Raw genomic sequence first — 69853 nt, forward strand, 5'->3', positions numbered from 1 at the left:
TTTGCTGTCATTCCAGCTTCAGTTTATCGTGATTGTGTTAGCTGTGTAGTTGGCTATCTCTTCTGAACAGTGGCCTGGTGAGAGAGCAAATGTTCTATGCTAGGCGAAATCGCACATAATTAGTTCATTGCTATGGATGTATCCCCCCAACAATCATTAGAAAACAGCTTTAACAAACGTAAATGCAGCCACTTTGCTGATATTCTGGCTACACTGTTTGACAAAGTTGGCTAGCTGGCAAGCAAGGGATAAGAACGATGCCAGAAAGAACGAACGACCAGGCGGCTTGGGAAGCAACCATAGATTTGTGTCGGGACTATATCTCGTGGAAGGATGAAATAGTATGAATAAATTCATCAAAATAACGTTTTTAATTAAAATATGTCAATCATTATTTGAATATGTTTGTATATTTGAATATGTTGGTAACCCGTTGTATAAAAGTGATAATGCGCTCGAAGCTGGTGTTTGGAGGCTATATTGGCACGGTTTGCAGGCCCTTGATGAAACAACACCTGTGCCAATATATCCTCCAAACACCGGCTTCTCTGGCAGTATCACTTAATTACAGCTTTGATTTATTTTGAGTGATTGAAACATTGTACACAGTAAGAGAGACGCACAATTTTGGAGCGAAAATAGTAGTCTTGTTTTGCCATAAAATTACAAAAGCTTTTTAACAAACGTGAAAATACATTAACATAAATATTGAAACCTAAAGATAAAAATGTCAGGTGATAAGAACTATTTTGTGCTATTCCAAGAATCAAGTGCATCGGCCCCATTTTGCCTCACACATAACACAAAACCGTACACACATCAGAAGCACATCTTGAAAACAACACACATTTCCATACAAAAACATCAACTTTGGGATCATGAGAAAATGACACCTTGAAAGAGGGGGGGTTGAGAGAGATATATTGTGGGAAGGAGACTGAGAAAGAGATCAATGTAAACAAAGTTATTTCCAGCGAGCCCTCCAATGTATGGGGGAAAAAAATCAACACACAAACAACCACATAACTCTGTGTTCCACATAGATCCACCAACCTTACAGCAATCTGGACCACAGTGAATACATTTGACCCAAAGTGTATTTATATAATGTTTGCACATGTGTGTAGATAATGTCATGTGTATACCAGTACACGTTCAGTTATTTGAATGTAGCTGTATGCCTGTGTATGTACTGTTTGCACTCAGAGCAGGAGTGTGATGAGTAGCAGGAGAAAACAGTGCACCCATGAAGCCATGATTGGAGCTGCGACACTTCGTTGTCGTTGGGGGTCTCTCTGGCCACAGCCCTCTCCCTGGTAGCCACTATAGCACTGGCACTGGAACTCCCTCTGAAAGCCCAATATGTCGTCTTCCCCAAGCTGACCTTGAACCTTGAGTTTTCCATTTGCCAGGGGCTCTATTCTGTGGGAGCGGGTGCTGAGGTGCAGGTAGGCATCAGTATCAGGGTGTTTACGCAGGCAGCGTCCAAGGGAATCGCACAGCGTCTGGCTGCACAACTCTGCTGCCGTGGTAACGTTGAGCAGGTACCGGCCCAGCGGACCCCGCAGGTACTCATTTAGACTAGAGCAACTGGCCTGGAGAGACACACACACACAGAGAGAGAGAGAGAGTTTAAAGGGTGGCTGAACTTCCTGTTTTGGTCTCGTTTCAGATTTAGTTCATTAAGAAATGACTGAATTCAAATGTGAGTTGGTTTCGGGGTGTGGTTTGATGTGGGTGTCTCTTGTGTGTGTTCGCAGGTGGGAAGAGTTAGCCCAATTATTTAGCCAATTAGCTTCAGCCAGCTGGTGTGCAACCGTGGCAATTATGGTTTGACTTTGGATAGCCTATCTCCGGAGCTAGCTAGGGACAATATTTGAGACAATATAAATGAGGCAATATTTTCATGTTGCACACCTTTTAGTTTTCTCATGAAATGCTTTCAATATCTGAATATGAATTTCTTCAATTTATAGTTGTTTGAGGTTCTTAAGTTATTGAAATTTGGACCTACTGGAATTTTTACATATTGTCCCATGTAAATTGTGTAATTTACCAATGGTTCCTAACTAGCCCCATAGGGATATCCAAAGTCAACCCAAATTAACCACGGGCATTACAATCTGGTCGCATGCAGCTGCACTCCAAATTGATGATTACTTATGTACCACCAGCTGTGGGCAGGATTGAAACAAACCCAACCTTAATTTACGTTGTGATGCAGTCATGACCACAAGTCTCACAAAACTGTTTTGGACGAGACTGACTTTATGACCAAAATTATCCTATTTAGCCTTTGTAGTCAATTTCGACAGTGGAATAAATGTTTCTGACTCATATCGATGCCACATAGACTGTTTTCTAAATGAGAAGTCGTTTTTTTGGGGCAGTTGCTCTTTAAAGGTAGATTTACGTCAATGTCGTTCCTGCGTCTCCCCAATTTAAACTAAGCTTAAGATCCACTACAAACACTTTCAAATCATAATAAGAAATGGGATATGAAGAGGGGCTGCTACAAAAACACAACTGGTAATCAAGTGAATGAATGAGTGTGACGTGACTGACTATGACTCCGTGACATGCAGTGAGGTCCTGTGAGTTGGTCATTCAGTGATCACATGTGATTTGTTGTGATTTTATGAGACTGTGTAATTGCGCGGACACTTGCCTTGCTGCTTGCATAAGCGTGGTCTCCCCAGAGGATGATGCCTGCAGCCCCAAGAGCCACACTCTCCCCGATGGTGGAGACCAGGTCCGTCTGCAGGGAGAATCACTCAAAATCTTGACCAAAGAAGACGTACAGATTCATCACAAAGCACAGAGTGCACAGTCAGCACAAATCGGCCAATGAAAATACAACCAAAATGACACCATGTACAATTGTTCAGTGTTGTTCAATTGTTGTGTGTGACTTTGTGTATGTGAACACCTCTTATCTGCTCACGCCCTCGTAAGGAAATGCACTATGGGGTGTTAGTGAGTAACATGACCAACACCCATCCTGCTCACACATATACAAACAAAAGAGAGGGAGTATTTGGGATATGTGCTGTTAGAGCAGGAAAGGGCTGCAGCCACAGATAAGGACAGAGGGTCATGGTCATGGGTAGAGAGAGCTTGATCTGTGAATCAGGGTCTATCAACACACACACACACACACACACACAGAAAAAAATAGTGGTTATAAAACACACCCATTGATTAAACAGAGATTATTGCACTCTGATATGGAGCATTATTCAACTAAAAATAATTCATAGAAATCTCAAAACATTAAGTGAATTGAAATTATCATTCATATCTTGATGAAGATTGTATTAGGGTAGGTTTATAGTCTAGATATCTTTCACATCAATTATTCTTACAACTCCCAGACTTCTTTGCACCATTTTCTTGTTTTAAAAATGGACGGATAGCCAGGGGCACACTCCAATACTCACACATTGTTTACAAAAGATGCATTTGTGTTTAGTGAGTCCGCATGACCATAGGCAGTAGGAATGACCACCTGTTCTCTTGATAAGTGCATGAATTTCACAATTTTCCTGTACTTTGGGTTGTCAGAGAAAATGTACGAAGTAAAAAGTACAATATTTTCTTCAGGAATGTAGTGAAGTGAAAGTAGAAGTTGTCAAAAATGTAAATAGCAAGGTAAAGTACAGATACCCCAAAAAACTACTTAAGTAGTACTTTAAAGTATTTTCACTTAAGTACTTTACACCACTGTCAAAAGGTCTATAAGTTCTCCTGGTTAGTACTATGTGACGGTCAGAGAAACATCTCTTCACCTCTGTCAACAGCTCCAATACGTTGGCATAGGTGGGCCGGGCGTACACAAAGACAGGACGTGCCAGCCCGTCTCCCCCTGATGCCAGACGCATCCCCTCCTTCACCCGGTTCCGGACAAACCGGCGCCCCGAGGGCGAAGAGCGCAGAACCGTGCCCATGTAAACCGAAGGGAAGAGGGCTGTGCTCTCCATCCACAGCCATTTGAGCATTTCATTCCGGGCCACCTCCACGTCAGGGCAGCGGCCCGTGTAGTTCTCCAGAGTGTTCCTGTAGTCATGGTTGTAGCAGTCTGGGAACAAGTAGAACCCCCACAGCTGGTTGGGCCGCAGGCTCTTGGCCAGCCTCAGGGTCTCCAGCATGAACTTCCGGGCTGACATCTCAAACTCCTGCTGGGCTACCTTAGCCACACGCTCTGCGGGCCAGGCTGGGTTCTTCTGGGCCACCAGCTGCCTTGACTGGTTGCGGTACACATTCTTGACGTCCCAGTTGCGGATCCACAGTGGTCGCCACTCCTCCCAGTCAATAACTGCCAGTCCCTTGGCCCCTGCTTCGCGTATGTAATACTGAATTCCCTCCGGCATCTTCTCCAGGTGCTGAGTGAGACTGGCAACCTGCGGGAGCCCACCGTTCATGACAGTACCATCATGCTCATTATAATAAGGGTACAACCCCAAGCGGTCCTTGTAAAATATGGTGAGGTTCTGGCGGACAAAGCCCTTGCTGGGCGACGCCACAATCTGGAACTGCTCCAGCTGAAAGTGAATACCGTGCCGCGGGCTGCAGTCCTCGGTCGGAGCATTCCAGGCCAGGACCAGAGGCTTTTGGAGATACAGTGGCCATCTCGTGGGCTTCAGTTCCTCAGCACAGAGGTAGTCCCATAGAAGTGTCACCAACAGCAATACTTTCCGATCAGGCAGTACAGTCCAGTACAACATGACTTTTGTGGTGAATTAATGTATTTTTACTCTCTGCTCTCCTGTCCTGTAAAGAGAATTAAGCGAGCATCAACATTAATATTTAGATTTCTAATCAATAGATTCAGATATGACAGTAACTTTAATTACTCTGGTACTACACCTCTATGCCCAGAAAAGTATCAATATAGGGCGGGCTCACTTTCACCAAACAGGTTCCAGACATTGGTTTATGAACGAAGAAGGTATATAATAAATTGTGAACAGTCCAGCGTGAAAGCCTCTATGAAAAATGCATTAAGATCAAGCATCCTACTCTATATGACAAGCCTGGAAACAATACCACTTCTCATGAAGATGATCAGCTTAATATTGAGTTCAAGTTATAGGCTACTGAAAGTAATGAGTTTAGTGGGGAAACACAACCTTACACGTTTGATGTGTGTGTATAACACCCACCTTTTGCCCATGAGTAAGTTTTCATTCGTGGAAAAGGAAATAGAAAAACATATCTTACCTTGTACCGCAGAATGAGGAAGCATACCCAAATACTAGAGACCCCTATATTCCAATTAAGCCACGTTTGTCTTTCAAGATGGAGAAAGGTGATTGAAACAAACTTCTCCCAATAACTAGCTGGTTAAGTGATCCCTGCAACAATAGGTAAAAACACTGGTACTTCATTTGTCACTGGAATGTATTATTACTGTACTTTACAACCTGAACCGACAGTGAATGTACCGTACCCCCTGTACTGGTGTCAGTTCAGTTGCACCCAACGTCTATTCCTACCCCAGTGGGTTAATTATAAAAAAAATCCTCCCAAGTGCGAGTCGGGACTAGTTCAGGATGTTCCATTCAACATAAAAGAGGGGGGAGTGGCAAAATAAACGGCACTTTGTAGGCGCGTCAAAGTGGTTCTCAATCTTGTATTACACCAAAATCATTGTGAACCTTCGGCTATAGACTAAATATTTAAAATGTTGTTTCTTTTCTGTTTTAACTGAATATACAGTAGTTTGTTTAATTTGTCAGTTATACACTTAGAATGAGTCAGTCCAAAAAGTTTGCTACTAGTCATTGAAAACAGATGAATGTTGCAATATCTAGATTTAGGAGCCGCTGACAGCATAGAGGCAACATACATACTGGGCAAGGAAAGGGGATACCTAGTCAGTTGTACAACTGAATGCATTCAACTGAAATGTGTCTTCTGCATTTAACCCAACCCCTCTGAATCAGAGAGGTGTGGGGGGTTGCCTATCGACATGAGCATGCCATGACATGCCCATCCTAAAAATAAAATAACAATATAATTGAACGTTGTCTTGTTTTCTGTAGTCCCGATTATTACGCAATTTTTTGCAAGCAGTTAAATGACAAGCACAACATTTCAACCAATGTGTTAGTTTATAAATATGTATTCAACAGTTATATGCCTATCTATAAACTAATAATTAACAGTTGAAACCCCTTAAAACCCTTTTATAAATAATTTTAAGTAGGCTCAACCATAATGTCAAGTGTTAACAAATAGCCTATAGTTTAACTCCATGTAAGCATGGTATATCTAGGACCAGTACCATTTCAACTCTGTCCAGACAAAGGCATCTGGCATGCAGACTTCACTGCTCGAGGTACATGATGGCAGCTATTGGCACTGGCGCAATGACCCAAACAAGTACCACATGTTGTCATGTTGCCAACGTCATGGATAGACTCAGAGCATGCTGTGGTTGAAAGCTTTGAAATGAATAGTTAGAAGCAAAGGCCAACAAAACATAAGCCTAGAGGGTGCATGTGATGTGGAGGATCTGAGAGCACATAATACACAAAAATCCCTGGAAGTGAGGCCTCATCCTGTGAGGGTCACTCAGTTGACTCTGTTCTGCTGTTTGTTCTCCGAGCTCTGCTGACTCACCTGCGTGTGTCTGAATGAGACAGAGATTGTGAATTCCAAGCCACCACCTCGTCCCTGCCAAATCACTCGGGGGGCCCTCCATTGTCAGATGTTGCTAACAAAATTCCGAAGGTGACTTCTAGAGAGTGGAGATGGGATCAATAAGCCCATCAACTTTGGGATACATTCCTGACATGAATGATACAATTCATGTTCCACTTTTAAAGCTGCAATATGTGAGATATGTGAATTAGATCTGTAATTCTCATTGAAAGCAATCTAAGAAGTGGTAGATCTATTCTATGCTTCCCATTTGTTACGTTTCGTTCTTGCGTCTTCCACTTCAGTTTTTTACACCAGCTTCAGACAGCTAAAAATACAATATTTTTGGTTATTGAAAATATATTTCACATTGGTTTAAATGGTACACTGATTCTCTAGCACAAAATGAAATTAGGCGAACTATTCAAAATTTTGTAACCTTTAAATAATAAAACGAGCATGAAATTCAAACGAACAAATCCCCCTGTCGTTTTACAATATATAAACCACAGTAACTCTTAAACATTTAATTTGGGAGGTATTTCATGTTACATTTGTCAAGTCTCGACATCAGACATAAACAAATGCACGTGTCATATAATTAGGCATGCCTCTCCATTCTTTTGTATGAAATTGTGCAAATTCCAAACATATCGCAGTGCGTGTTGGGATAGTACTTCGCTCTGAATCCTGCACCCTTGTTCGAAGTGGCTGTGGGTCTAATTCGCCCTCTACACCGTCAATAATTTTCACTCCCCCAGCTTCGAGACACGTGCAAATCGAGGGCTGTGCGAAGCTGGGTGATTCAGACAGAGTGAGGGAAGAGATATGTGGTTTCCCTCCATCTTGTGTGCTTCCCTTTGACCCATATCTCTTGGACATTACATCATCAACCTTCATGCACCACTAGGAAACGATAACAATGTGGGGAACTGGACACACACACTATCACCTCAATCACAATCACTTTAGAAGAGGGACCATAGGGCTGTACTGATTAATTGTATCTAACCCACACAGGCTACAATTTGAATTGCAGATCGTGAGAAATTGCTTTATAAAATGATATTTAATCTCCGAGATGCATGAAAATCTATTTTTACTCAAAGAAACCCATTCATTCACATACTTTACACAAACTGCCTATAGCAGTCCAAAGTGTGCCAGATCAAGGTCTCACTTGGGAAAGCGTTCTTCTGAACTTAATAGGACTTCCTGGTTAAATAAAATGTAATGATGTAACAGCGCATGTTATATGTACATATATACATCCACACCCATATATACACCCTCACACACCTTTTTCCATCACACATTGTACAATACTTACAGTTCTCTATTCTGCTCTAATACTTACCTATATTGTTATGCACGCTTACTCCATCGGTGAAGCTTAAACACAAAAACATGCCTTATGCATTTATGGTCATATACAAGCCTCACCCATTTTAGAGTAACTTATCTTCAGATGAAGTCGCTCAGCAGAACAAAGGAAGCAAGGAGGAAATAAAAAGTGTCTGACCTCTAGCCCAGAAACACACCAAAACACATCCCACACAATTACAGGGACCAGACATGCCTGTTGCCTACCGTATGCTATTGGAGAGCAATAAAACAACACTGAAACTGACCATATAATCATGCTCTTGGACCATTAGATACTGTACTAATGGATTACCATTGGAACATTGTCACCGGACCTTCAAAATATGTCTAAAAATAAATTACTGGATCATAAAAAACTAGATATGTCATAAGTCATGTCATAATGATTCAAAGTAAATTGGCAACATTGATGATTGATTCTCTTAACGTTTTTTGGGTCAAACAAAAAAGACCCACATGTACAAGAGCATTGCACCCTGGTGATAAAACTGAGGTACAGCAGAAAAACATGATTCACCAACAACAGCTTCCCAGGATTGTGATAACTACAAATGGAAAAAGGCTTTTGAATGGACCAGTAAATGATGTTAGTCTGAGTCATGAAAACCTCATTACTCTGACCACATTGTTATGGAACAACACTCTTCATCAGAATGTGAAACATATGTGGACTGGATAATAAAGGGGAATGCCTCAATATAGTCTTTCAGCCTGGTAAACCATTTATTCAAGTATTTCCAACTCAGACAGCTTTTGTATTATTATTATTTTTTTACATTAAAAAAGTTGACTAGTGCAGGTCTGGCCTCCAATCATAGAGGCAGACTTAGATATGATAACATTACAACATGAAAATGGTCAACATATACAGTACAGCGGGAATTCCTAAACCTTCCCCTGATCTTGCTACCTTTCTTTCACACACACACTTCTCTACATCACAGAAGGCAGAACGTTTAACTCTATCTACTCCTCCTCCCCTTTCTTTTTGTCTGCAACATAGCTCTGGTGGTCCGTCCACAGCTTCTGAGTGTAGTCAGACATCCCACCCATTTTCTCAGAGGAACACTAGCGTTCAGGATGGAGCGGTTGTAGTGATGGTCAGACTGACATGTGTCTTTTCCACGTTGGACCACCCCCCCCCCCCCCCCCAGTGGGATTCACACCTCAAAGAGGATGACAGGAAAATCTACATGGATCCGGGGGGTGGTTTAGCTTCACAATTCCCTGCAAACAGATAACAATATCCACTCTATTAATTATAAACAACACCCATGGGTAACTGGAAACATTTCCAACACTGTCAGTCGGAGACTTTCACAAGCGTACATCCAATCAGCTCACCTGAGGTATGAGGTTCTTCTGAATCCTCTTCAGCTTGGACCTCTTCCGGCCATTCTTTGTCACTACAGTCTCTTCATAGAACTCATGAGCCAGGTCCCCATCCTCATCATAGTAGAGAGAGCTATCAACACAAATAAAAAATGAGCGGAATGGAAAGCGTGGTATATTATATATACATATATATTATATATACATATATATATACACACACAAATATATATTTTAACTTTATTTAACTAGGCAAGTCAGTTAAGAGCAAATTCTTATTTTCAATGACGGCCTAGGAACAGTGGGTTAACTGCCTTGTTCAGGGGCTGAACGACATATTTTTACCTTGTCGGCTCGGGGATTCGATCTAGCAACCTTTCGGTTACTAGTCCAACGCTCTAACCACTAGGCGTACATATTATTGCATTTAGCACACATTATTACCTCCTCCTTGTGAAAATAAATGGGGTTGCTTTTCTGGTCCCTTTGAGTCGGGCAACAGAGTGATCTTCTTGCCCCTCACTGCCGGAATCCCCTCCAGCTCCCGAACCAGGAAATGGCCAAGCACCTTTCACCTTGGATCCACTGCCTCCCATCTTCAGTGGTGGGACATTATCCCTTGTCACAGAAAACTCCTAGGCAACGATTATATGAGCTGGCCAACCAGTCAGTTTTCTACTGGTTTGGATCTGAAAGCAAGAAGCCATTGGTACTGTTGCTTTAGCTAGCCTAATAATGCTACCACACTGACCAAACGTTGCAAACAATATCTAGCTACTAAGCAAGCTAAATAGATAGGTTACCTAGCTAGCTCCAAAAGGTAACTTAGCTAACTACGTTGGCAAACGAGGTTGCCCTAGATGGCTAACGTCAAGTAGCTTTCTAGCTAACACTGTTCACTGCAGTTAGCTAAGTTTGATAAATATTGCAAATATATTTAGTAGAGCTTTCAAACTGCTAACGTTATCAACCAAAGATAGCTAGCTATCCCTACAGTTCACTAGCTGTTAGCTAAACTTCGCCCGCATAATAAACTGTTAGCTAGCAAGCTAAACTAGCTTACGTTAGCTAGCTCAATCTGCCAGCTAACCATTTATAGTGACAGCATTTACAGAAACATATTTCTTCTTTTAGCGACGTGACTTCTATCCAGGATTCAGTGCTCACTTGGATTCCTCCCTCCTTTGCGTTAACGTTACGGTAGTGTTTTGTCAAATATAGCCAATATGTCTAGCTAGCTAGCCACAGACCACAAACAATAAGTACACACTGTGACTCTGGTCCGAAAGAACGGAAACGGTTGGTCAGCTCACCTTGCACATGAGTCACAGCAATAATGTAGCTAGCAGTACAGAGAGGAATATGATGTAGCTAGTTTGCTTGGCCGAGCATAGGTATTTCTGTCTTTCACACAGCATCCTTTACTGCACACCACTGTAGTTATATATATATATATATATGGCACACCATCCCAAGGACATTAATAGGGACTTTGTTTTAAGCACTGTGGATAGGAGGAGTTGACTTGGACTGAAACAGGTGCCTGTACCCATTTTGGGTGCCGGTACTTTTTACATTTAAGTACAGGAGCACCACAATACTTTTGAACTAATATTCTATAAGTGGAACAGGAGCTCAAGTAGTTGAACATTTTAGATGCTGGTACTCAGCTCCAGTGAGCTCCTGCCCAAGTCAATCACTCCCTATCCATAACTGCCAAGTGGGGAAATAATTCCCATGAATAGCATTGTTTAGCTAATGAATATCATCCCAATAGCAAACCCCCCACTTCCAAGAGACATACTTTTGTGAAGGAACTTGTTTAATGTGAACAGTGCAAATCTATTATTATTTAAACAAATATTTGACACGGGACATTATGTAACATAGAAATGTGGAAATTGAAAAGGGGATAGTCAAGGACAGTCAAATTATTATTTCAAGAGATATAGACATATGCTGATAATATGAAACAAATTCTCAGTTCTATTATTTTGTTGTTTTAACAGAGTTTTAGAACGTCACAAAGAACATACAAATATAGACAATACAAACATACGAACACTCCATAAAAAGCAACAGCTTCCTGTTCAAAGTTTCAGGACAATTCCCCTATCAATTAAATCGACCTGGGGATTGTCCTCTCAATTGACAATCACAGTGCTCCCAACACACAGGGCACTCCCACTCAGCCTCATAAAGGGAAAGCAAAAAAGAGTAACATCCATCCTAGTATGGATGTGCAGGAGGTATATGGCAGACATTGGGGTCAAATGGAAACCTGGCGTACCTGGCCCATAATGTCCATCACTTATTATTCTGACTAGCATTAAGGCCTGGAGATTCTGAAGCAGACGGTATCTGAATTTGTTCAACATTTGTCTGAGCTAATAGGTTGGCTTCCATTGTATTGCTTGGCAGTAAGGGAGAGAAACAGGCCTTTTGATCTGTTACCCAAAAGCTATAAATGATAGAATCTATGGACCCTGCTGCCAGCACGAATAACAGGTGATGAACATTACGAGTCAGGTAGCTTACCCAGGATAGTCAAATGGCACCTCCACAATGAGAGGAAGTACTGGACAAAGCCAGTCTCTCATCAGCCACAGTTTCACATACTCTCTCTCAACTCTCATTCTCTCTCAGGCACAACAGACTCTCTCCAGTTGTATGGCACTTCTGATTCTCTCACACTCACACGCGCTTGTCCGCTCGCTCTCATGCGCCCGCTCGCTCTCATTCGCTCTTTCATTCTCCTCCTTTGAGGGAGGTGTCGAGTTGTGTTCTCTGGGATCTTTGGATGCAGTGACTGGTCATCTTCTGATGATTGTCAGTCAGAGGTGCAGGTAGTCCCGTAGGGAAGCGGTTTCTCAGCCAGGGGTGGAACCACCAGGGGTGGGACTAGCAGCTTGGGCCTCCTGCATCCTGGTGCGGGCTAGTGCGTAGCGCTGCACTATCTGCTTGACATGCTCCTCCTCCTCACGCTGTAACATGCGGACAAAGTTCTTGAGCTCTGGCATAGAGAAGGCATCCCACTGGACAGAGATAGGAGGGAGACGGAACATTAGTGTAAGCTGCACAATGTGAAATGACCATGTTGGTTTGAGAATGAATGCTCAATACTCACGTTGACCTCTCCAGTCTCATTCTCTTTTAACACCAAACTGAGGGCTTTGTCATTGGGTCCAGCACACAGACGCAGGTGGAGTGGACGCTCGTCGTCAGACAGCTTACGCAGGAATACTGAAATACAGAAAGAGGAAGGGAGACAATGGAATTAAACAACAGTATGGCACCTCTTAATATTTATCAATGAAATGTCAGTGCAGAAAAAAAGAACAGTCGTGCTGCTGCGAAACCACAGACAAGAGGTTACAGAGGCGGGCTTACCTTGGTCATGGCGCTTTGTGCGCTCAAACAAAGCAAACTTTCCAGGGTTGTCCACCACGGTGAACTTCTTCAACAAGGCTTCGATGACCTCACGAGCACATGTGCGGGAGCTGATATGTAGGTGTTTGGACGTATCCTTGGGCAGGTAAAAAGAGGTGCGACGCTTAACTCCCCCAGTCTTCTTGCATGCACCATCATGTGTTGCAGTACCCTTTCTTGGTGGGGGAACTGACACGGGTCGTAGCAGCTTGAACTGGACCTTTATGAAGCCAGTGTAGGAGCCATCTTTGTTCTGTTGAAAAGAATGAAAACATTTAGGAATTCATACGAAACGTATTCACATTAACACAATTCAACATGTTGAACTGTGCAGTAATGGAGTTGAACAATAACAACATGGTAATGCAGACAGTGTTAGAGTAATTGCAATGTTACTACTTACTGCAATGGTATAAGAGCAATTGTTACTACTCACCAGGTTCATGAACAAGTTGCTGTTGATTTGAGCATTGTACTCCTTCACCTTCTGCTGGATCTCTGTGACTGACAGATCCACCTGCTGCTTCCCCCATTCAACCTGTTCATCCTGACCAGAGAGAAGTCCATATTTCAATTAGCCACTCATTGTTTACTCATTTGTCTTCTTAAGCTGGCAGTGCAAGACAAAAAAGAGTAACATTGGTGTTCTACCACCGTGTGTCAGCAGAGAGCCAAGGTTTAACGTTTTGCATGTCAAATTATGACTAAGAAATGTGTGATGTGGGCCTATCTAAATAAACAATCCACAACATTTTGGGTCATGGAGGGGAAATTAGTTTTCAGGAGTCAGGTTCACAGGGGTCAGAGTTCAGTAGAGCAGAGGACTAGACTGGGTTTGGTGAGAAAAGGAAGCACTAGACTGGTGTAAATCAAAATGGTCTTGAATGAGAAACAGCATTCCTACTTGTTGCTGCTTATAATAAATGTGCTAAAAATAAATTACCTATATTATTTTGCAGACTGTAGCAGCCTATGCTTCACAGTGCTAACTTCCTGTAAGCTCCACCTCTTCTTTCACAAAGTTATCGCTGGTTGCATCAGATTCCAGCTTCCTGTCAACGTAGCCATAGCCTATGATAGGGAAGCAGTGGACCACAATGATGTCAGCACTGACCAATCCCAGTTCCTCACTTCCTCCTATCTCTGTAGAGGGAGGCATCATGGGGGAACTTGCAGCTGTTTGTAATGTCTGCAAAGGCTTTGGACTGCATTCCTTAAAGCTGTGTTCGTGTAAAAATAGCTGCCCCCCTCAGGCCCCCCCGCCCCCGCTTGAGAGTCAGTCACAAAGCCTTCCTCTGTTTTACAGGCATATCCTGTGGAGTCAGCTGCCTAATCCTCACAGAATCTCAGTCATCTTTTAGCAATTCACATTTGGCCTCCAGCATCTACAAGATATTCAAATGTCTCCCATGGACACAGTAACCACCACAACTATGCGCTTCCTGTGTCTAATGGTCTGTCCTCGCTTCCTGTGTGAGAATGTCATTCAAGACATGTGATGCACAGAACTCTTCTTCCTGTATCAATTAGAAGACCAGCTAGCCCAAAATTGTCCTGTTGACAGTAACTGCTTTTCAAATCAAATCAAATTTTATTGGTCACATTCACATGGTTAGCAGATGTTATTGCGAGTTTAGCGAAATGCTTGTCGTGGGGGGGAAGGATCCATAGATCAATACTCATAAATCCTCCTGGCAGGCGTTAACATCAGCACCAACATGATCTGTCCTCTGGGACAAAGTCTCAAACTCTCATTCTACCCACAACTACATAAATCAATGTCAAGTTTTGCAAAATCAGATCAATAACCTGAATCCCAATGCAGATAGAAAGGGTGTTAAAGAGATTCTCCTGTACTTTTGTATACTTTTTAGTCCGTAGTTCTGAAAGTAGTGCTCACAGACCAAAAGTGGTCCCCAAAAATTGCGTACCACGCCACGTGCAGATACTGTATGTGCACCACGTCATCGCTCTTTCTCTGCTGTGTGTGCGCATGATGTGCCTCTTGCTAGCTGTCACTCATATTGTTGAAGTTGCTAGGGGGCTGGCCCATGTAGGGGACATTCTAGGGAAAATGGCGCAGAACAGCCAGGCGCATAAGTTGGGTATGCGCAAGACCAAAAGTTTAAAAGTGGGCTAAAATAATTCCAATCCCGATTAAAATGCCACGGCTGTTTAGCATACTGGTTGGCTGACTTTAGGACCATACAGAGCATCACTTCAGAGAGAGAAGCTGCCAGCCTGAACACCTTTCTCTCAGAGAACAGAAACAGTGCCAGACCATTCATATTGCACACTATATACAAAAGTATGTAGACAGCCCTTCAAATTTGTGGATTCGGCTATTTCAACCACACCCGTTACTAACAGGTGTATAAAATTGAGCACACAGCCATGCGATCTCCATAGACAAACATTGGCAGTAGAATGACCTTACTGAAGAACTCAGTGACTTTCAAGGTGGCACCGTGATGGGATGCCACCTTTCCAACAAGTCAGTCCGGCAAATTTCTGCCCTGATAAAGCTGCCCTGGTCAACTGTAAGTGCCGTTATTGTGAAGTGGAAACGTCTAGGAGCAACAATGGCTCAGCCACGAAGTGGTAGACCACACAAGCTAACAGAATGGGACCGCCGAGTGCTGAAGCGCATAGTGCGTAAAAATCATCTGTCCTCATTTGCAACACTCACTACGGAGTTCCATACTGCCTTTGGAAGCAATATCAGCACAATAACTGTTCGTCGGGAGCTTCTTGAAATGGGTTTCCATGGCCGAGCAGCCAAACACGAGCCTAAGATCACCATGCACAATGACAAGCATCGGCAGAGTGGTATAAAGCTCGCCGCCATTGGACTCTGGAGCAGTGGAAATGCGTTTTCTGGAGTGATGAATCACGCTTCACCATCTGGCAGTCGGCCGATTTGGTGGATGCCAGGAGAACGCTACCAGCCTGAATGCATAGTGCCAACTGTAAAGTTTGGTGGAGGAGGAATAATGGGATAATCAAAAGATGATAAGCTTCCCACTAAAGTAAATTTAATACAATTTGTCAAAATGGGCTTTATAATTACTCATGCCTATACATAAATAAATACAAATCATTCAAAACACTACACCAGAGAGCATGATTTGGCCGGAGAGGATCATTAGCTTCTTTTAAAAATTAGCTGTGGATTGTTTGAAGCGCGCAATTTTGTCAGCACGCGGCGAATAGACTACCAGATAGCTGACTGTTGAGTTGCATCGGTTAGTGAAAAGCAGTTAAATAGGCCTATCGCAGTATTTCAAAATATAATTTTAGGAAATACATAGTTTAGAACGCGAATGGCTATTGCGGAAAAGAGAAGACAAAGAAAAGATTGATCTGTCTCTAGTCATCAGAATTCTCAACTCCCAATGGAGCGAACAGTAGCCTATCTTATTGGCACCCGTGGAGAACATCCCCATATTCCCAGTGAGTGTGCTCGCATGTTCACTGTCTTTATCATTGGATCAGTACCACTGGAAAGTTTTTTTGGGGAAAAGTAATGTGATTATAAAAAGGCCACATTTTTCCAGTGCAAAGAAAGGATTGGGCCTACTCTATGTCACTACACACTCAGGCATGCATTGTTCAGTACTGTCTGTTTTGCTAACAGTGATTGAGTTATATTATTAGCCTAAATTATGACTATGCAATCTACTCATCACTGGAATGTTAGCCTATTTTACATTAGTCTGCAGAGTTGTGGACTTGAGTAACATGACTTAAGTTACAAACTTGATGACTTGAAACTCAACTTGATAGAAAATAAAATAACTTGAGACTTGACTTTGACTTGAGACTGATGACTTTAAATTATCTGGCCATGTTTTGTAACGTTTTGTCACTCATTTTGTGGCGCCGAGTCCGTTGGATTACTCTCCACGCAGCCAGCGACAGTAGCCGCAACATCGTGCCTTGCAACAACAAAGAAACATGCAACAGATTGGCTAATGCAACGTACACTCGGCCCTCTGATTGGACCAGCAAACCTACAAATCAACACAGCTCGGGTGAGCTAACGAACAGATTGCTGATTTTCTTTACAGCTATAGGATCGGGTGCAGCGCAAATGTCAAATTGTAGGGAGAGAGGATTGCCATAATAAGTAAATATGCAGCTCCAAAAAACAGTGGAGATCAATAATATTAACTGTTTACTTAGCAAGCTCACCAGCAATGGGGCATCAAGGAAAATTAGCATAGGCCTACTGGTCTTCTGGTATGTCAAAATTGCTTGAAATGTATAATTTACTTATGAGGTTGGCAATTTGGAATTTGTTTAAAAATAATTATCATTACTGTGGCCAAAACGCACCAGAGGCGTGTCTCTCCACTTGTACTCACCAAACTCCCGACAGTGGAGAGAGCTTGTTCTCTTGTTGAAATGCTTGCTGTTGCTTTCACACATTTAAATGCACATGTGGTAAATCTCTAATCCTACAATAATTGCTAATGTTTCATCATTCCATCCCCGTAACGTTATTTTAACACTTAGACGTTTCTTTTTCATGTTTGATACGATACATTTTCATTTAGCCTACCATTTCTTACCCTCTGAGTGGGCGCAATGTTTATTGTGCACATGAACGTTCAAGACTCACGAGGTAGAAGTTCTGTTTATTTAATTCAATGTCTGTTCATATTTCCCGGGTTATGTCGGAGATCCGTGTGTCTGTGTCCAATGTCTCTGTCTGTCTGGTTGCGCGCAATAGGAGTGTGCAAGCTTCAGTATGCACAGAAATAGGCTATGTGGCTTACACGCCACGCTTTTGAGTCAGTACATCGTATAAAAGAAACTTATTGTTCCATGTACGAATGGTGATGAAATATCATTAAGTCTAATTAAGACGAATGTATGTACCAATGTAACAATGGATGTGGAAATTGCCTTTTACATTGTAGAACCAGTTTATTGGTTCAGAGTTCGTACAGACAGTTGCAAAATTCAGGGACTTAAGTACTTTTCCCAAGCACTAATATTTATTTTCAAGGACCGTCAATTTGTAATAGTTCATATTATGCAATTGTTTCTAGTCGCCACCAGATGGCAGTATATCGCCACAAAGGCGGGATTAGATCTACATTTGCCCAGCATTTTAGCTATCAATGTGACATTTGGCGGCGCCTAATCAGTCAGTTCTGCATGACTGAGTGGCAGTGTGGGTGGAATGAGCGAGCTAGCCTGGCAACCAGAGCGCGAAACACGTGAGGAACACGTGAGGAAATAAAACTCGGTAGTCTGCCTGGAAATTAATTTGCAAGACTAATACATTTTTCATATTAACATATTTGATAATTTTCTGTTCTCTCTTTTGAAGTACCAACTTGAGAAAATGTCAGACTTTCAAGGTATTCCAGTAGATGAATTTCAGAGCGCCAAATTCAAGTACTTTAAGCACCTTGTGTGAACCCTGTTGGTTGTAATTGCCAATTGGGTAAACATATGGTCCTGGGTGGGGTGCTTCCTGTTAGACAGATTTCATTTGGTTTCTCAAGGGGAGGCTGTGCAGTCTTGCCATCTACCTGTGTCCATTCAGATAGGACATGTTAAGCTTAATAAAGTGGCTATTTCTTTTGGCCAATTGCCCGCGTACATTTGGTAAATGTTATATGATATGGCAATTTCAACATTGAATCACAAAGACCAGTAAATAAATCTACACTGAGCACATCAACCTGCCTTGTCTTCTGCTGACGTCATGTCCTTACCACTGCTACAAGGTGCCTATTTTACAATGACGTCATCAAAATATGTTATAGACAAAATAATGAAAAGGGGCTGTCTGGTAGCCTCAATAAACAGACAAAGATTTGTAGTTGAACAAGTCATTGCATGTATAGATTTTACTTAACTTGAGACTTAACTTGAAAAAAACATGTGACTCGACTTGCTCTTAGAATGCACAACTTGGACTTGACTCGAGACTCGGACCTTGTGACTTGCTTGTGATTGGAATAATAGTGACTTGGTCCCACCTCTGTTAGTCTGCAAATGCGATGCCTTATAAAAAGGTGCAATAAAAAATGCTTCCCCAAACTTGAAACTCACACGCCGCCTATGGATGTCAGCCATGTTGTGACTTAATAGCTTGTATTATGCATCCACTTCATGTTGCACTGTATGCACCCTTCCACAACCCCTTTAGGTTTAACTGAAGTCATACAAATGAGCACAGCTCCAGAAAAACAGTTGCTTTCAAACTGGGATTTCGTGGCTAATTGAGGTTAAACAATAATTATTCTGCTCCTAGATTATGCATTATGCATTTACATTGACACATCCAGCCCAAAGCGGGAGGTTTTGAAAAACGCCAAAATTCCAGAGCATCTTTAATGTCCTGCAACTAGTAAATAGGCAATCACAAAATGGAAGCCAGAACAGTAAACTAAGGAGTCACCCATTTTTACTGTACTGTTATTACGGTTTTTATCTAATGTATCCATTCAAGATGCTGTAGAAATATGAGTTAATGAAACATGATCAAATGTTGCCATTCCCCTTATGTCTAGTAGGCTACTCATTCAAATCCTCCAGAGATGTCTGCTCAGGCTTGTGTGTGCAAGCTTTGTAAGTGTGAAGCAATGTGAGTGAAGTCATTTGTTTCTGAATGGTCCAAGAGAAGAATAGTACATGACTCGTGTGAGTTGTGAAACTTGAGGGGTTATCGCGGGTGTGTCACTAAACTCTTGAGCGGTTCTCAGCATCGGGATATATGAGTCATCATTGTAATAATGAGAAACACAGTAGATCCCAATGATCGTTTTAATAAGAGTGGTCATCATAGTTACTACTACATCAAATATAATGACGACAACTTCAGATGACAATTTTCGTGGATATGTTATTTGAAATACTCTAGTTTATATCACGTCATAACTCTATTAGAAAGTATCATATGAAGGAAGCTACACACAAGATTGTCTAACCTATTATGCATGAACATCAGTGAAGGCGATGGAAGGAATAGCCAACATCTTATTCAATAACTCTTATTCAACTGCTTGACAAATTGTTCTCCTCTCACCTTCTCCTTCTTGGGTTTGTGAAGGAATGATGTGCGAGCAGTGAAGTACTGCTCGAACTCTGAATCGGAGTCCCCACTGCAGTATCCGCTGCTGGTGGAGCTGCCCCACGTCTTCTCGAAGGACAGGCTTTTATCCGAACCGTCTGTCATTATCGAACTGGTACAATGTAACCAACCGTCTGGAGCGATGTTGTGTTTAGAATTCGCCAAAATGTGTCAAGTTTTTATCTAATTCGGCTTGGATATGAGCGCTGATAGGTGTCGCTTCCTGTTTAATAAAACGAGTTCTATCTACAATTGTAGTATCCCACTGTAATAAACGTGTAACTACAGAAACCTTAAAACAGATAGAGTGTAAAGTAATAAGGACTGCTAGTATAGTTAGTATATCTCTGTAAACTTCGACAATGTCGTTCTAAAGCGCGTTTCTGTCGGTTTCCTGTTCAATATGGACACGTTTCAGGCTTCTCACAACTAGCTGAGAACTTGATGATGGACCGGCCCCGCCCTTCCAGCTCTCTCCTGGTTTTGACTAGATGGAATACAGTTTTTGTCAAATGTCACTTTTCGTGGCAGGCTAGGACAATTTACGCAGCATGTTATGATAATTTACGCAGCAGGTTAGGATAATTTGGTTAAGGTTGGAAAAGGGTTGGGTTATAGGGTTAGCTAAAACGCTAAAAACACCACCTTTTGACGTAAATTTGACAAAGAACTGTATCCCTTCTAGCCCTTACCTTCCCTCCCCCGGCCCGCAGAGGCTCCACCCAGGCGGTTGAGATTAGAAAATACACAAAACCAGCGCAACAGGCTATGATTGGGCGCTGAGGGGAAATTCCAACTCCCTAATGACATCGTACCACTCCCTTCCCTGTCTGCCAACAATAAAAGCGATTTGAAAAGATGAAAATCATGTGAGGATTCACATGATAATAGAGTTTAGAGTATTCACACGGCAAATGCATGACATACGTAGACATGTAGGCTCAGGGAACCGCACCACTTTAGAGAAAAATATATACACTACCCTACGTATTTCATTGGACCGTGTTTCTAACACTTTATTTGGCTCTATACTCCAGCATTTTTTGATTTGAGATCAAATGTTTCATATGAGGCGACAGTAAAGAACGTCAACTTCTATTTGAGTGTATTTCTATAGATATCTGTTAGGAAGCATGTGTCTAGTACCCCCATTTCAAGGTGCTTTAAGTATTTGGACAAATACACTTAAATGTGTAGTAAAGTAGTCAAATGTTTAGTATTTGGTCCCATATTCTTAGCACGCAATGACTACATCAAGCTTTTGACTTTACAGACGTATTGGATGCATTTGCAGTTTGTCTTGGTTGTGTTTCAGATTACATTGTGCCCAATAGAAATGACTGGTAGATTTTATATTGTCTAATTTGGAGTCACTTTTATTGTAAACAAGAATAGAATATGTTTTCCAAACACTCCTGCATTAATATGGATGCTACCATGATTACAGATAATCATGAATGAATCATGAATAATGATAAGTGAGAAAGTTACTGAGGCATAAAATCATACCCACAACACATGCTAACCTCTCACCATTACCAATAAAAGGGGAGGTTAGCATTTTTGGGGGGATATGATCTTTATGCCTCCAACTTTCTCACTCATCATTATTCAAGATTCATTCATTAGCCATAATCATGGCAGCATTCACATGAATGTAGAAGTGTTCAGAAACATCTACTCTTATTTACAATAAAAGTGACTCAATAATGACACAATACATTATTCACCATTCAGTTCCTATTGGGCAAAACATAATCCGAAACACAATCAAAACAAACTGCAATTGCACAATCTTGATGTAGTCATTGTGTGCTAGGAATATGGGGCCAAATACTAAACTTTTGACTACTTTAATACACTATATGGGAATTTGTCGAAATATTTATGAAAAATTTCCTTTTTCAAAATGGGTGGACTAGATAAAGTGCTATAACAATACAACATACCCTCAAATAAAAGGTGACATTCTGTACTGTCTCGTATACAACATTTGATCACATATCCAAAATGCTGGAGTATAGGGACAAATCTACTCATTTTAGCATCACTGTCCAAATAAATACGGAGGGGAGTGTAGATCCAACAAGAACAACTAAAAGTGATGCCCAAGCTACTGTATCTAAAGGAAATGGTGACAGAGGACCTGAACTGAAAGGACCTAATGCATTATTTCCAGGGGGATGGGATAGAAAGGAAGAGGCGTGTTTACAGTATGTAGACACCATGTCACCACAGTGTGGCCTAGAAGATAGTGGATAGATAGTGGTCATGACACGACATGGCCGGTGAATTTTTATTTTTTTAACCCGTCATTGTAAATAAGAATTTGTTCTTAATTGACTTGCCTAGTTAAATAAAGGTGACATAAAATGGCCGGTGAATGAGGGTGAGAGTACAGAGAACACATAATGATATGCATATACAGTCTGTATCGGATCATGAGGTTCTTACCACATTTGTATCGGTCTCCACGGTGTGTTCCATAACACATGTTTGTTCAACTATGGAGCTACCATCCAAACTGCAATCTAATTGGATAACAGCTCGACATCTGTAGTGACACGTGAATCTGCAATCTGTGAGAAAAGAGAGGTGAATGAAAAACAGGATTTAATAGAATAGATCATGGGTTGCAATTAAAGTTGGGGCTCGTCCACCAGGGCTCTATATTTTGTAAGGCCACGGTCTACGAATAGATCAGCCATGATGACACACATATGTAAGGAAAGATTGACTATAAAAAAGTGGCACCCACTGGCTCAGAAACGTCCATTTCGTAGTTTTGGGTCATCCCTCCCATTCCATCGTTCCAGCTTTGGGACATTTTGGATATTTAAATTGTCTGCTGTCATCCACTGGCCACAGTGAGTCATTACACGTTTGACAGAACAAAACTTGTCACTGACGTATTTGACTTCAATTTGGTCACAAACAGGACATTATTAGAAAAGTATTACTAGAACGTAGAGTGATTATTGTTCAAATAAAACAGGTGTATATTAATGTAAGGAGATTCATGTAAAGGAGAGATTTTACCAGCATATTCCAATACGCTTCAGACATTTCTCTACCCACAAATCTAATGGTCACACATTACAATACAAAGGATGGAGGGCTGGTTGTGATGAAATGCCTGGTAGTGAAGCATTGACATCCTGAATGTAATTGGTGTCATATAGCCAACTGCAGGTGTGAGTTGTTGCCCAAGGGCTCTTACAGCTTAGCTCTAGTTAGTTCCCTGTATGGCCAGAGGAAAGGAAGTTCATAGTGAAACTTTGAAGACTATGCAAGAGGAAAGTGGTGCAGGATACCAACAAACCAACAGCACCTATACAAAGACAAAGACAACAAACCACTAGAACCATCTCAAAGTCTTCATAAATAGACTGCCGCCAACTGCTGATTGAATCTGGGAGTCTTGTTTTGACAAATACCCCAGAGCTAAAACTGTTTCTGGGATTTCCAGGCAAGCGGTTTGGTTCTCAGCTGGTTCTTTGCTGCTGGAAATGGTAATGTACCTATTTGCAATGACTCCTCATTAAAGCCTATTCAGGTCTAATGAATACTGTGTCCTGTGAATGGAGCCAGTCTCACAAAAAGCCCATTTAGTTCAGCTGAGAAACAATGAACTAAAGCTATACGGCCTGGCACACACATAAACAAAAACAAATATGGTCTATGCACAAACAGGCTATATAATACCTTGAAAGACATTCTCATAGTCCTAGTTAAACCTTACAACACTCACACATACATACACTTTCAGAAAAAAAGGTATGGTTAGGGTTATTCCCTGCATTACACAAATATCAAAATACATATTATATACTTTCAGAGGTACACATTGGATCTCACATGGTACTGTTTGGTACCTTTTAGGTGCAGATAATCTAGTATAATGGTAAACATTTTTACATAATATTTGGAATATGAAGGTACGATCATAAGCTTATTGGGGGCATAACATTCAGTTAGTTATTTTTGGCCACCTGTGAGTTGAAGTTTTGTACCAGTTTAACCTGTTGGGGCTAGGGGGCAGTATTTGCACGGCCGGATAAAAAAACGTACCCGATTTAAACTGGTTACTACTCTTGCCCAGAAACGAGAATATGCATATAATTAGTAGATTTAAAACTGTTTGAATGGTGTCTGTGAGTATAACAGAATTCATATGGCAGGCCAAAACCTGAGAAGATTCCAAACAGGAAGTGCCCTGTCTGACAATTTGTTCTCCTTCTGTGGCATCTCTATCGAAAATACAGCATCTCTGCTGTAACGTGACATTTTCTAAGGCTTCCATTGGCTCTCAGAAGGCGCCAGAAAGTCTCTCCTGTCTCTGGGCGAAAAACAGCAGGAGATTTTGTGAGTGGTCAGGCTGGGAACAGTGACACTGGAGATGCGCGTTCATGTGAATTCTCCATTTTTGTCTTTCAGCCTTTGAATGAATACAACGTCGCCCGGTTGGAATATTATCGCTATTTTACGAGAACAATAGCATAAAAATTGATTTTAAACAGCGTTTGACATGCTTCGAAGTACGGTAATGGAATATTTTGAATTTTTTTTGTCACGAAATGCGCTCGCGCATCACCCTTTGGATACTGACCTGAACGCACGAACAAAACGGAGGTATTTGAATATAACTATGGATTATTTGGAACCAAAACAACATTTGTTGTTGAAGTAGAAGTCCTGGGAGTGCATTCTGACAAAGAACAGCAAAGGTAATCCAATTTTACTTATAGTAAATCTGAGTTTGGTGAGGGCCAAACTTGGTGGGTGTCAAATTAGCTAGCCGTGATGGCCGGGCTATGTACTCAGAATATTGCAAAATGTGCTTTTGCCGAAAAGCTATTTTAAAATCTGACACCGCGATTGCAAAAAGGAGTTCTGTATCTATAATTCTTAAAATAATTGTTATGTATTTTGTGAACGTTAATCGTGAGTAATTTAGTAAATTCACCGGAAGTTTGCGGTGGGTATGCTAGTTCTGAACATCACATGCTAATGTAAAAAGCAGTTTTTTGATATAAATATGAACTTGATTGAACAAAACATACATGCATTGTATAACATAATGTCCTAGGAGTGTCATCTGATGAAGATCAAAGGTTAGTGCTGCATTTAGCTGTGGTTTTGGTTTTTGTGACATATATGCTTGCTTTGAAAATGGCTGTGTGATTATTTTTGGCAGGGTACTCTCCTGACATAATGTAATGTTTTGCTTTCGCTGTAAAGCCTTATTGAAATCGGACAATAAGGAGGAAAAGAAAAAAACAGCGAGGTCTCGTGAACGCGCATATCCAATCTCTTAGTCACCAGGCAGACCACTGACAAACTGAGCTCCTATTATCTGCCCAGAGACAGGAGACGCCTCAATCCGCTTTCTGAAGGCTTTAGAGAGCCTTAGAAAGTGCTACCTAACCCCAGAGATACTGTAGTTTCGATAGAGAACCAAAAGAAGAACTACAAATTCTCAGACAGGCCACTTCCTGCTTGGAATTTTCTCAGGTTCTTGCCTACCATATGAGTTCTGTTATACTCACAGACACCATTCAAACAGTTTTAGAAACTTCAGAGTGTTTTCTATCCAAATTCTTGTTTCTGGGCAAGAGTAGTAACCAGTTTAAATCGGGTACGTTTTTTATCCGGCCGTGAAAATACTGCCCCCTAGCCCAGACAGGTTAAAAGGAACAAATGGCCTTGTCACTGTGGTGGTACCCTAAAAAAAGTGTATGTTTACCTTTTGGCTCTTTTAAAAAGGTACAAACTGCAAGGGTACAATTATGTACCTATAAGTAATGGTACAATCAATGGACGTACCTTACAGGGTACCACTACATTGACAAGAGTTTGTACCCCTTTAAGTACAATTCTGTACCTTTATTCTGAGAGTATAGGCCTACAGACATGCTGCAATTGTAAAGCACGTCACGTTGCTTGCTTAGTGAGTACCACTTCCTCCCAATTCGGTCCATACCTGGCGCGAACTCAGGACATCTGGCTCACAAACACACGTGACCGTTCTCCCTCAAGTGTCTTAGCCGATCGTGCCACCTCAAAAGCTAGCTAATGAGTCGAGCGGATTAAGGCTGAGGAGTACAGTAAATTGCACCTGCTACATAATCATGACATGCACTCACACATACATACACGTCAGTGGAGGCTCCTCAGAGGAGGAAGGGGAGGACCATCCTTCTCAGTGAATTTCATAAAATAGTGAACAATTAAAAAAACGTTATCCTTTTTAGATAAAACTATACTAAATATATTCACATCACCAAATAATTGATTAAAACACACTGTTTTGCAATGAAGGTCTACAGTAGCCTCAACATCACTCTGTAGGGTAGCACCAAGGTGTTGCCGGAGGACAGCTAGCTTCTGTCCTCCTCTGGGTACATTGACTTCAATACAAAACCTTGGAGGCTCATGGTTCTCACCCCCTTCCATAGAATTACGAAGTAATTATGACAACTTCCGGAGAGCATCCTCCAACCTATCAGAGGTCTTGCAGCATGAACTGACATGTTGTCCACCCAATCAAAATATCAGAGAATGAATCTAGTACTGAAAGCATAAGCTACAGCTAGCTAGCACTGCAATGCATAAAATGTGGTGAGTAGTTGACTCAGAGAAACACAATATACTGCTCAAAAAAATAAAGGGAACACTTAAACAACACAATATAACTCCAAGTCAATCACACTTCTGTGAAATCAAACTGTCCACTTAGGAAGCAACACTGATTGACAATACATTTCACATGCTGTTGTGCAAATGGAATAGACAACAGGTGGAAATTATAGGCAATTAGCAAGACACCCCCAATAAAAGAGTGGTTCTGCAGGTGGTGACCACAGACCACTTCTCAGTTCCTATGCTTCCTGGCTGATGTTTTGGTCACTTTTGAATGCTGGCGGTGCTTTCACTCTAGTGGTAGCATGAGACGGAGTCTACAACCCCCACAAGTGTCTCAGGTAGTGCAGCTCATCCAGGATGGCACATCAATGCGAGCTGTGTCTGTCAGCGTAGTGTCCAGAGCATGGAGGCGCTACCAGGAGACAGGCCAGTACATCAGGAGACGTGGAGGAGGCCGTAGGAGGGCAACAACCCAGCAGCAGGACCGCTACCTCCGCCTTTGTGCAAGGAGGAGCAGGAGAAGCACTGCCAGAGCCCTGCAAAATGACCTCCAGCAGGCCACAAATGTGCATATGTCTGCTCAAACGGTCAGAAACAGACTCCATGAGGGTGGTATGAAGGCCCGACGTCCACAGGTGGGGGTTGTGCTTACAGCCCAACACCGTGCAGGACGTTTGGCATTTGCCAGAGAACACCAAGATTGGCAAATTCGCCACTGGCGCCCTGTGCTCTTCACAGATGAAAGCAGGTTCACACTGAGCACATGTGACAGACGTGACAGAGTCTGGCGACGCCGTGGAGAACGTTCTGCTGCCTGCAACATCCTCCAGCATGACCGGTTTGGCGGTGGGTCAGTCATGGTGTGGGGTGGCATTTCTTTGGGGGGCCGCACAGCCCTCCATGTGCTCGCCAAAGGTAGCCTGACTGCCATTAGGTACCGAGATGAGATCCTCAGACCCCTTGTGAGACCATATGCTGGTGCGGTTGGCCCTAGGTTCCTCCTAATGCAAGACAATGCTAGACCTCATGTGGCTGGAGTGTGTCAGCAGTTCCTGCAAGAGGAAGGCATTGATGCTATGGACTGGCCCGCCCGTTCCCCAGACCTGAATCCAATTGAGCACATCTGGGACATCATGTCTCGCTCCATCCACCAACGCCACGTTGCACCACAGACTGTCCAGGAAGTTGGCAGATGCTTTAGTCCAGGTCTGGGAGGAGATCCTTCAGGAGACCATCCGCCACCTCATCAGGAGCATGCCCAGGCATTGTAGGGAGGTCATACAGATTTCAAGACTGGGCATTCAACTGAGACTGCTCTTCTCTGTGTCACGGAGGCTCTCCGCACTGCTAAAGCTAACTCTCTCTCCTCTGCTCTCATACTTCTAGACCTATCTGCTGCCTTTGATACTGTGAACCATCAGATCCTCCTCTCCACCCTCTCCGAGTTGGGCATCTCCGGCGCGGCCCACGCTTGGATTGCGTCCTACCTGACAGGTCGCTCCTACCAGGTGGCGTGGCGAGAATCTGTCTCCGCACCATGCGCTCTCACCACTGGTGTCCCCCAGGGCTCTGTTCTAGGCCCTCTCCTATTCTCGCTATACACCAAGTCACTTGGCTCTGTCATATCCTCACATGGTCTCTCCTATCATTGCTATGCAGACGACACACAATTAATCTTCTCCTTTCCCCCCTTCTGATAACCAGGCGGCGAATCGCATCTCTGCATGTCTGTCAGACATATCAGTGTGGATGACGGATCACCAGCTCAAGCTGAACCTCGGCAAGACGGAGCTGCTCTTCCTCCCGGGGAAGGACTGCCCGTTCCATGATCTCGCCATCACGGTTGACAACTCCCTTGTGTCCTCCTCCCAGAGTGCTAAGAACCTTGGCGTGATCCTGGACAACACCCTGTCGTTCTCCACTAACATCAAGGCGGTGACCCGATCCTGTAGGTTCATGCTCTACAACATTCGCAGAGTACGACCCTGCCTCACACAGGAAGCGGCGCAGGTCCTAATCCAGGCACTTGTCATCTCCCGTCTGGATTACTGCAACTCGCTGTTGGCTGGGCTCCCTGCCTGTGCCATTAAACCCCTACAACTCATCCAGAACGTCGCAGCCCGTCTGGTGTTCAACCTTCCCAAGTTCTCTCACGTCACCCCGTCACCCCGCTCCTCCGCTCTCTCCACTGGCTTCCAGTTGAAGCTCGCATCCGCTACAAGACCATGGTGATTGCCTACGGAGCTGTGAAGGGAACGGCACCTCCATACCTTCAGGCTCTGATCAGGCCCTACACCCAAACAAGGGCACTGCGTTCATCCACCACTGACCTGCTGGCCCCCCTACCTCTGAGGAAGCACAGTTCCCGCTCAGCCCAGTCAAAACTGTTCGCTGCTCTGGCACCCCAATGGTGGAACAAGCTCCCTCACGACGCCAGGACAGCGGAGTCAATCACCACCTTCCGGAGACACCTGAAACCCCACCTCTTTAAGGAATACCTAGGATAGGATAAAGTAATCCTTCTAACCCCCCCCCCTTAAAATATTTAGATGCACTATTGTAAAGTGGTTGTTCCACTGGATATCATAAGGTGAATGCACCATTTTGTAAGTCGCTCTGGATAAGAGCGTCTGCTAAATGACTTAAATGTAAATGTAAATGTAATACAGGCACATGGATGCCACACACACTACTGAGCCTCATTTTGACTTGTTTTAAGGACATTACATCAAAGTTGGATCAGCCTGTAGTGTGGTTTTCCACTTTAATTTTGAGTGTGACTCCAAATCCAGACCTCCATGGGTTGATAAAAATAATCAATGGAAATCCAATTTGTGATTTTGTTGTCAGCACATTCAACTATGTAAAGAAAAAAGTATTTAATAACATTATTTCATTCATTCAGATCTAGGATGTGTTATTTTAGTGTTCCCTTTATTTTTTTGAGCAGTGTATATATACTTTCACTTAGCTAGCAAATGCAGCTAGCTAGTTTAGCCTACTCAAACACCTGGCTCAAACAGAGAGGGGTGCTATGTTAGCTAGCTGGTTATGGCTAACACTGAAACTCTTCCAAGCCAAAGTAAGCTTTTGGTATAAATTTATTGCCACCAGGGCCGCCGGTATAACTGCTAAACTGCTCTCTGACTGTACACTGTACTACATGATTGTAGCGGGTTTACAAATGCGTTAGTTCTAGTAGCTATGTTGACTATGATGTGACAATGACGTAGGCTGTGTGTAGTGGTTAGCGGTCATGATATGAAGGTTTGGCTTGGAAAGGTTTTTTCGCCTGGTCACAGACCTGAAGTGCACAAGCGCAGGGAAAAGGTGAGAGGAACAGAGCACGTAGATAGTTGCGAGAAGGAATTATTTATACAACGAGCAAAGTGATCATGCTGTTTTTATGTGGCTGCTATGAAAGTTAACTGTGTTTGCATGTGATCAGGGGTGTATTCATTCCACCGATTCTGATTACACCCTAGATCAGCTAGATGTTGTAAACGTTCATTCATAGGCTAGGTTGTAGCAACCTCATGATGGGTACAGGGGAACATTTTAGTATCACGTAGTAACCTAAACCGATGTTACATTGAGCTGGGTGAATGGAATATGAATGGCAGTCATCCAATACACTGTAATAGAAATAAGGCCATGCTCATTAAAAAAAAATATCCTCCTCCCTCATCTTAGAAGTCACCGACCGCCACTAATACATGCAATCGTAATCATGCACTCACACACAAGTAAATCCTGTGCAGCAGGCAGACTCACTGGCACAGCGCAGGCTCTGTTTGTACAGTCCCCAGATGAAGTCTCCACACAGATCACACCAGGTGGGCTGGGCATGGCTGCAGGGCTGGAAGTCATGTCCCTCTCCCCTCTTATCTGTGAGCAGTGGGTCCAGGCTATCCCCAAGCAGTCTGATGATGCCCACCCGGCTGAGCAGCTCTGGGACCTTCCCTGGGCTGATCCGCAGAGCATTGGCCCGCTCCAGGCGAGGCACCTCGCAGCTGGTCAGCTCTATCGGGTCATGTAGCCTCAGCTCACGGAGCTCAATGAACTCACCCCAAGACATTCTGTCAGTCACAGCTTCAGTTCCTTCTTCACACAAAGGCAATCACACCTGTGACCAAAACACATTTTATTTTACCTTTATTTAACCAGGTAGGCCAGTTGAGAACAAGTTCTCATTTACAACTGCGACCTGGCCAAGATAAAGCAAAGCAGTGCGACACAAACTACACAGAGTTACACATGGGATGAACGTACCGTCAATAACACAATAGAAAGGTCTATATACAGTGTGTGCAAATGTAGTAAGATTAAGGAGGTAAGGCAATAAATAGGCCATAGTGGCAAAATGCACAACCTCAATCCAAGATCACCCATAATAAAGCACCAACTCAAGGACATAGGCCTACACTACAGTACACTTTTAGATGTAAACTGTGGAGAGAACTTCCCATACAGCTATGTATTCCTATCACTATTATTAAAACCATGGTTTGAACAAAATACTTTAGCCTATTGTGTACTGAGTATGAATGAATTAAGTCTGTTTCTCGACATCAATTGTCAGTTTTCCTCAAAATTCACCAATAAAGTGGTATACTCGGCAATAAAATAGAACTTTGAGTTTATTAAACCAATCTGTGCTTCAGAATATATTTGTTTCCTTCATTTTCTAAACGGGACGTTTTTGTTTGTTTGTTGAAGTAGCCCCTTTGCCATTTACTATCTCCAAAGCAATTAAAAGTAAACTTTCATCCCATCAAATGTAAAATGACATGGTTTTAGAGTCTATGATTGGAATAGGTCACCAACATTCAAGGCTTTAAACATATCGTGAATAATAATTGTAAATTGCAGGCAGGTTGTTGAGCATCCCAGAATGATTGATGATGCGAGTTAACGTAGAAGCACAAGAATGGCACCGACTCGAGCCTATTTCATAATTATGACTGGTTTAGTTTATGTTAATAATAATTCGATAAAAAGTGCTATATGTTATTTTGAAAGTATAACAACTTACCAAAACAGGGATCCACTCCTGTAGCAGCCGATACTTCATCTCCAACGTCCTTCTATTTTACAACATTTCCATAGAAGTTATTACGAATAACGGAGCGGAGGTGTACAGCTTCGCATCTGGAAACAATGTATCATCGGCTACATAACGGAAATACCACTCTTCCGAAAAACACGACTATCAGCAGCATGTTTACTTTGTAACCATCCCGTCACCCAATTCTGACACTCCAACATATGATGCAGCAGTAACAATTTAATAACAGAAAGAAAAGAAAGTGAAGAGCAGCCTACTGTTCTTGACATGCAGAATTTTTTCACATAGGGGGTGCTTCTGAGTCTTGTAGAGCGGTAGTGATGGTTGTGTGAATTCCCCACCCCTGTGACATTCAAATGAAAACTACCTTACTGATAATCATTTGCGTAATCATCCATTGTCAGCTTATGTAATTAACGGTTGTGAACTTCGTGAACAACAGTATGAGTTAAAGACATGGCAGGCACACCTTTTTAAAAGTGGTGTGCAAAGTCTAAACAATCAAGTGGATAAAGTTACTTTGAAATTCAACCCTGTGAAATTGATACCTTGCTGTTACCCAACAATAGGCAGATTCTGATCCCAGGATCACTGACCAAGATGATGAGTCAAAACACCTGCAGCCACAAACTTAACACATTTTTTCTCTCAATATAACAGAAGCATAATTGTTATAACTGTCAACAACAAAAAAGACAAAAAAAGCTACAACAGAGGAGCTGATTATTAAAAGTCTTGAGTTCTGCTCCCTCCCAAATTCAACCTGCGAGTTTCACTGAGTATCAGGTCTGAGATCAAAGGAATAGCAAAGGCTTAGCAGTTAATTACCTAAATTAACCCTTCTAATCATGAGTTAGATTATCATTGTAATTCATAAAATCTAGAAGTTGGAATTGAATCTAGACAAACCTCGAAAGGTTTACATTAAACAGTCCAAAAACAACTGCATTCGAATCCCATCCCAAATGGCATTTAGGTAGAGAACTGTCCATTGTCTTGTCTCCTTGTTAGCCCTTTCGCTCTCCCATCACTCAGTCCAATATGTCAGTTATGTCTGCCTCTCTCTCTGTAGGCGTTACGGCCAGGTCCTTCTGGAGCATCTCTGTGCCTTCAGCCATCAGCTGGCAGGCAACCTTGTGTTTGGACCAATGCTTCACCTGGCATTCCCTACAAGGACAGAGCAACAACACGTATAATCTCATTCAGCTGTACAATGTAGAACCTCCTGAACCAAGCGGTGGTAATAAAACCAATGGCTTTTCCATAGTCTTTTGAGTACATCTTTTGTTGCAAGACTAGTTAGAGATTCACAATAAAAGTGGCAGCACCATTCTCTTGATATTTATTGAAGGAGGTGCATTTCCCTGTATAGTGTTTCACTGTAACCAGTCTTACCTCTGGCAGTACCATTCTCTCTGGCAGCGGGAGCATCTCTTAGAAGCCTCGGCCCCACAGGCTCCACACTTGGGCTTCTCAGGGATCAAACTCTCCATCACATCCAGGTTATAGGTCTGGGCCAGTCTAGACAAAGATCATTCAAAAACAGTATAGATTGTAACAGAGACCGAAAGGTCCACATTTGTATGTCTCAACCCCATCCAATGTTAAATTCTCCCTTAAAGATTTTGGTCTCATTCAGTCTCTTTACTAATAACACCAGGCTGAGTATTACCTGAGTGCTTGCTGTCTCAGGTCCTTCTCCGAGGGGTTGAACGTTTCCTTCACTTGGTACTTGGCAATGGCCTTCCACTTCCCCATATTGTCCCGCATAATGTTGTTCCACATCTCTGGAATCTACCAGTAAAAGGACGGTATTTATTTGTAAGACAGCAATTCATTGTGTTCCTGTGTGCGCATGTTCCTGTGTGTGCACGTGCGTGTTCCTGTGTTTGTGTGTGTGTTCCTCACCTGTTCCAAGATGAGGTCTTTCTTTGGAGGGGCAGGGTCTGTGACTGTGAGGTGACTGAGGAAGCGCTGGAGCTCTACCAGGTTGGGCAGCTGGTCAATTAACACCTCCGTCAGGAAACCTCGTAACTACACACAAAATATAATGGGTGATTTTCTGACATTTCATACTTCAAGTTTGAGTTGGACATTTATTGTACATTTATTGTACATTTATTGTACTCCGGTCTGCATGGTGGTCTGTTTGATAGACCACCTATGCTATCCTGCACAGAGTTCTCAGAGATCATAATGCCATCCTCACATACAGTCAAGGAGATACAATCATGAAAATAACAGTAATAGGAAACACCTCAGTCAAAACAGCAGCTGGATACCTCATCTATCTTCTAATCGGAGGGGAGATCAGATACGGTTTGAGTCACTGACGTGATCTTCCTGTCCGGGTTGGCGCTCCCATCGGGTTCGGGCCGTGGGGGAGATCTTCATGGGCTATACTCAGCCTCGTCTCAGGGTAGTAAGTTGGTGGTCTGTTGATATCCCTCTAGTGGTGTGGGGGCTGTGCTTTGGCAAAGTGGGTGGGGTTATACCCTGCCTGGTTGGCCCTGTCCGGGGGTATCGTTGGACAGAGCCACAGTGTCTTCCAACCCCTCCTGTCTCCCAACCCCTCCTGTCTCAGCCTCCAGTATTTATGCTGCAATAGTTTGTGTCTGGGGGCTAGGGTCAGTCTGTTATATCTGGAATATTTATCCTGTCTTATCAGGTCTCTTGTGTGAATTTAAGTATGCTCCCTCTAATTCTCTCCCTTTCCCTCCCCTCCTGGAGGACCTGAGCCCTGGGACCATTCTTCAGGACTACTTGGCCTGATGACTCCTTGCTGTCCCCAGTCCACCTGGTTGTACTGCTGCTACAGTTTCAACTGCTCTGCCTGCGGCTATGGAACCCTCGCTCTCTCTACCACGCCTGCTGTCTCTAACTCTGAATGCTCGGCTATGAAAAGCCAACTGACATTTACTCCTGAGGTGCTGACCTGTTGAACTCTCTACAACCACTGTGATTATTATTATTTGACCCTGCTGGTCATCTATGAACGTTTGAAAATCTTGGCCATGTACTGTTATAATCTCCACCCGGCACAGTCAGAAGAGGACTGGCCACCCCTCAGACAGGAACCAGGCTCTAAGGTTCTTCCTAGATTCCCACCTTTCTAGGGAGTTTTTCCTAGCCACCATGCTTCTACATCTGCATTGCTTGCTGTTTGGGGTTTTAGGCTGGGTTTCTGTATAGCACTTTGTGACATTGGCTGATGTAAAAAGGGCTTTATAAATACATTTGATTGATTGATTAAAGGATAATTATCTGGCACAGACATTTTTCCTGAGCTATAGATTTGACCATTAGGTTTTAGAAGCCACTATAGTCAGAAGTGCCAGTACTGGCTGAGGCTACTGTACCTTTAAGAGCTGGTTCTTGTTGAAGTTATTGAAGTCATATTTCCTTTGGCAGTCTTCCTTCAGCACCAGGTTGTACAGAGCAATCCAGACTTGGCCGTCCAATTTCGTCATCTTTAGATGGTCTTCGGATGGAACTCTCTGCCATTTTCCATTCATGTACTTCTCCATCGCGCCTGTAGAGGGAGACAAATGACAAGTAATGAGTGATAGGTTGGGCAACTTACTATATTTTACATTTTAGTAGATGCTCTTTCCAGACCAACTTACAGTAGTGAGTGCATACATTTTCAAACTTTTTCGTACTGGTCACCAGTGGGAATCGAACCCACAAGCGCCATGCTCTACCAACTGAGCCACACAGGACCTAACAATGGTCATCGTAATGGTTAAAAGGTTTTAAAAACAATTGTTTTAAATGCAACAGTTGGACAATGAATGAAGATATTCCAAACGTTTAAAATGTTTATAATCCGCAGATATTGACTGAATAATAGCGCATTAAACATTATACTGGCACGGACAAATAATGATATGGAGTTCAGTGATTTTGGTGGGAATTATTTCTTAGAATGCACTCAAATACACAGTACCAATGAGTAGGTGTGTCCAAACTTTTGACAGTTACTTTCATTTCAGCGCATCTATTTTGTAAAAATGGCAACTGTATTCAATTATTATTGAACTCCACAAAAAAATGAACACTCATCAAAAATAAAGTTATCTTTCTTCTCTTTTTTGTGAAGCAAGTGTGTTAAAACCCAGACTAAGCTTTAGCGTTCTTATAGATTTAACAGAAATCCAATGTCTCCCATTGAGCCCATTTCAGCCCTTACCAGGGTGTGTTTGACAGGTCTTTACAAACATAAGAGACAAGTGGATTTTGCACCCCTCAAACACAGGAAATAGATGGCTGAAAAATACAGATCCTCAGGTGGGCGGGGCATGTACATTACTACTACTACAGTCGTGGCCAAAAGTTGAGGATGACACAAATATAAATTTTCACAAAGTCTGCTGCCTCAGTTTGTATGATGGCAATTTGCATATACTCCAGAATGTTATGAAGAGTGATCAGATACATTGCAATTAATTGCAAAGTCCCTCTTTGCCATGCAAATGAACTGAATCCCCAAAAAGCATTTCCACTGCATTTCAGCCCTGCCACAAAAGGACCAGCTGACATCATGTCAGTGATTCTCTCGTTAACACAAGTGTGAGTGTTGAAGAGGACAAGGCTGGAGATCACTCTGTCATGCTGATTGAGTTCGAATAACAGACTGGAAACTTCAAAAGGAGGGTGGTGCTTGGGATCATTGTTCTTCCTCTGTCAACCATGGTTACCTGCAAGGAAACACGTGCCGTCATCATTCCTTTGCACAAAAAGGGCTTCACAGGCAAGGATATTGCTGCTAGTAAGATTGCACCTAAATCAACCATCTATCGGATCATCAAGGGCTTCAAGGAGAGCGGTTCAATTGTTGTGAAGGCGGCTTCAGGGCACCCAAGAAAGTCCAGCAAGCGCCAGGACCGTCTCCTAAAGTTGATTCAGCTGTGGGATCGGGGCACCACCAGTACAGAGCTTGCTCAGGAATGGCAGCAGGCAGGTGTGAGTGCATCTGCACGCACAGTGAGGCAAAGACTTTTGGAGGATGGCCTGGTGTCAAGAAGGGCAGCAAAGAAGCCACTTCTCTCCAGGAAAACATCAGGGACCGACTGATATTCTGCAAAAGGTACAGGGATTGGACTGCTGAGGACTGGGGTAAAGTCATTTTCTCTGATGAATCCCCTTTCCGATTGTTTGGGGCATCCGGAAAAAAGCTTGTCCGGAGAAGACAAGGTGAGCTCTACCATCAGTCCTGTGTCATGCCAACAATAAATCATCCTGAGACCATTCATGTGTGGGGTTGCTTCTCAGCCAAGGGAGTGGGCTCACTCACAATTTTGCCTAAGAACACAGCCATAAATAAAGAATGGTACCAACACATCCTCCGAGAGCAACTTCTCCCAACCAACCAGGAACAGTTTGGTGACGAACAATGCCTTTTTCCAGTATGATGGAGCACCTTGCCCGGAAACTCCCCAGACCTTAATCCCATTGAGAACTTGCAGTCAATCCTCAAGAGGCGGGTGGACAAACAAAAACCCACATATTCTGACAAACTCCAAGCATTGACTTTGCAAGAATGGGCTGCCATCAGTCAGGATGTGGCCCAGAAGTTAACTGACAGCATGCCAGGGCGGATTGCAGTGGTCTTGAAAAAGAAGGGTCAACACCGCAAATATTGACTCTTTGCATCAACTTCATGTAATTGTCAAAAAAAGCCGTTGACACTTATGAAATGCTTGTAGTTATACTTCAGTATTCCATAGTAACATCTGACAAAAATATCTAAAGACACTGAAGCAGCAAACTTTGTGGAAATTAATATTTGTGTCATTCTCAAAACTTTTGGCCACGACTGTACACTGTAACAACTAGGCTACATAGGTAAAAAGATGGCCTTTGTTTTGATATAATCATATTATCCCATAGATGGGGTTATGTGGAAATTGTAGGATCCATTTTGTCCATTTGCATGAATACACGTTCAGTGACCAACCTGCAGAATAGCGACTCCAGGGGCTGTGCTGTACCAGCTGTACCAGCACACAGGGCAGGTTATGAGTGCACAGCATCCTATTGATCACACTGATGCTGTGTGTGAGAGAGAAATCACAAACAATACAGTTCACCACATGACAGAATTGCTTATTTTTTTGATAGTATGTAAGGTATTTGAAAAATGATATGTGAATGCTAATTTCCCACCTGTCAGTATGGTCAGTGATGTAGCGCAGGACAGACAGAGCCTTGAGGGAAATTTCAAACTCTAATGCTGCATTCTGACACTGCAAATCCTGCATCAGACACACAGCACAACAGAACATTTACAATCCACACCACTGACCAAAGTAAATCCACCATCCTGACTTGCAATGGCCTGACTCTAATGTTGTAGCTGGAACCCAGACAGCTCCTGTAAAGAGGAATCTACCCTGTACCTGCATAGAGGATGAGTCTCCACTCTCTGTGTGACTGAGTCGGTCTTGGGTTGGGGCGTCATCCCTGGATGCTCTGCTGGCCAGAAGAGTTAGTTTGCGGTGGCAGTAGTCCACCAGGTCCAGGACTGAGTCGTCTGCTCCCTCACAGGAGTCCTGTAACCAACACATACAGACATTAAATGTATTTAGGACATACTGTATCTTATGTGATGTCTGAAACAGACACTGCATACATTGTGCTGGTACTGAGGCAAGTGTTCAAATAAGTTCTCACCTTGTGAAACATAATTGTCTCAAGCAGGTTGATGATTGAAGCCTCGTGGTGAATCTGTAGACGAGAAGGGAGAGGCTGAAATGAGATGGAAACTTCTAGGGGGTGTACAGTAGGGTGACAATTGTGAGGGACAGTCCCACATTTTGGCCCTTTGTCCCACGACCAAACAAATATGTCCCACATTTTATTAACAAATTAAAACACCACTAAATTCATCCCGTATTTCAGTCAGACTTCCTATTCATTTGATGAGAATTGACATGTGTTTTGCAGTCACATTGTAAAACAGTTAGGGAGATTTATCTCGGGATTGTTTGAAGCAGCAGTGAAAATGTTGAATGAGCAACTAATGAGCATGGAGAGTCTCATACTTTTAATGAAATTACCTTATATATTTCAGTCTAATAAGGCTATTTACTTACTTTTGTAAGACTTCGTTAGAAGCACCCTTTTTGTAAGTAGTTAAACTTGAAGATGACAGTTAGCTGGAATTTAGCCGGAAAGAATGACAAATGTGATTGGTTGAGGATATGACATTGACCTACATCAAGATATAGGCTATATCATGTGGTAAACACTTCTCCAATGGTTGTTGAGATCTGATATTCTTCGCAGCTCAAGATGAGATGTAGGCCAATGTCATATCGTCAACCAATCACATGACAAATCCTTTCGGCCTAAATTCTAGCTAAACTTGAAGAGACCACTCGGCGCAATGGGATTTTAGTGCTGCACTTTTTTCTTTTTTTCTTCTAGGCTACACCCTTTCCGCAAAATCCTCCCATTGTCCAGATTTGGGTATTTTAAATATGGTCACCCTTGTGTACAGGTACAACATGCACTGCTGTACATGTTGTACCTGTACAGTGCATTCGGAAAGTATTCAGATCCCTTGACATTTTCCACATCTTGTTACGTTACAGCCTTATTTTAAATGGACTAAATAATTTTTTCCTCATCAATCTACACACAATACCCCCTAATGACAAAGCGAAAACAGGTTATTAGGCATTTTTACAAATGTATACTTTTTTTTAAACAGAAACACCTTATTTACATAAGTATTCAGACCATTTACTCAGTACTTTGTTGAAAAACCTTTGGCAGCGATGGGGTCTGAATATTTTTGTCAGAGCGGATGGTTGGGAGACGAACATAATTATAATAATTTGTACACTGGAAATTGACCACAACTAAGCCCAAACAGAGATTGTATTTGAAAACAAATCATTTCATACCTTATTTACTGTACATTGAGACACGATCACATCTCTTTTTTATTCGTGGGAATACTTGAGAACAGATTTCCTAAATTAAACAAATGTTTTGCTGAATTCCTGGACATTTTTTATTTTTTTATCCAAAACGAAATATCCCCCCTCTTACATCCCCCTTGGTATTTGCACTCACCACCATGTACAGAGGAAAAGTGCTCTTCGGATTGAAGTCTTGGAGTTGACAGAAAATAGGAAACACCTTCTGTTTCCAAAGCTCTACTAGAATCATCTCATGGACCAGGGTGGGAATCTAGGGTGAAAAAAGGGGTTCAATCAATTACCTGTTTACATGTGCAGTAACCTGTGCAGTATTTTTTGGTCCATAAAAAAAACGGAGACGACATAACACACCTGTACAGGTGACAGCTAACTTAGCGTTATATAAGACGGTTATTACCTTTCCCAGTGACACAAGGAGCTCCTTGACGAACTCGTCCTGAGTGGCTGTGGCTGAAGCGTTCAAAATCGCCTGCATGTTGAGTTTCTCTATGTACTCATGCTGTCTGAACCACCTGTCAACCAAATAAAAAGCAAAGAATGAAATACCGCAGCCACGAATCTGAAAAAGCGCGAGCTAGATTGCAACTTTTGTCTAGCTGGCATTATCATCAGAACTGGTCTTTGCTATTAACGTTAGCTAGCTAGTACAGTAAGTTATCTACCTAGCTAACGTTAGCTCCTATTAGCAAGACATACTGTACCTTGGAGAGCCAATGTCCCTGAGTGAGAATGTTTCCAGATTTTGGACATATCCTTCTGCCTCTCCGGGAAAAAGAACAGAGGTTTCCATATCCTCGACAATAAATGTTTGTACCAAAAAAGGCTGAGTTGAGAGAAACTGTGGAGACTTGAGGCAGCTAACTCACTTTACATGCTGTTACCAAAAGGTTGGCATGGTTACTGGATACATACGCATGCGCATTACAGACAGCATGACCACAGGAGACAGAGCGGTACAAAAAGATCCCCGAAGTAAGCCTAGGCAGAGAGTAAGAGGCGAAGGGGGGCAATAATAATCTTTAGACTAGGTGAGGTGTGCAAGATCAACAGTCAGACAGTGGGTGCCGACGACAATGCATCTTTATTATTGCAAGGAGTGGGTATATACAGTAGAGGTTTTGCACAATGAATAAATAAGTATACTGTTCCTCGCTTTGTGGTCTTTATGAATTCTTCCATTCATTGTTCTGAATTAAACTATCCCACAACAATGATTGCTTCAAGAGTCTGGATGGAAAAACCTGAAGATAAGTGAGCTTGGTGACATACTGGTAGTATAAAAATACCTATATGTCTTAGCCTCTGAACACACAGATATTTTCCAGAAAAATTCCAGTGATAGGAACAAGTCACTTTATGGCATCTTTGGCCACGGTTACTTCACTTTGTCTCTCCTGGACAGCAGCCTTTCGTGTGCATCAGATGGGAGACGAGCAAGAGGCTCATGTTTTCATACAATGGGACCTCATGTGGCTCTGTCTGTCTTTGTTTGAGAGGGGGCTTGCTCTATCTGCATCAAAGTCAGTGTGGTTGCTGATTAAGCCAGGGTATCACTTCCAGCACACAATGATGTTTGGGTCATTCTCCAAACGCTCGTCCAGCTCTTTGTAGCTCATTCCTGCAGAGACAGTAAAGGGTACTGCCATGAGAGACCACAGAGTATAGACATATTTCTCAAAATACTTATCCAGTCCTCTGTAATGATTCATCCTCCTAGACACACTCGTCATCACTATAAAACCATTCATCTTGTGTCCAGCCATAAGAAACGGCTTGAAAATGTACCTGTCTTGCAGCAGATTTCATCGTAACTATGGCAACCAGTGTAAAGGCGTGGTGGGCGGCTCCTTTCGTCTCGGGTCACCTTAACAGGATACTTCTGCAGCCGGCGAATTAGACCCTTCATCAGCCCATACTGGATCAGCCTCCTGTTGAGCATCACATGATATCAACAACAACACTATTCTGTGCACTTCTCTGCATAAATATGCATACCATACTTTTGGTCCATGTCACCCACATAAACATCATGAGATAACATGGAGAATTGATGACTCACCTCTCATCTACCCTCTGCACCTGCTGCGAATAGCGGGAGCAAAGATCGCGAACAGTGGTGCCTGGAGTCAGACCGCAGTACAGCTGGAACACATCCCTTAAACAGGCTCTCTTCTGTCCTGAAACACAAACAGCAGAAGTTATCATACACTGACTGTAACAAATTCAAACTCTTTCTGACTTCAACTTCCCAAACTGATTGTTACCTTGCTTGGTGACATAGCTGAGACACTCCGCCTGAACAGACCTGTCATCTATCAGGCTCTGGACTTTAGGGGTTGTGCAGTACACGTTGGAGTACTGGAGAGAAAACATACTATGAGTCAACAGGACTGTACACACAAACACATTTCACATGAAGAAGACACATTATGTAAAGAAGGTATCATTACTGAGGGTTTTAATACCTGAAATATTGACACCAAAGTTACAACACCATAATACCTGTAAAAAGAAAACAAAAGAAAACTTGTAGAATATATTCCATGGTTTCATAGGGAAATGTGTCATTTTCTGTTGCATCATATTACCAGCTTCAAACTACTCACAGTAAATTCTGTACGGCGATCCGGACTAGATTAAGTTCAACATCCGCTTCTGCAGATATCTTCTGGATATGCCTGAACCCATCAACGTAGGCCAGGATCTACAATAAAATTCAACACATTTTTAAGCAAATTTTCATCAGTGCTTTAATCGGAGACAGTTTCATGATGACATTACACTAAGTATAGACAGACCATTGTTTCTCTGAAACCCTTGATGTGATGTCAGCCACACTCGTTACTGTAGGTAGGCTCTCAGGTTAGCCCATGACTCTCAGTTCCATTACATTACACATAACAGTTATTGGACGAAGGCGTCGACTGTAGGGGGGAGTTTTGTTAAGAGCGCGATGCTCGGTCTGAACATTAACAGAAGCATAAGGACCTTATCTTTCGTATCAGCGTGAAATAAATTTAAAATAACATGTTAAATTGATACACAACTTTATAGTGAATGGCTTCCCACACGACCATATCTCCATTTTACAGCCCTTATTTACGGGAGAGAAAAAAAACAGAAGAAAGAGTGGACTAACTGTGCTAATTAGCCATCTGCATCTCCTAACACCTGTGTGTAAACGGAAAACAGACGCCGCTGAAAAATACTGTTGGCTACAAATGTGTTAAAAACGGTTAAAACAGTGTACAGTAAGTGTGTATTTTGCCTTTGTGAAATCATTTAGAAGTGATATGAAAGTAGAGGGATTTATGTTTCTAGAACCGTACCTCAATTGAGAATCGATTCACGTTTTGATGGAGTATTTGGCTGTTTTGGCTTCCAGAGCCAATTCGCCCTTTAAACAGAGCCTGTAAGGTTCTTGGACTAAAGAGTAACGTTAGGCTCCTTTAGTCCAATATTGGGCTAGCTTTCACTATGGATGGGTGTATCTGTGTGAGCTGCCATCAGTGTGGTGGTAGGCCTACCTGTTGAGTGGTGAGATCCCACTGGGATTTGATGAAGTGGTCCTTGCACTGAGTGAAGACAGGCACATCGTACTCCTGCACGATCAGAGGGTCCCTGCGCTGCTCAATCAGCTTCAGGTTGATTGTATTGGACTCATCTGAATAAGAGGGAGGGAAGAAGCATGTGTCAGACTGAGATATTGGGGTTTGACCTTTAAACGATTGTCTCACACATACCGATGGGTAAGGTGCAGGCTCCGGTAGCATTGAGCTCCTCTAACAACGTGGACATAATGGGTAGCAGTTTCTGTTTGCTCTCCTCATTCGATATGAACCCACTCTCCAGCTGCAAAATAAATAGAAACATCAATACTTTTGTTCTATATATATCCTATATGACATTCAGACCTAATAATGTTTTAGAAAATAGCACTAGCCTCCGGGGAGACTCTAACCTCCGGGGAGACTCTAACCTCCGGGGAGACTCTAACCTCCGGGGAGACTCTAACCTCCGGGGAGACTCTAACCTCCGGGGATCCAGGGACACACTAACCTCCAGGGATCCAGGGGCACACTAACCTCCAGGGATCCAGGGGCACACTAACCTCCAGTGTTGTGAGGTACCCAGAGAGCTTCTTGACAATCGGCTCAAGGGCACAGGTCTTGGTCCGTGCGTCACACACAAGTCCGAGGTTAAAGAGTAGAGCATTGCGGCTGTACTTCTTGTGCTCAATGCACACTGGACAACCAATTAACTTCTTCTCCATGGCTGTTCTACACCAATCAACGAGGAGAGATAAGAGACCTTAATCATAAAAGTGCAGTGCAGGAACAACAAGCATACAAAAGAAGCAGAGTGGATAAAAAACAAGACATGCGCTTAAAACTGGTCCATTTATGAGGAAATAATGTAATTGTTCAAGTGTACATACACAGTTATGAGTTTGTTCTGCAGTTCTGGTTTGGTAATGATGTACACCTGTACTGTGTCAAAGAGCTCCCGGGATATGTACTCCTCTGGAACCTGGGGAGGATAGAATACAGCACAAAGATGTGACTGAGGTCAAAGCGGCTGGACACTCATTGTAAAACCTGTCAACAAAACATACTGTACACCTACCTGGTAGGTAATCTTTGGTCCCAGTGTCGGGTGAAACTCACTAAAAAATATACATTCTATTCGACTCATCCCCATGAAGACGTGGTTGCTAACAGTACTTTAAACTTTAGCTATCTAGCTGCAGTAGTAAACAAAGAAGGAAAGCAACTCCAACTGCTTCAATCTCTCGGCACCCAGAACATGTGAATGCTCAATTGAAGATAAGGGTTGTTGTTGTTTACAGTCTACAGTACTCTAGCCAGCTATCTCTAGCTAACTTAACACTTGATGAAATGTAAAGCCTACAACTGAGTCATCTTGTATTTCCTTGCAAATGACGACCAATCTGTTAAAATGTCATTCCAAAAATATATCACAGCGTAGAAAGTACCGACTACATACAATTGAACAAATGGTATGCTAGCTATGTGGCTAATAATGACACGTTGACAAGCTAGTCGGAACAAGGACACTCGGAAATGTCCGACTTGGTAACAACAACCTTAACCAGAGAGGAAGAGAGAGACCGAACACGATGGAAAATTTGTCTCGCTCCAGCAGGTGGCGTTTTTTCCCGTTGTTTCAACCACCAAGCAAGGAGTTTTTGTATTTTATTAACAACAAATCAACACAGAAAATACATGGGGGAAGAAGTATATGTAAATAATATACAAAGGACAATTGGGCTAGGGGATACAATATCACATTACACAAGGACCTTAAGGGACATACATACACATATAATTCTAACAGCTTTTTTGTTAGTAGAGTATTTAATTGTCTTAAAATATAGTTCCATTTCTTTTTGTAAGGTAAGAACGTGGTGTTTGGTTTGTAAATTTACATTTGTGAATATGAAATTTGGCCAAAAGATTTATGAAATTAATTACATCAAATTGTTTCAACTTATTTCTATCATAGGTAAAGAATCCAAGCAGTACATCGCTCCACAATAGTGTAAAATCTTCATAAATGTGTTAAATTATAAATCTACCACAGTTTCCTTACATTAATGCACTGCCAAAAAATACGCAACACCGTTTCTGGGTGGTCATTACAAAAGATACAATTTGAGTTAGTTTTTCTTAAACTTCTTCATATAGTGGTTCCAGGATAATATTTATGAATAATTTTAAAGGAAACTTCCTTGATTTTGTTAACGAGTAGGTATGTGTGTGGCAACATTCAAACTTTTTCCAGCCGATATTATCAATAAAAACGTTCCAATAAGGCATGACATAAGGTATAGATACAACATCCTGATGAAACAAGGTTTGTATCGCTCTGTTGTTGAATGGACCAAAAGAGAAACAAATATTTCCTACTGATGAGTCAACAGGGTTAATGGAAGGTAGGCTCTGAGGGTCAGGTCTTGACATGTTCCTGAATAATAAAGCAACACCTGAGGGAATGGCATCTAAAACAATTGCAAAATCTTTAGGTGTTACAGGGACCTTGTAAAGTGATAAGAATTCCTTATAACTAAGTAAAAAATCTTCTGCATTTACAAGTTGTCTCAACAAAAGGATATTATTTCGGGACCAATATTCTAAAAACAAAGAAGTATTCTTATACAATATATCCCGATTATTCCATATATAATATCTGTGTGGAGAAAAACTATGCTTATAAATTAAGGACCATGACAAGAAAACCTGCCGATGAAAAGCAGAGTTTCACTGGAAGGCCACCAAAAGTAGAGAAGACATGATGAGGAATAAAATTCCACATAGAAGTGGGTCTTCTTAGGAATTGTTTTATCAAATTGATCATAGAAGTATTGTTAAAGGTAGTAAAGTCCATAAAATTCAGCCCACCATACTCATAAGTGTTCATTACTATAACGTTTCAGGTAAGACCCAAATGCAGACTGTGTTGAAGTAACAATGTTTATTACAGCAAGAGGGGCAGGCAAACGGCAGGTCAAGGCAGGCAGGGGTCGATAATCCAGAGTGGTGGGGCAAAGGTACAGGACGGCAGGCAGGCTCAGGCTCAGGGTTAGGTCAGGCAGAGGTCGTAATCCAGAGTAGGGGCAAAGGTACAGGACGGCAGGCAGGCTCAGGGGCAGGCAGAGTGGTCAGGCAGGATGGGCTCAGAGTCGAGACAGGCAAAAGAGAGACTAGGGAAAAGCAGGAGCTGAGACAAAACGCTGGTTGACTTGACAAACAAGACGAACTGGCAACAGACAAACAGAGAACACAGGTATAAATACACAGGGGATAATGGGGAAGATGGGCGACACCTGGAGGAGGGTGGAGACAATCACAAGGACAGGGGAAACAGTTCAGGGCGTGACAGTACCCCCCTCTAGGGAGCGGGGTGCCGGCATTGGAATTCAGAGATGAGGCCTGGGTCCAGGATGTCCCTAGCGGAGACCCAGCACCTCTCCTCCGGGCCATAAGCCTCCCAGTCGACCAGGTACTGGAAACCCCTTCCCCGAGGTTGAGACAGAGGACGAACAGCAGAGGGACTAATGATCTTGGAGCAGGGGGGAAAGGTCTCGGCTTCCGGGGGTGTAGCCGCGGGGCTATAGCGGTGTGTCAGCGCATCCGGCTTAATAGAGGTAAATTGGCAGTCTTCGGAGGCTCTTGCAGGAACTCGGATAAGTTTGGATCCTCTCGGAGACGTAGAAGCCGGGGACTTCCGGAGTCCATCAGATGCAAGGTGGGATCCTTGAGTGAGCTATTGGGACTGCAATCAGACCTCTTCTCCCTCCTACGTTCCCTTAGCCATTCATCAATTCAGATGGTTAAAGTGATGAGTGAGTCGAGATCCGTCGGTAGTTCCCAGGCTGCAAGCTCGTCCTTTACTTCCTCCGATACTCCGTGCAGGAACATGTCGAACAGCGCTTCCGGGTTCCAGGTACCCTCCGCTGCTAGCGTGCCGAAATCCACCGCATAGTCTGCCACACTGAGGGAGTCCTGCCGAAGCTGGAGTAATCTCCGGGCAGCCTCTCTTCCGGATACCGGAGCCCCTAAAACTTTTCTCACCTCACAAATACCTCCACATTGAGGCAGACAACGGATTGTTGCTGCCACACCGCCGTGGCCAAGGCGAGTGCCCTCCCGGACATCAGCGTAATGATGTACGCTATCCTCGAGCAGTCCGAGGGGAACAAAGAAGGCTGCAGCTCGAAAACAAGGGAGCACTGGGAGAGAAAGGCCCGGCAGGTTCTGGAATCTCTATCACAGCGCTCCGGGGGAGGAAAGCGGGGTTCCCGGGAAACTGGGATGACAGCGCTGCTACTAGCCGGGTTACTGAGGGGCTGGGAGATTACATCATGGTAGGCTGTCTAGTAGGCAACCCACAGAATTGCTCCCGCAATGCGTCCAAAGCTAGGTCGTGAAGTTTGCGCACTGTCTGGAACCCTTCCATCAGACCGCGAAGCAACTCCTCGTGCCTACCAATGGGGGCTCCTTGGAAGGAGATGGTGTTGCGGAGCTGGTTCAAGTCTGCTGGGTCAGTCATGGCCAGTTCGTACTATAACGTTTCAGATAAGACCCAAATGCAGACTGTGTTGAAGTAGCAATGTTTATTACAGCAACAGGGGCAGGCAAACGACAGGTCAAGGCAGGCAGGGGTTGATAATCCAGAGTGGTGGGGCAAAGGTACAGGACGGCAGGCAGGATCAGGTCAGGCAAAGGTCGGTAATCCAGAGTAGGGGAAAAGGAACAGGATGGCAGGCAGGGTAAGGGGCAGGCAGAGTGGTCAGGTAGGCAGGCTCAGAGTCAATCACAAGGACAGGTGAAACAGATCAGGGCATGACAATTACAACATTTTTCCTAATGTAATGAGTACAGTTTCTCCACAGAAAGTTGAAAAACATCTGGTCTATCTCCTTGCATATTTTACAGTCAAAATAAAAAATAGAGCATCATATGTTAGCTGAGAGATACTTTCAGCCTTAGTTATTAGGACTCTTCCTTTTAAAGATAAGTCCCTCTTTAGCCATTGATTTAGCTTCTTCTGGGTTTTTTTAAATAAGAGGGTTAAAATTGAATAAGCCTCTAGACTTCTGATCCTTAGTAATGGTTATGCCTAAATATGTAAGTTCTTCTTTCACTGGAATACCATAATATGAAGGTGTCACACAATCTTTAACAGCCATGAGTTCACATTTATTAATGTTAAGATATAGACCAGATGCTTTGGAAAAGGATTGTAATCACATTGATCGATATGGGATTTTGGTTAACGTCTTTCAGAAAAAGTGTAGAATCGCCAGCCAGCTGGCTTATAATCATTTCTTTACCAGCTATGGAAATACCTTGTACAGGACTATTATTTAAATAATTTGTAAGAAGTTGGGTGATTCATAAAAACAGATACGGAGACATAGGACAACCTTGCCTAATTCCTCTCTTTAACTCAAATCTAGGTGAGGTGCCATGTTTCAGTTTGATAGAGCTGTTACCATTTGTATAGAGAGTCTTAATAGCCTTACAGAAAAATCCCCAAAGCCATATTTCTCAAGGGAGTGGAAGAGGAACTGATGCTCTACTGTTTCAAATGCTTTATAAAAATCTAAAAATAATATGACGCTATCCTCGGTTATTAGGTCTGAGTAGTCAAGTATGTCTAATACTAGTCTGATATTGTTAGAAATATGTCTGTTCCTCATAAAGCCAAACTGTGTTTCATCAACAGTTCATCAACAGCTCTTCAACCGATTGCTGCCCGCACCCGCCTGCCTGACTAGCATCACAACTCTGGACGGTTCTGACTTAGAACATGTGGTGTCTGGTTAGACTGTAATCTCTCCTTCCAGACTCACATTAACCATCTCCAATCCAAAATTACATCTAGAATCGGCTTCCTATTTCAAAACAAAGTCTCCTTCACTCATGCTGCCAAACATACCTTTGTAAAACTGATGATCCTACTGATCCTTGACTTCGGCGATGTCATTTACAAAATAGCCTCCAACACTCTACCGATTTGTCTCCAAAGCTCCATATACTACCCACCACTGCGACCTGTATGCCCTCGTTGGCTGGCCCTCGCTACATTTCCGTCGCCAAACCCACTGGCTCCAGGTAATTTATACGTCTCCTAGATATCTCAGCTCACCGGTCACCATAGCAACACCCACCCGTAGCACGCGCTTCAGCAGGAATATTTCACTGGTCATCCCCAAAGCCAACACCTCTTTTGGCTGCCTTTCCTTCCAGTTCTCTGCAAAAGTCACTGAAGCTGGAGACTTAAATCTCCCTCACTAACTATAAGCATCAGCTGTCAGAGCAGCTTACCGATCACAGCCCATCTGTAAATAGCCCACCCAACTACCTCATCCCCATATTGTTATTTTTTCGCTCTTTTGCACCCCAGTATCTCTACTTGTACATCATCATCTGCACATCTATCACTCCAGTGTTAATGCTAAATTGTAATTATTTCGCCACTATGGCCTATTTATTGCCTTACCTCCCTAATCTTACTACATTTGCACACACTGTATATAGATGTTTTATTGTGTCATTGACTGTACATTTTTCTATCCCATGATTAACTTTGTGTTGTTGTTTTTGTCGCACGGCTTTGCTTTATCTTGGCCAGGTAGCAGTTGTAAATGTGAACTTGTTCTCAACTGGCCTACCTGGTTAAATAAAGGTCAAATAAAAAATAAATATATATTTTTTTAAATGATTGCATCCAGGAATTATTTAATTATTTTTGCAAGTAGTAAGGCTAATTTCCTATAGTCATTATTAAGAAGACAAATTGGACGACAGTTATCGATGAGCAGCACTTCTTTTTTAGGCTTAGGTATCAGTGTTATTAACCCCTGATTCATTGTAGGAGGGAGAACATTGTTTTTAATACTCTCTAAAAAGACTTCAAGAAGGAAGGGAGCTACTTGTTCAGAAAATAATTTGTACAATTCTGACGTAATTCCATCAACACCTGGGGATTTATTGTTCTTTAGATGTTTCAAAGACTATAATCTCTTCAAATTTGATGGGTTCATCACACTGTTTAGATTCTGTAACACTGATAGAGTGAACATTCTTCAGAGTCAAAAATCATATCTGTGGATTCCTCAGAGTACGTAGAGCTATACAATTTCCTGTAAAAAATGTAAAAGTATTTAGCGATGAATTTCTGGTAATCTGTAATAACACCATCAATGTTTAACTTATGGATAGTGTTATTGTAGAGTGACATCTAAAGAAATAGGAAGAATTCTGCTCGCCCTCCTCAAGTCATTTTTTTACTAGTTTTTACTCAAGTCATTTTTTTACCTTGTGATGATGCTGGAGGAAACAAGTACAAAAGTATCTATATCCACAGTAAAACAAGTCCTATATCGACATAACCTGAAAGGCTGCTCAGCAAGGAAGAAGCCACTGCTCTAAAACCGCCATTAAAAAGCCAGACTACGGTTTGCAACTGCACATGGGGACAAAGATCGTACTTTTTGGAGAAATGTCCTCTGGTCTGACTAAACAAAAATAGAACTGTTTGGCCATAATGACCATTGTTATGTTTGGAGGAAAAAGGGGGAGGCTTGCAAGCCGAAGAACACCAGCCCAACCATGAAGCACGGGGGTGGCAGCATCATGTTGTGGGGGTGCTTTGCTGCAGGAGGGACTGGTGCGCTTCACAAAATAGATGGCATCATGAGGAGGGAAAAGTGTGTGGATATATTGAAGCAACATCTCAAGACATCAGTCAGGAAGTTAAAGCTTGGCCGCAAAAGGGTCTTCCAAATGGACAATGACCCCAAGCATACTTCCAAAGTTGTGGCAAAATGGCTTAAGGACAACAAAGTCAAGGTATTGGAGTGGCCATCACAAAGCCCTGACCTCACTACCATAGAACATTTGTGGGCAGATCTTAAAAAGTGTGTGCGAGCAAGGAGGCCTACAAACTTGACTCAGTTACACCAGCTCTGTCAGGAGGAATGGGCCAAAATTCACCCAACTTATTGTGGGAAGCTTGTGGAAGGCTACGTGAAACGTTTGACCCAAGTTAAACAATTTAAAGGCAATGCTATCAAATACTAATTGAGTTTATGTAAACTTCTGAGCCGCTGGGAATGTGATGAAAGAAATAAAAGCTGAAATAAAATCATTCTCTCTACTGTTATTCTGACATTTCACATTCTTCAAATAAAGTGGTGATCCTAACTGACCTAAGACAGGGACATTTTACTAGGATTAAATGTCAGGAATTGTGAAAAACTGAGTTTAAATGAATTTGGCTAAAGTTAACTTCCGACTTCAACTGTATTTTCCAGTTTATTTTGTAACTCAATCAGTTCCATCTTCTCCTCCCCCGAGAGGCCGGCTGGAGACCTCTGAGAAAGGGAAGTTATCTTAATGATCACCTTTTCCTCGTCAGCTCTTCTGGTCTTAGCAAGATTACTACCGTATTTTCTAAGGTATTTGGACACCTAAAATATAAAGAACTCCCAGGTCTTGCTGTAAGATTTTTCTTCACTAGCCCTTTCCTAAAAGTGTGAGAGCAGATCTTTAACCTCAAACTTAACTATATCATTATTTAATAACGAGCTATTTAGCTTCCAGTAGGATGCTCTACCAAGGTTAGTATCAGGGGTAAATATTTTGATATCAATGTAAATGGCCCTATGGTCTCTGAGGGGAGTAGTACAAATATTTGTAGTAACACACTTATTATCAATACATTTGGACATAAACCAAAAATCTATTCTGGATCAGTTTATCAATATATTTGCCATAACCTCGCGCTATCGATGAGACATGATAGAGTTCCCGAACATCATTCACTTGTCATCATTCACTTGTGCTGCGCAGTGTGCATTTCTAATGGTTATGTTCCAGGACACGCCAAACAATCGATGGAGGTCAGATTTGGGAAATAAAATCTATTAAATGTAAAATAAATGTTGATGCAGCACAAATTCATCTGATGGATGTGATGCAATTTGCTTCTTAAAAATATAAGTGAATTTAACTTGATTCTAATTTTATGGATCAACATGATATCGTGAACTTTTATAATGAACTAATCTGATGCACTTTCATTCTAAAAAAGTTAATGATGCCCTGAAATGAAGGGAAAGGGAAAGGGAACGGGGGATTCCTAGTCAGTTGTACAACTGAATGCCTTCTACTGAAATGAATAATCCTAATGAACGATTAAACGTCCCTACACCATTGAAGATTAAATTTAAAAGGGTTGGGGTTAGGTAAGGGTTATGGTCCAGGTTGAAAGTAAACTTGAAAGGTTTGGTACAGAGTACCAACAGTATACATAGTGGGGGTAGGCCTACGCCATACTGGTAGAACAGGAGCCTATCACAATAAATAGAACATCGATTTCGAGAAAACTGTAGGCTATTACACTATTTATCATTACCGCATGTCAGTCGCATTAAACATTTGTGAATAGACTTGAAAACTTGTGGAATACGCTCTAAAATGTTGTGTGGTTCAATGATATCCCTGACATTTTGCGAAGGCAGAATGAATCAAATCAAATGTTATTTGTCACATGCTGCGAATACAACAAGTGTGGACCTTACAGTGAAATTCTTACTTACAAGCCCTTAACCAACAATGCAGTTTTAAGAAAAATACCTACAAAAATAATAAATAAAAGTAACAAATAATTAAAGAGCAGCAGTAAAATAACAATAGTGAGGCTTTATACAGGGGGTACCGGTTAGTTGGGGTAATTGAGCTAATATGTACATGTAGGTAGAGTTATTAAAGTGACTATGCATAGATAATAACGGGAGAGGGGGGCAATGTAAATAGTCTGGGTAGCCATTTGACTAGATGTTCAGGAGTCTTATGGCTTGGGGGTAGAACCTGTATAGAAGCCTCTTGGAAATAGACTTGGCGCTCCGGTACCGCTTGCCGTGCAGTAGCAGAGAGAATAGTGTATGACTAGGGTGGCTTGAGTCTTTGACAATTTTTAGGGCCTTCCTCTGACACCGCCTGGTATAGAGGTCCTGGATGGCAGGAAGCTTGGCCCTAGTGATGTACTGGGTCGTACGCACTACCCTCTGTAGTGCCTTGCGGTCGGAGGCTGAGCAGTTTCCATACCAGGCAGCAATGCAACCCGTCAGGATGCTCTCGATGTTGCAGTTGTAGAACCTTTGGAGGATCTGAGGACCTATGCCAAATCTTTTCAGTCTCCTGAAGGGGAATAGGTTTTGTCGTGCCCTCTTCACGACTGTCTTGGTGTGCTTGCACCATGTTAGTTTGTTGGTGATGTGGACACCAAGGAACTTGAAGCTCTCAACCTGCTCGACTACAGCCCCGTCTATGAGGATGGGGATGTGCTCGGTCCTCCTTTTCCCGTAGTCCACAATCATTTCCTTTGTCTTGATCACGTTGAGGGAGAGGTTGTTGTCCTTGCACCACACGGTCAGGTCTCTGACCTCCTCCCTATAGGCTGTCTTGTCGTTGTCGGTGATCAGGCCTACCACTGTTGTGTCGTCTGCAAACTTAATGATGGTGTTGGAGTCGTGCCTGGCCGTGCAGTTATGAGTGAACAGGGAGTACAGGAGGGTACTGAGCACGCACCCCTAAGGTTCCCCCGTGTTGAGGATCAGCGTGGCGGATGTGTTGTTACCTATCCTTACCACCTGGGAGCGGCCCATCAGGAAGTCCAGGGTCAATTTGCAGAGGGAGGTGTTTAGTCCCAGGGTCCTTAGCTAAGTGATGAGCTTTGAGGGCACTATGGTGTTGAACACTGAGTTTTAGTCAATGAATAGCATTCTCACATAGGTGTTCCTTTTGTCCAGGTGTGAAAACGCAGTGTAGAGTGCAATAGAGATTGTATCATCTGTGGATCTGTTGGGTGGTATGTAAATTGGAGTGAATCTAGGGTTTCTGGGATAATGGTGTTGATGTGAACCATGACAAGCCTATCAAAGCACTTCATGGCTACAGACGTGAGTGCTACGGTTCGGTAGTCATTTAGGCGGGTTACCTGTGTTATTGAGTGGCCGAGACTGATACAGGCGCGAACAGCTGTTTTGGCTACGCATCAATTCAGGTGACTAGACTTTTCAGGTCATAACACTTTTTGATGTTTCACAAGTCAAATCAAATCAAATCAAATGTATTTATATAGCCCTTCGTACATCAGCTGATATCTCAAAGTGCTGTACAGAAACCCAGCCTAAAACCCCAAACAGCAAGCAATGCATGTGAAAGAAGCACGGTGGCTAGGAAAAACTCCCTAGGAAAAACTCCCTAGAAAGGCCAAAAACCTAGGAAGAAACCTAGAGAGGAACCAGGCTATGAGGGGTGGCCAGTCCTCTTCTGGCTGTGCAGGGTGGATATTATAACAGAACATGGTCAAGATGTTAAAATGTTCATAAATGACCAGCATGGTCAAATAATAATCATCATAGTAGTTGTCGAGGGTGCAACAAGCACATCCGGTGAACAGGTCAGGGTTCCATAGCCGCAGGCAGAACAGTTGAAACTGGAGCAGCAGCACGGCCAGGTGGACTGGGGACAGCAAGGAGTCATCATACCAGGTAGTCCTGAGGCATGGTCCTAGGGCTCAGGTCCTCCGAGAGAAAGACAGAAAGAGAGAAAGAGAGAATTAGAGAGAGCATATTTAAATTCACACAGGACACCGGATAAGACAAGAGAAATACTCCAGATGTAACAGACTGACCCTAGCCCCCCGACACATAAACTTCTGCAGCATAAATACTGGAGGCTGAGACAAAGTGATGTCTCTTTGCATTTAACCAATGACACTGTATGGATGCCGGAATTGTTTTAGTAGTAGTTGGAATAGGAATAGTAACTGAAGTCTGGACACTGACTATAGGTCTCACATGTAGCCTATTATAATAATAATAACTCCTTCTGAATTGTGTTCCTCGCTGTAAAATTATAGACCAATTGTTAATTTGGTCTTTGGAACAGGAGTGGAGAAATATTATGCCTTTCTTTCAGTATTTTGAGAATGCGATTGTGCTCTTATTGACCTGTTGTGTAGCATAAACGTGCAATTTCTTTCAAGCTGACACTATTCCATTTTCAACCAGAATATATGCATCCAACACCAACTGAAATACTATCAGAAACATGTTGGATCGTTTTCACAGCATTTCATTTCCTTTAAACCAGTCACTGACATCATTTGGAAATCTCCCTGGTCCTTAAACGTCCTCGCTCCATGAGAGAAGCAGAAATGAAAGAGAAAACTTTACCGATGTCAACCAAATTGTTGATGATGCGTTGATCATTCTATCGATTTATGACATATTCCGGTGAGCAAGGCTTTATTTAGTGTTCAAGACGAACATCAAGTAATGACAGAAGAGAAGCTGCATGCATCTAATTATAGACAAGTTTTCTAACAAATAGCCGACCAAATGTCGGAAATAATAAGCAGCGAAATATCTAAATGAGGCTTAAAACTATTACCATACCCCCTGTCGTTGAGCCGTCCTTGAGTATTGTGTGCAGGTAGCCTACATGAGGCTTTTGAAGTAATTGTTTGAAAGCATCATCATGACTTTGTAACGCCCTGGCCATATGGAGGGTTTTTTTGTTATTTATTTTGGTTAGGCCAGGGTGTTACATTGGGTGGGCGTTCTATGTTAATTTTTCTATGTTTTTGTATTTCTTTGTTTTGGGCCATGTGTGGCTCCCAATCAGGCACAGCTGTAGTTCGTTGTTGCTGATTGGGAGTCACACATAAGTAGCCTGGTTTTCCTTTGGGTTTTTGTGGGTGATTATTTTCTGTCTAGGTTTTTGTTAATCCTGACAGAACTGTTGGCTGTCGTTTCTTTTCATGTTTTGTTTGTAGTGTTCATTCGTTGATTAAAATCCGTTATGATGAACACATCCTCCGCTGCACATTGGTCTCTTTCTGACGACGGCCGTTACAGACTGATTGTGTTTATACCACATTAAAAGGTAGATGCACACATAAATCAAATCAAACTTTATTTGTCACATGCGCCGAATGGAATAAATGGGAGGTCCTATACTGGGAATAAATTAAATCTACTTTGACCACTGGTTATGGTTAAGGTGAGGGCAAAGGTTAAGGTTAGGGTTTAAATGGAATGGAGTCAAACATGTGGTTTCCATTTTTGAGTTTGACACCATTCCATTAATTCCATTCCAGCCATTACAATGAGCCCATCCTCCTAAACCTCCTCCCACCAGCCTCCTGTGAGTTGGAGACACGTTTATTTCGACATTGTTAAGAAAAACTGCCATGTCGATCTGAGCCTTGCTGTTGGAAAACCACATTAGTGTATGACTTTCGGCTGTCGCTGATGCACCTCCCCGACATCACTCCTTGACTTTCATCTACAGTCGGTTGCTTTAGACCAGGGTTCTCCAACCCTGTTCCCGGAGAGCAACCGTACTGTAGGTTTTCACTACAACCCTAATCTAGCACACCTGATTCTAATAATTAGCTGGTTGATAAATTGAACCAGGTTAGTTACAACTGGGGTTGGAGCGAAAACCTAAAGGAGGGTAGCTCATCAGGAACAGAGTTGGCGACCCATGCTTTAGCCTTACTGCAAATGTCCCCATTGAAATGAGCAGGATGCAAGACAGTCAAATACAGTATCTACGTATGTGCACAGGTTTGGTTCATGCTGTTCACAGTGTGGTAACCAGGGCAACAAAACAGTGGAAAAGTTGAGCCTCGTGCTTCAATGCACTTAGTTGCTGCGGAAATTAATCCAACATACTTACGTTCTGCATCTACGTCATATCGCTGACCAGTGGCACCTGTTTTGCATGTTATTTTAGCATTAATACGTGTCATATATCAGTTTGCAAACAATGTAAAAAAAAAGGTAATACATCATTGAGTTAATAAAGCCGCATGCATTGGTCTCTTTATTTCTTTCTTGAGAAAGGCAGCTCCAAAATGTAGGTGTTTCAGCCTAGCCACAGATAAAATGACATCGCATCATGTTATATATACAGTAGCTTTGATTGGACTGATCATGTCAACGTCATACTATCAAAATCTTACCTAGCAAGCTAGCAGTCATCAACATGAATTAAGTAGACAATCTGCTGGCAAATCCTTTTCAATCCTTGTCATATGAAGAGAAATTATAGATAAAACGTATCGGTGGTCATTGGCCATTGGACATAAACATTACACAACAAGTTGGAAATCGCAAACACAACAATGAGTGATTTGGAAGGAATCAGTGAATAACTGCAAGCATTGCAAAGCAATCACTAGCCTGCTATTCAGTGGAATGGGTGTGTGGTCCCAAGTTTGGGTTTAAGGGTCTCTTTTCCTAGCTTAAAAAGAAAAACATTCAACATTGGCCATGCTGTCAATCCAGCATGACTTCTGCCACGCCCAAAACAACTGGAAACTCTGAACTGGAAAATCTGACTTCACTGAATGCAAGACAACTGGGAACTCTGAAAAAAAAACGAGCTCTGACTGGGAAAATGCGTTTTGAAAGGTCATCCAACTTGGAATTGCAAGTCGGGAACTCAGGCCTCTTTCTCGAGCTCTGACGTGAAAATCACTGACGTCATCATGATTCTACCTTGTTTGTCTTGAAAGCACCATAAATCCAGAGGATGCCAGACTTTGATGACAAAAATTGATGACAGAAATTGCCCACGAAGGACTGATGCGCACCTTCCTGTCCAAGTGAGCACAGCACAACAAGGGGAGTCCAAAAATGTCCTGTATTCTGCTGCATAAATTACGCAATATGGCAGGGAGATATGTATACTGTCTGCAGCTAAAAAAGTAATACTAAGTGTATGTTGTGTAGTAAGCTGAAGCCCATGTGCCCTAATAATTTGGTCACTTTTCACCTCATAATTTCAGCTACTGTTCTGACTTGGTGGTGCACATGTAGCCTATAGCCTGTTTTAGAGAAATGTAATCATTGAATATTGTAAGAGCTTTCATTGTCTGCTTATATGCCCTTTTTATTTATTCTATGGTTCTGGCTTGGTTTACAGAGATAACACTGTAAGAATTCAGTATTTGTGTTCTGAATTCTGTCGCTGTACATTTCAAAAGTGCTGAACAGTGCTGATTACGTCCATCCTAGCTCGCTCATTAATGTCTTAATCGAAATTACGGATTGCCTCTTATCCGCTCATCCTCCCCTTATGCCATAATTTGTACATCTCAATTGTCAGTAGAAACCACATTTGTTTAAGCAAGTCAGCCATGTCAGCTATGTTTTTTTAAATGCAGTAAATGAGCTTGAATGAACTGTTTCGCTGTCAGACAAGGCTCCGCTGATATCCAGGTGTAGCAGCGGTAAATTATTGGGACTGCTGTTGGGACAGCTTTATGTGTAGGCCCTAACAGTTTGTGGGCACCCTTTGTCACCGTTATATTGCAATTCATGTATTGTTTGGTGTTGTGGTGTGTTGTGTATTTGCTTTGCTGGCATGCATCTAAACAATTTTCTGGGGAGTTTGCCCCACCAACATGCTAAAATCGCCACTGTCGCCGACTCTTTAAAGTTGTTGTTCTTTTGTACAGTCAAAATTTAGTTAGGCAATATTTATCTGGTTCCACACAAATATTATAGACAATAGCTACATTTTTAACCTTCCTTATGTCACTGCTGCACGTGTTGATCTTGGGTCAAGTGGAATATCATGTGGATAAGGTTAAGAATATGCCTATTGAATAGGGTTTATAACTGTTTTGACCCACTAAAGTACTGGTTTATTTGACACAAGGTAAATTAAGATTAGCCTAGAAAGTGTTGCGCATGGATTGCAGGGGAAAGGTAGTTGTTTTTAACTGGTGATGGGAAACCGAGGCTTTCTGAAGCCTCCCTTACAAAAAAAGATGTAAGTTTTGAAACTGCAGTAAAAGTGCAGTAACTGCAGTCGACTGTGGTATTTTGGACGCAGTAATTGCAGAATAACTCACTCAAACAACACCCAAATCTTAGTTTTATGTTGTGTGAATATGTGCTAACATATTTGGCTGTATGTTATAGTTTGGGGCTCCAGGACCGACTTGAGGTTAAGGTTCTTACTTAAAAGGTTTACCATATGGATTGGATAAGATGTTTCATTATTGGGAAAAATGGGGGAGGGATATTATGAAATCAGTGAAGAAAGATAAACCCTACAGATAATAATGGAACATTCATATTGGCCAATTTCAAGGTTGTGATTTGACGTTATGTTCTAGATGCAGACACGATTGTGAGAATGTGTCCCCTCTCAGCTGTGGTCTGCAACCCTCCGTACCTATTCTCAGAGGATGTGACATCACTTGAACCTGAAGTCCTCAGGTGAGACGAACAGTCAGTCGCGCACAAACACACGCATACACCCACACTTTGTTGCTATACTTTCTTGAGTCTCACGTTTCAAACAGGTATATGAACTAAAGTGCTCACTGTTGTCCTCCTCAGGTTTGAGGACATTGCTGCTCTGGATGGGGAGGATGATGGCATGCAAGTGATAAGACACATTCTGACTGGCTCCAAAACTTATCAAACCAGGAGTAAGGCACTGTGTGTTCTATGTGTTTGTGAAGGCCTTAGTGTGTGTTTTTATGTGGACAGTCGTATTATTTTACATACTAAGAAGCTTTCTGCCTATTCACTCCAGTGTCTATTATAAAGCATGTCTCACCACTTCAATCTCTGCTTTACAATGGTTTAATAAGTCTCACTTAATAAGTCTCAGTTCACTTAATAAGTCTCACTTCACTGCGTTCTCATTCTCTCCTACAGTCAGTAGCTTAGCGGTTAAGAGTATTGCGCCAGGGCCTCCCGAGTGGCGCATTGGTCTAAGGTACTGCATCGCAGTGCTCGCTGTGCCACTTGAGATTCTTGGTTCGAGTCCAGTCTCTGTTGCAGCCGGCCACGACCGGGAGACCCATGGGGCGGCGCATAATTGTCCCAGCGTCGTCTGGGTTAGGGGAGGGTTTAGCCGGCAGGGATGTCCAATTGCGCACTAGCGACTCCTGTGGCGAGCCGGGCGCAATGCACGCTGACACGGTCGCCAGGTGCACGGTGTTTCCTCCGACACATTGGTGCGGCTGGCTTCTGGGTTAAGTGGGCATTGTGTCAAGAAGCAGAGCGGCTTGGTTGGGTTGTGTTTCGGGGGACGCACGGCTCTCGACCTTCGCCTCTCCCGAGTCCGTATGGGAGTTGCAGCGATGAGACAAGACTGTAACTACCAATTGGATACCAGGAAATTGAGGAGAAAAAGGCGTAAAAAAAAAGAGCAAGGCCTGTTAACTCCTAACAACACCTGCTCCCCAGGCGTCGATGACGTCGATTAAGGCAGCCACACCGGCACCTCTCTAACTCAAAGGGGTTGGGTTAAATGCGGAAGACACATTTCGATTGAATGCATTCAGTTGTGCAACTGACTAGGTGTCCCCCTTTTCCTTTCATCCAGCAGTGGGTAGAGGGAAGTGTAGAAGGGTTACACCATGTGCACATGCATCAAGACATCACCAACAGTTCAGGAGTAAATCAAAGACTGCTATATCTTTGTTAGATAACTCCATTTACAAAATCTTGATCAATGAACGTATTCACATTAAATCCCCAATCCATATTCTCTCTGTACCTTACAGTCCTTGTTTCTGCATTTTTTTCAAAAAAGGGAGTGCGACAAAGATAAAGACCGGGACCAGCGTTGAGAGGCTGTATGAGATATGGATCCTGTTCCACTGGCCTCAGGCCAGGCTGCTACAGCCTTAACACCCCCCCTCCCACCACGCCACCACGCCACGTACTGTACACACACACTAAACCCCACAAAAGTTCAAATTCCCCAACCCTCCCAAATACATATTATAGATACATACATTTATACCTGGGACACTAATACCTGGGACACTAATGTGGGTACTAATGTGTGTTTGCATGGCGAGTGAGTGTGATCGTCAGAGTGAGCAGTAGGCTGAAGGCAATTACTGAGAGGGTTTTCTTAGAACCCTCCCTCTCAGAATTTCACCCTCCCAGGAAGCATGCAATAGTTCTAGGAATGAAGTGATTCCCATTCCCCTCCCTCGCTGACTCGCCCACTGACTCAGATTCAGTCTGACACGTTCAATCCAGCCAGCTTCTTCTGCCTCGTAGATCGGCTGGGTACACACCAGTGGAGGAGCTATAGGAGGACGGGCTCATTGTAATGGCTGGAATGGAATAAATGGAACGGTGTCAAACACATCAAATCACATGTTTGATACCGTTCCACTGACTCCATTCCAGCGAATACAATGAGCCCGTCCTCCTATAGCTCCTCCCACCAGCCTCCTCTGGTACACACTTTAACCGGGGGGGTTAGTCGCTTTCTGTTATAAAGGTAACTTTAGACGTTGATGTTGCGTAACAACCCAGATTTTTTTCTGTGGCTGTAGGCCTATAAAGCTCTTTGTGGCCATTGACCCACCAAAAGAGAACAGGACATTGAAGACAGAAGCAGTATGACTTATGTTGAATATTATTTTTATAGAAAAAGGGATATGTACAGAGTTGGGGGGTAAAAAATGACCAAAATAAAACATTGAAAATACATCTCACTGGAAAACAATCCTCTGCCACAGCACGAGGGTGGGGAGCATATCCCTCATAGCACGGGGATACGCTACAGTTAGTACCACCTTTTGATTTCCAGTGAATCTCATGCGGCAGGGTTCGCAGAACTCCACTTCCCCCTCTGAGAAATACAAACAATTTCGGAAAGGTTCTTTCCCAGACATGGTCTCATGACCAACCATGTGTCCGATGTAGCTTTATTACTGACCAGTGCAGTGATGCGATTTCCAGCTACCAGGGACCTATTTCTGACAGCGCTCCTCGAGATTTAGTTGAACGGTTTCGTTTAGTTCAGCTTTGCCCTCCATAGGGGTGTAGATCACAGGACCCTCATACCTGGAAGGGATAGTCCTGCAGGAAGCGCACCAGTGGGCGTGGCAGAGGCAGTTGGTCAGGACAGTCTGTGCTGCAGTTGATGGTGAGGCGTGCAAGGTGCTGTAGGGAGGGGAAGGCCTGGGGCTTGTGCAGGGCCCGCTTGAGCTTCAGCAGTACTGTGCTCTCCTGAACTGTCCTCTGGGCAGGCTTGCCACAATGAGTTTCCTCCAACTTCCCCTGCTGCACCTTCCTCCCTGGTCCCACATAGTACTGCACCATGCTAGGAACATCAGGGAAGGACAGAAGGCTGGGTCGGGCTGGCGAGCTGGAGTCTAGCAGAAACCGGGCTCCACTGTACTGGATGCGTATACTGGTGGGGCCACGGGCAGTCCTAACAGACAGGGTCAGCATGTACAGGGGATGGCTGCTGTCTCGAATCAGAAAGGCCCCTTCTGACGCTGTCTGCAGAGCTGCATGGGCCTGACCTGCTGTGATGGCTCCCCAGTACCAGCCTGCAGAGATGGGTCAAAGGTTATTCACTTATTCAATGGTTTAGATTTGAGTGATAGTCCTGTAGTAAACAGTTGGCTGGATGAATTGAAACACAATTATGAAAAACATTAAAACATGAAACAATGATGGGGTTTCAGGGAGCCTGTTGGACTGAGTTGACATTTTGAACATTGCATTTTGCGTTACCTGAGGTATCAAGGTAGAATGTGTTGTTGGCAATGGTGCGCAGGTCTTTTGTGGGGTCCCACTGCGGAGAGGTGCTGTGAATGCAATGAGGGGAGGAGACGCTCCCTGTCCGCATTCCTAGGTGTCCCTCTGTGGGTGTACCAGACAGTAGTGGTCTAGGGCTGTAAACAAGAGACCACAATAATAAGCACGGGACAAGTGTAGGAAACAGTAGGGGGACACTGGTATATCTAACACGTTTAACCGTTCATTACATTTCCCACTACCCTGTTATAGGATAGTCCTAACACGAGGATAGTCCTAACACGAGGATAGTCCTAACACGAGGATAGTCCTAACACTAAATGTTTGTTTTTGCATCGCTTTTGCACGCACAAAGCTCATCATTTGGGAGTGGTGGCTTTGGAAAACCTCAAATCTCTGCGTTAAATCTGGGACAGCTGCCTGCCTCCCTCCCTTGAACATTGGCCAGACAACGAACCCACACATCAAGCAGTCACAGGCTGTGAGTGCGAATTGATTGAGATGCTCCGCAACAGGTGTTAAGACTGTTAAAATTGGTAGTGTTATAATATGAATCCCCATATGTACATATTCAAGCCTACATAAAACAACTTCAAATGAGAATACCACAAATAGCCATGCACACTTTCTATATGGGGCGCTCTTGAAATGTGGTGGCATTTGCGTCCCTTTGCAACCATAATATATAATATATGCCATTTAGCAGACGCTTTAATCCAAAGCGACTTACAGTCATGTGCATACATTTTACATATGGGTGGCACAGGGAATCAAACCCACAACCCTGGCCTTGCCAACGCCATGCTCTACCAACTGAGCCACACAGGAAAAACACTTTATATTGTTTATATAGAACTGTTTATCAATGATAAAACATATTGCAAATCCTTAATACTGCAAAACTTTATGTTTATGCATTGTTTAAAGACCTTAAGGTAGGCAAATTGGCTTGTCCCAGTTGTGATGTGTAGAGTTATATTGACATGTTTTGGGGATTTCGAGATATCTATTATTTTGAATGCTAGACAGTGAACGGAAGTATTTCATATATTGTACAGATCAATAAAAACAAAGAAGGCTATAAAAATTAAAATAAATTTACTAGTACAATGTCTGTCCCTCAGTATTATGTCATTGGTGTTAGCGCCTTGAACATCACTGATTACAAAGATATACAAGGACCTTGATCATTCTCTCCAGTGGCAAACTTTTATCCGGGGAGGAGTTTTAGTCCAGTCTCCTTTTCAGCTAATTTATCACCTGATTTACTTAAACAAAAGACAGATCTCAATAGGTGGTCCAGGTGTCCTCTGACATGGCACAAGTGGGAGTGGGGGAAAGGCCGATGACATCAGAAGGCACCTCTTTGTATCTCTTTGAATGGCCTACTGCATGAAGTTTGCACTTGTGCCTAAAAAAAAAACTATTTTGCTGAAAACACATTTGTTTACCCTTAAGTGTGTGTAAATTACTGTATTTGTACATGAGACATTGTTTTTCAACAGGAAAATATTTTTTTAAAAGCTGGAGTGCTTCTTTAATGAAAAATATTAGCTCTTCACATCCTTTTTGCAGGCTTATGTCATAGGTTAGAGGATTTCATAAGTGCTGGTGGGTCTCAATCTAATGTGTTACATGGTGTTAGTCTATTAAATGAAGGGAACTAACATTGTGAGCAACGTTATTACTAATATCACTTTAGTAAATTATTTGTAAAGGATTGATAACCTTAGATTTGAGCATTTGAGGCCTCTATTTCAGAAAATCCGAATGAATCTAAAATGTTTAATGTGTTCTCCTGAGGTTACCATACATTGGAAACACATTTTCATGTGAATATTCTAAAATCCGCATAAAGAAAAGATGCGCATTTTCCACAGAATCCCCGACCCAACAAGGTCGAAAATCTGTCGATGTGTAACCCTAATTGCTTCTGTGAATCGCTCTTGATAAGAGCGTCTGCTAAATGACTCAAATGTAAAAAGCGTTTCTACCGATATTTCTTTAATGATTAATTTTACAAACAGAAAAGATCCCACCATGTCAAGCGTATTTTGTTTTGTCGACATTTGGAAAGATTACCGACACATTTTCTGTTTCCATCTGGTCTATCGTGACATTTGTTATCCAACATGTAGACTACTTTACGCGCATAAAAAGGTTGGATGGAAACATAGTTAGTGTTACCATCATTGGTGTTACTACTCCTACTGTTAAAACAATATTTGAAAACATTAAGCTAACATATTTACAATATTAGTTTTTTGAGAATGGGAAAAACTACCCTACCCTACCCTACCCTACCCAAATATTTTTTCTTCAAAAATGCCACCATAATTGAAGAACGACCCACATGGATCTTATTCGATGATATTCTGTATGTTTTCTGAGATATATAGCCATACATTATGTTAGATCATATTACGTCGAAGATAAACACTTTTGCCTTTGCCTTTTGGTTTTGAATATCAACATCTAAGCATGGTGTAATTTTCCGTCAAACAGGGACAAAATAATGTGAACTTACCCCTGAACACATAGAATCATGATGGTGAGTCTTCAATACCCCATACTAGTCTAATTCCACAGCGGTTTAACAAAAATAAAGCCGGTCGAAACAAAGGAATGTGTTTATTTTGTTCTGAATGTCCCACGCATCTGTTCAGTGAATAGAGAAGTTGCGTCCGAATATCCCATGTGTTAATAGACTGTCTGTAATTAACTAATTCAAAAGCAATAGAATAAATGTATCATTTAGACAACGAGAATACAGAGCAGCAGTGCGTAGAGTGTTGCCACTAGAATGGGTTTTAAGCGTGTGAAGGAAAGACTGTGGGTTTGGCTTTTAAAATTCCCCAATTCCAAGAATTATATTCTGAGAACTGTTCAGCACACCAGCGCCTCTGACGTCATGCGGAGCTGCCACCGACCCTGTTATAGTTTGTAAACTCCAGTCCAAACCCTCACATTTTATTTTTTGAAACATGTTACAGCGAATGCCAGTGTAAAAACAAAAAGAAATGGATAATTCCTAGTGACGAGTCTAAATTCCTCATAGTCATGTCATAGCCTTGCGGTATTGCTGCGCTTGTTGCTCTGCTCTCCCAGGAATCGGACTGCACCTTCCCCCTACTTTCCAAGAATCATGGTGCGCTTATCTCCGCCCACTAGGCCTGCTGCAGCCTGCCCTCTACTCATTCTGAGAATTGAGTAATGGGTATGCGGAACTATTGGGCTATTTCCAATAATATACACTGAACAAAAATATAAACGCAACATGCAACAATTTCAATGATTTTACAGATCATATAAGGAAATCCGTCAATTGAAATACATTTATTAAACCCTAATCTATGAATTTCACATGACTGGGAATACAGATATGCATCTGTTGGTCACAGATGCCTTAAAAATGGAATAACTGGGACCTTTCCAGCCTCCAGGAAGTGTGTACAGATCCTTGCGACATGGGGCCGTGCATTATCATGCTGAAACATAAGGTGATGGCGGCGGATGAATGGCACGACAATGGGCCTCAGGATCTCGTCACGGTATCTCTGTGCATTTAAATTGCCATCGATAAAATGCAATTGTATTCGTTGCCCGCAGCTTATGCCTGCCCACACCATAACCCCACCGCCACCATGAGGCACTCTGTTCACAACGTTGACATCAGCAAACCGCTCGCCCAGTATAGTTGAAACTGGCATTCATCCATCAATCAATCAATCAATCAATCAATCAATCAATCAATCAATCAAATGTATTTATAAAGACCTTCTTACATCAGCTGATGTCACAAAGTGCTGTACAGAAACCCAGCCTAAAACCCCAAACAGCAAGCAATGCAGGTGTAGAAGCACGGTGGCTAGGAAAAACTCTCTATAAAGGCCAGAACCTAGGAAGAAATGTCAGTTGGCTTTTCATAGCCGATCATTCAGAGTACCTCTACCGCTCCTGCTGTCTCTATCCATGAAGAGCACAATTCTCTAGCATGCCAGAGGTCATCGAAGGTGAGCATTTGCCCACTGAAGTCGGTTACGATGCCGAACTGCAGTCAGGTCAAGACCCTGGTGAGGACGACGAGCACACAGATGAGCTTCCATGAGACGGTTTCTGACAGTTTGTGCAGAAATTCTTTGGTTGTGCAAATCCACAATTTCATCAGCTGTCTGGGTGGCTGGTCTCAGATGTCCCGCAGGTGAAGAAGCCGGATGTGGAGGTCCTGGGCTGGTGTGGTTACACATGGTCTGTGGTTGTGAGGCCGGTTGGACGTACTTCCAAATTCTCCAAAATGACATTGAAGGCAGCTTATGGTAGAACAATTAACATTCAATTCTCTGGCAACAGCTCTGGTGGACATTCCTGCAGTCAGCATGCCAATTGCACGCTCCCTCAAAACCTAGGACATTTTGTGGCATTGTGTTGTGTGACAAAAACTGCACATTTTAGAGTGGCCTTTTATTGTACCCAGCACAAGGTGCACCTGTGTAATGATCATGCTGTTTAATCATCTTCTTGATATGTCACACCTGTCAGGTGGGTGGATTATCTTGGCAAAGGAGAAATTCTCGCTAACAGGGATGTATATACAATTCTGGGATCTTTTATTTCAGCTCATGAAACATGGGACTAACACTGTTTCTATTTTTGTTCAGTGTAGATCAGGGATGGGCAACATTGATGGAGGTGGGGGCCACAAGAAATATGAACTTATCATGAGGGGCCACAGTGGCTCGTGGGTCTGCATACCCACAGCCGGACTTGATGCACAATTTTCACAACAACAGATTTTGAAATTGCACCTTGTGTATTCTACTATTCTAACTCTCAACAGTAAATTGAGACCTGGACTGAGTTCCAAAAAGTTGTCCATCGTCTGCTGGAAATACAAGAACAAAAACAAAAAACAAATGTGATTTTAGGTTTGCCCTGACATGAATTTGCCACAGTGATTTGGTTGGTTATTTGTTCAGTAGGGTAAGCTTTGAAACAAACTGTTGTTAAAGGTCACTGAGTTCTTCTTCCTGCCTGGTCTTACCTAAGGCTTACTAATTGAATCAGGTGTGTTAGTACTGAACTGGAACTGCGTGTCCCCAGGACCAGTGAAGAACAAGGATGTAACGTTAACAACCAACACGTGTCATGTGTAATCGGTCAATATGTCATCATGTGATATATAGATGTTTGAGTTGCCTTTACTAACTAAATTCAATTAAGAAGGAATTCGTAATAACAGGGAATCTGCTCTGTGGTAATTATGCATGACGGCCTACACATGTTGATCGCCTGTGATTATGTTAAAGGAGGCCATTCGCTGCCTCAACAGGCCGGACTAGTGCTGTGGCCTGCAATAGTCTTGTCGGAACACTGCTAGAGACGTGTCATCCCTGTCCCCTCGGCGTGGCCCTAGATGTAACAAGAAGCTATAATGCAATTTGTGCTGTGTTTTTTTTATGACACAACATACAGAAAATAAAAACTATATTTTATTTGGAATTCCTCTCATTAGTATCATCTGTTTATAAAAACGTGTTTGATACAAAACATTTAGTAGCAACAGGCAAGGTATGGACAATACATTAGAAAGACAGGATTCTCCTGTATGTGACATTAGCAATAGAGAAACTTGGCTGAGGTATCTGTAAGACAACCCATTGGTCTTTAATTTCTGTCAGTCCATCTGTTTGTATGTGTAGGATGTTGTGTTTAAGAGTGACACGGAAAGACATTGAGAAAAATCAAGTGAAATCCTTAGTTTTATCCTATAGTTTAGGGTTTTCCAAACTTTTTTACTGGGGAACATCCCCCCCTCCCCCACGCACAAGCAAGCCACATCTACTTCTAAGGGCACAAGCAATGTTCATGAAATTTTGTTGGTTTAAAGCTTATTTCCCATAATTCTATACATTTTGTTATGGGGTGCAGAGAAAGTGTTGCCATTTTAAAACAAATTTCCTGCAATTCTACACATTCTGCCATTTCTTATGTGTGTTCATGTGATATCTGAGTGATTCAAAACATTACAACAAAATCAACGGGCTAAAAAAACCTAGATAAAAAAAACTTTGCTGACATGGCCTAGTTGATCTAAGCATTTCTAACAAGGTATACAGTAAATCGCTCTGAAAGGTCAAAACTGCTGATGCACTACCCAATATCGAAATTGCAGAGTAAGTTTAGAGTAAGTTGAAAGCCGGAGTGAGTTCCCCCTGCCGACCCCTCTTCTTCCCCATGCTTACCTTTCGCTCCCCCACAGTTTGGGAACCACTGCTATAGCTGATGTTCACGAATAGCACGTACATTATTGACACATTGTTAAAACACAAGCAAAGGCAGGGGAAAATAAAAATGACAGAAATCCCTCCATGTTCTTCTCCTTTTCCTTCTTCGTGGCCAAACAAGCAGCCAGAGGGCGTGGCAACAGGAGGAGGACTCAGGGAAGGGATGCCGAGACGACCAAGCTCTGTCCCTCTCTCTAGCTTTCCGGCCTGCTCTCCCTAGTCGCTGGGCCCTTGATGAGACGCTTGTTGCCTCTCTTCCCTGCTGGGCCACGAGGCTTGGCGAAGGCCTGCTTGAAGGCCTGCTGCTTAGGATGGACCTCATCATACAGGAACTCCTCTGTCAACTCATCCCCACTGTCAATCTCCATCTGTAAACAGACATAATAACACCGAGTAAATGCACACTTCCACACAGACACCAGAGCAGTATTGTAAAAACTCAAAGACCATATTGTGTATACAACATGTGCATTTCAACTGATTACCTTCTTGGCAACCTCCAGATGGTAATCCTTCTCCACCTCATCCAGCAGTCGACTCTTACAACTGGAGTACAGCATCCGCTCCTTAATGCTACAGCTGTACCCTGGCATGGAGTAGATGAACACTGAGAGGAAGAGAAAGAAGGCAAAGAAAAGATGGGTCGTTCCACCTCAAAAAGCACAAGAAAGAGAGTTGACACCCAATTGTTCTGCTCAGAACGAAATGATAGAAAAATAATTTGGGTTCTAACCCCTGGTTTCAAATGCTACATTTTTTTGCATTTGTGTCACAAATTCAATGCAAGATGTCACATATATTATAATTTTCACACATTTCCAAATCATCCTAAAGTAACTCAATGATGTTACTTATAGATTGTTTGGACATGAA

The 69853-nt window shown here is 42.6% G+C and overlaps 7 protein-coding genes across 12 annotated transcripts in view; all 7 read right to left on the reverse strand.

Moving 5' to 3' along the window:
* Positions 1–625: 625 nt before the first annotated feature.
* On the reverse strand, positions 626–8135 carry LOC106582795 (hyaluronidase-2). Of its 3 annotated transcripts, XM_045705683.1 has the most exons (5): positions 8003–8135; positions 6625–6742; positions 3789–4770; positions 2669–2758; positions 626–1595 (listed from the first exon to the last, which is right to left on the reverse strand). In XM_045705683.1, exons 3-5 carry the CDS (start codon positions 4722–4724, stop codon positions 1203–1205), a joined length of 1419 nt encoding a protein of 472 aa, XP_045561639.1. In that variant the 5' UTR covers positions 4725–4770; positions 6625–6742; positions 8003–8135; the 3' UTR covers positions 626–1202. The 3 variants fall into 3 exon arrangements, with proteins under 3 accessions (XP_045561639.1, XP_045561638.1, XP_014021701.1); XM_045705682.1 differs by lacking the exon at positions 8003–8135 and having other exon boundaries at positions 6625–7988; XM_014166226.2 differs by lacking the exons at positions 6625–6742; positions 8003–8135 and adding an exon at positions 5221–6608.
* A 595-nt stretch (positions 8136–8730) lies between these two features.
* LOC106582796 (tumor suppressor candidate 2) lies at positions 8731–10668 on the reverse strand. The gene is made up of 4 exons (XM_014166228.2): positions 10476–10668; positions 9808–10052; positions 9376–9496; positions 8731–9258 (listed from the first exon to the last, which is right to left on the reverse strand). The coding sequence occupies exons 2-4, from the start codon at positions 9957–9959 to the stop codon at positions 9199–9201; spliced, it is 333 nt and encodes a 110-aa protein (XP_014021703.2). The 5' UTR covers positions 9960–10052; positions 10476–10668; the 3' UTR covers positions 8731–9198.
* Positions 10669–11167: 499 nt separating this feature from the next.
* LOC106582799 (ras association domain-containing protein 1) lies at positions 11168–32496 on the reverse strand. Of its 2 annotated transcripts, XM_014166236.2 has the most exons (7): positions 31566–32496; positions 30305–30656; positions 22340–22464; positions 13229–13339; positions 12754–13045; positions 12491–12606; positions 11168–12398 (listed from the first exon to the last, which is right to left on the reverse strand). In XM_014166236.2, exons 2-7 carry the CDS (start codon positions 30606–30608, stop codon positions 12234–12236), a joined length of 1113 nt encoding a protein of 370 aa, XP_014021711.1. In that variant the 5' UTR covers positions 30609–30656; positions 31566–32496; the 3' UTR covers positions 11168–12233. The 2 variants fall into 2 exon arrangements, with proteins under 2 accessions (XP_014021711.1, XP_014021710.1); XM_014166235.2 differs by lacking the exons at positions 22340–22464; positions 30305–30656; positions 31566–32496 and adding an exon at positions 19841–20501.
* zmynd10 (zinc finger, MYND-type containing 10) lies at positions 31800–40541 on the reverse strand. Its single transcript, XM_014166231.2, has 12 exons — positions 40252–40541; positions 39948–40062; positions 39684–39800; positions 38274–38327; positions 38000–38152; positions 37767–37855; positions 37558–37652; positions 34958–35130; positions 33507–33632; positions 33271–33392; positions 32994–33119; positions 31800–32765 (listed from the first exon to the last, which is right to left on the reverse strand). Exons 1-12 carry the CDS (start codon positions 40338–40340, stop codon positions 32630–32632), a joined length of 1395 nt encoding a protein of 464 aa, XP_014021706.1. The 5' UTR covers positions 40341–40541; the 3' UTR covers positions 31800–32629.
* A 71-nt stretch (positions 40542–40612) lies between these two features.
* Positions 40613–44674, reverse strand: LOC106582798 (NPR2 like, GATOR1 complex subunit). Of its 2 annotated transcripts, none has more exons than XM_014166233.2 (11): positions 44177–44674; positions 43989–44080; positions 43662–43825; positions 43294–43402; positions 43078–43214; positions 42157–42254; positions 42016–42052; positions 41815–41908; positions 41610–41727; positions 41336–41478; positions 40613–41168 (listed from the first exon to the last, which is right to left on the reverse strand). In XM_014166233.2, the coding sequence occupies exons 3-11, from the start codon at positions 43821–43823 to the stop codon at positions 41101–41103; spliced, it is 966 nt and encodes a 321-aa protein (XP_014021708.1). In that variant the 5' UTR covers positions 43824–43825; positions 43989–44080; positions 44177–44674; the 3' UTR covers positions 40613–41100. The 2 variants fall into 2 exon arrangements, with proteins under 2 accessions (XP_014021708.1, XP_014021707.1); XM_014166232.2 differs by having other exon boundaries at positions 43662–43830.
* Positions 44675–61553: 16879 nt separating this feature from the next.
* cish (cytokine inducible SH2 containing protein) lies at positions 61554–65505 on the reverse strand. The gene is given in 3 exon segments (NM_001141213.1): positions 61554–62485; positions 62673–62833; positions 65224–65505. Coding segments are annotated over 3 exon segments (678 nt in total). The 5' UTR covers positions 65244–65505; the 3' UTR covers positions 61554–61988.
* Positions 65506–68172: 2667 nt separating this feature from the next.
* Positions 68173–69853, reverse strand: part of LOC106582800 (twinfilin-2) — a 16274-nt gene continuing 14593 nt past the window's right edge. For both annotated transcript variants that reach the window (XM_014166238.2, XM_014166237.2), the window contains 2 exons: positions 69466–69587; positions 68173–69348 (listed from right to left, as the gene is read on the reverse strand). In XM_014166238.2, the coding sequence (XP_014021713.1) occupies positions 69175–69348; positions 69466–69587 (296 nt within the window). In that variant the 3' untranslated portion in view covers positions 68173–69174. The remainder of the gene's footprint in view (positions 69349–69465; positions 69588–69853) is intronic.

The sequence above is a fragment of the Salmo salar genome, chromosome ssa22, assembly GCF_905237065.1.
Source record: "Salmo salar chromosome ssa22, Ssal_v3.1, whole genome shotgun sequence".
Classification (NCBI taxonomy): domain Eukaryota; kingdom Metazoa; phylum Chordata; class Actinopteri; order Salmoniformes; family Salmonidae; genus Salmo; species Salmo salar.

What these genes read in the sequence shown, in the direction of transcription:
- zmynd10 (XM_014166231.2), bottom strand. Translation starts at nt 40,340, where the DNA reads ATGGAAACCTCTGTTCTTTTTCCCGGAGAGGCAGAAGGATATGTCCAA. An exon ending in CTTTTCCTCTGTACATGGTG is followed by an intron (nt 38,328 to 39,683) that starts GTGAGTGCAAAT and finishes TCTCGTCTACAG; the next exon opens with ATTCACCACGAGGCTTCAAT. An exon ending in AAGACCTCATCTTGGAACAG is followed by an intron (nt 33,393 to 33,506) that starts GTGAGGAACACA and finishes TTTTACTGGTAG; the next exon opens with ATTCCAGAGATGTGGAACAA.
- LOC106582799 (XM_014166236.2), bottom strand. Translation starts at nt 30,608, where the DNA reads ATGTCTTGGGGTGAGTTCATTGAGCTCCGTGAGCTGAGGCTACATGAC. An exon ending in TGGAGACCGATACAAATGTG is followed by an intron (nt 13,340 to 22,339) that starts GTAAGAACCTCA and finishes CTCTCTGGTCAG; the next exon opens with GATGAACAGGTTGAATGGGG. An exon ending in ATGAGACTGGAGAGGTCAAC is followed by an intron (nt 12,399 to 12,490) that starts GTGAGTATTGAG and finishes ATCTCTGTCCAG; the next exon opens with TGGGATGCCTTCTCTATGCC.
- LOC106582798 (XM_014166232.2), bottom strand. Translation starts at nt 44,251, where the DNA reads ATGGGGATGAGTCGAATAGAATGTATATTTTTTAGTGAGTTTCACCCG. An exon ending in CTTTGGTGTCAATATTTCAG is followed by an intron (nt 41,909 to 42,015) that starts GTATTAAAACCC and finishes TTTTCTCTCCAG; the next exon opens with TACTCCAACGTGTACTGCAC. An exon ending in GTGCAGAGGGTAGATGAGAG is followed by an intron (nt 41,479 to 41,609) that starts GTGAGTCATCAA and finishes GATGCTCAACAG; the next exon opens with GAGGCTGATCCAGTATGGGC.
- LOC106582795 (XM_045705683.1), bottom strand. Translation starts at nt 4,724, where the DNA reads ATGTTGTACTGGACTGTACTGCCTGATCGGAAAGTATTGCTGTTGGTG. An exon ending in TATTGGAGCTGTTGACAGAG is followed by an intron (nt 2,759 to 3,788) that starts GTGAAGAGATGT and finishes TTCTCCCTGCAG; the next exon opens with ACGGACCTGGTCTCCACCAT. An exon ending in ACGCTTATGCAAGCAGCAAG is followed by an intron (nt 1,596 to 2,668) that starts GCAAGTGTCCGC and finishes GTGTCTCTCCAG; the next exon opens with GCCAGTTGCTCTAGTCTAAA.
- LOC106582796 (XM_014166228.2), bottom strand. Translation starts at nt 9,959, where the DNA reads ATGGGAGGCAGTGGATCCAAGGTGAAAGGTGCTTGGCCATTTCCTGGT. An exon ending in TTTATTTTCACAAGGAGGAG is followed by an intron (nt 9,497 to 9,807) that starts GTAATAATGTGT and finishes TTGTGTTGATAG; the next exon opens with CTCTCTCTACTATGATGAGG. An exon ending in AGAAGAACCTCATACCTCAG is followed by an intron (nt 9,259 to 9,375) that starts GTGAGCTGATTG and finishes ATCTGTTTGCAG; the next exon opens with GGAATTGTGAAGCTAAACCA.